The 72089-nt window shown below is 37.4% G+C and overlaps 1 protein-coding gene and 1 non-coding gene across 2 annotated transcripts; both read right to left on the bottom strand.

Annotated features, from left to right (window-relative positions):
• Positions 1-21534: 21534 nt before the first annotated feature.
• On the bottom strand, positions 21535-21606 carry Trnaa-cgc (transfer RNA alanine (anticodon CGC)). Its single transcript has one exon. It is a non-coding gene; the product is annotated as a tRNA-Ala (tRNA).
• Positions 21607-52055: 30449 nt separating this feature from the next.
• Positions 52056-58219, bottom strand: Tomm7 (translocase of outer mitochondrial membrane 7). The gene is made up of 3 exons (XM_005319096.5): positions 58042-58219; positions 56066-56114; positions 52056-52285 (listed from the first exon to the last, which is right to left on the bottom strand). The coding sequence occupies exons 1-3, from the start codon at positions 58142-58144 to the stop codon at positions 52270-52272; spliced, it is 168 nt and encodes a 55-aa protein (XP_005319153.1). The 5' UTR covers positions 58145-58219; the 3' UTR covers positions 52056-52269.
• Positions 58220-72089: the final 13870 nt, after the last annotated feature.

The following is a 72089-nucleotide window of genomic DNA, read 5'->3' as shown; positions in this document are numbered from 1 at the left end:
TGGATGCAAGAGTTTTTACATCTCTATGCAATGCAACAAATCAGAAATAGAACCAAGTTGCACCTTTATATGGAAAATGCCACATTATGGTTATGTGCTAGATTTCCTTCCCTTCTTTCCCAGCCAGAATTTCCTAAAGTGGGTTCTGAGGAATGGTGACCAGGAACATGCTTCTTTACAAATTCCCAGGTGATTCTGATGGTTCAAAATGTAGAGAACAAGAGAGTACTCCAAGACCTGACATCAAGCTCAATTAAAGGAGATCAATAGCTGTTTCTGGAAATGCCTCCTTCAAACTCTCCCTCCCTCTAACTCCCCATGGCTTCTTTTTCTTCTCAAGTCTGCATTGGTGATTCCTCTCTGGGACCAAAGCAAACTGGTTAAATTCCAGCTAACTTTTAAGTTTTCCTTGAAGATTACTGCTCTAGGGAAGGGTAGAAGAGCTCTAGATAAAGATGTGGAGTAATGATATTTTACTCCACTGCCTTCCCTGAAAACAGTAAGGGATACAAATTTAAGGAGAAGAAAAAAAAAAAAACATTGTTAGTGAAACAAGTAAACAATCTCAGTTCCAGTATACAAGCACACTACTGGAAATATGGGGAGTCTGGACAGAGATATGAGAGGAATGGAGTGCATGCAGAATATCAGAATATCAGCATCTAAAAAGTCTGGGAGCAGAAAAGGCCCAGGAAAGAGGTATATGGTATGTTCAGACATAACACATTTCTTCAATGATAGTGAATCCATACATAACAAGCAATCAGATGATACCAGAATAATGCAGAGATATCAAAGATTTACATACACCCTTTCTAAAATGTGCCATTTTGAAGCTACCAAGGGCAAGATTTCACACAATTAAACAGAAAGCCTTAATATATGAAATTCTGGGAAATTTTTTTAAATGCTGAAAATCTGTTACAAGTATCAGCTGGTTAATCCTTCAAGAATCTCCACATTTTCTACTACATAATCCATTTCAGGAAACCAAGAATCTAGATGAAGAAATTACAAAGGCATTTCCCCCATGTTAAATAAAAAAAAAAAATGACTGGAAACCCTTGGGTCAGAGCATATTTTTCAAATGCAGTGATATTAATCTCTGTTAGAAGCAAATGCTCTCAAGGATCTATAGCTCTATTTATAGCTCCAAAGGAGCTATTGAGTAATGCTGAATACAAACACATGTGGAATTTAGCTGCACCACTTGGGGTTTGATAGTTTTTAATATATTTTACTTTTTCAGTGGTTTAGATTCATAGCAAAATTGAGAAGGTACAGCTACATCCCATATGTCTCCTGCCTCCCACACATGCACAACCTCTTTATTATTAATATCCCACAACAGAGTTGTACATTTGTTATAATCAATGAACCTACATTGATACATCACCCAAAGTCCATAGTTTATATTAGGGTTCGAGGTTTTATGCCAAGGCCAATGTCTCGGCTTGGCACCAGAATCACGAGGCACTCACAGCTTTGTAGGTTCAAACAGCAATTCTTTATTCCCGCTCTCACACCACCTCCACACAGGTCCAGGGGCAATGGCGTTCTGCTGTCTCCCGCACCAACCACCTACTCCACGAGGCTATATCCAAATCCCATTTTAATCTCACGAGAACTCAACGGGAACAAGCGGCAGGAACACCCTAATCCTAGCAATAATCTTCAACCGCCAACTTCCCTAAAACCCATTATCTTAAACTGGCAACGCCTTAAACTCAAGGAGCCGGTTACTTCCTCAAACCTGATCAGCTCTAAACCCGGATCTGCCTTGGTCCTTGAGCAAGGTCACCTCATTAAAGCATGCATGCAATGTCCCATCAAATGTCCTCTAAGCAGCATGGGGTACGCTTGGCAAGGAAATTTCGATGCGTCATTCCTACTTGGTAATGGCCCTCAGCATCTCCCCCCTTCTGATTAATTAAACAACAAGCAATGTGGCTTAGGACCGTGCCTGGTAGGTTGTCCAATTCAACATATGGTTCTTACCCGTCATCGGATGAACTGACCTCTAGGCGTCAGTCCCCTGTCTTAGGTTGAATCCACTGCAATCAGATCAACCCGTCGCTGACTACCGGTCCAGCATTCAGCCATGCTTGTGGATAGGCCTAAGCACCAGTGGGGGGGTGAGGTTCTTGCCTCACCTCTGTTGGCCCCCAAATTTAACCTTGGTGCCAGTGGGGGGGTGAGGTTCTTGCCTCACCTCTGTTGGCCCCCAAATTTTAGACCATCACTAGTAGAAGGGAGGAAGATACAGAAATGCCACGACACCAAGCCAATTGACGGCTCCTTTGGAAAAATTGCATCACTGGTGACACCATCAGCAAAGATGTCAGCATTACCACAATTAACATGGGGTGCGCTGGCAAGGAAATTGCATCACTGGTGACACCATCAGCAAAAATATGCCAGCAGTACCACAATTCGCTGCACCAGACGATAGTTCACAATGCATGCAACTGATATATAGTCCAGGCAAGTTCTGCAGGCAGTTCAAATCGGAGGAGTCTATCAATATGTCCATTTCCTCCCAAAGTAAATCAAGTCCTTGATTGAGCATTACTTGTTGAGTTATATTCATTGATGCATCAGTTTATACAGTTTACTGTGGTAGTTATCATAGAAGCTGTAGTTTGGTTTTCTTAGTCTTCACCGGCACTGGGATGGAGATGGGAATTCTGGTAATGATGTTAAAGAGACATTATCCTGAACAGAATTATTAAATATAATGAAAAGGAAAAGTGAAAGTAAACAAACAGATCTGTTAATCACCTTTAAAAACAATAGTAAGCAAACAGATCTATTAACCACCCTTGAAAACAATCATTAACAGCTGTTTACCTAATTAGATTAAACCACTTAAATCACGTGAATAAAAAAAAAAAAGAAAAGAAAATTCGGATCCATTTTTTCATGAGCGCTCCTCATATGGACATACACACATACTGACATGCAACACAAAACAGTGCAGACATAACATACAACACATAAGACAATAATAACGGCCTTGTAGCTTTACCTAGGTAAAATCTCCATTGCAATGTTTAAAAACTCCACAGTCAAAAAATTAAAAACAGTCAAAAAACAAAACTGATCAGAAAAACATTAACCTAGGTTTGTATGAGCTCAAAAATAAAATAGAACTTTATGATGTGGGAAAAATGCAATAATAAAATAGATATTGAAAAAAGCACCGTGGTAAATCACTGTCGCAGATGTAAGAATAGCCAAGCTGGAGCTCTGGATATCAGCTGTTATGGATTTCAGTCAAATCATCTTCTTTTTCTGTAGAAATTGTTTTGGTTAACCTCTCTGGAATCCAAATCGGCTGCTGTTCTCCCTGTGGGAACACACAAACGGAACCCCGACTCCAGACAATAACTGGGTCGGGACCTTTCCATTGTCCTGTTAGAATATCTTTCCAAAGTACCTTAGGCTTATGTACATTTTTCGGATACATATGTCTTTCTGCAGCACTAAGTCCTGATGAATCCAAATTTAGAAAGTTTAGAGTAAAAAGGGTTATTTTAAGTTTATCTTTGGGGGATATATACCCCTTTCCAATTCCCTCTTTTTGCTTTAATAGGTACGTTTTAATAGTTTGATGAGCTCTTTCAACTATGCCTTGTCCCTGTGGATTGTATGGGATTCCTGTTATATGAGTAATACCAAATGATGAGCAAAATTGTTTAAAAGATTTAGACGTATAACCAGGACCGTTATCAGTTTTTAACTGTTTAGGAACACCCACAGTGGCAAAATTTTGTAAGCAATGAGCTATAATATCTTTAGTTTTTTCTCCGGCATGAAGGGAGCCCATCAAAAATCCGGAAGAAGTATCAACTGTAACATGTAAATATTTTAATTTTCCAAATTCTGGCAAGTGTGTGACATCCATCTGCCAAATATGGTTAGGTATCAATCCTCTAGGATTGACTCCAAGATTAACTTGTGGTAAAAAGGTCACACAATTTTGACATTGTTTTATTATATGCCTGGCTTGTTCCTTAGTTATTTTAAAACGCTTTTGTAAAGTATTAGCATTAACATGAAACCTTTTATGAAAATTTGTAGCTTCTTCTACAGTAGAAAAAATATGTATATCATGTGTAGTTTTATCTGCTAAATCATTGCCCAAACTAAGGGCTCCAGGCAATCCTGTATGTGCCCTGATATGTCCTATGAAGAATGGATCTTTTCTATCCCAGATTAGACTTTGTATAGTGGAAAACAAAGAGAAAACAGTAGAGGAAGGGGAAATCCTACCAGCATCTTCAAGGGATGTTATAGCATTAACTACATACTGGCTATCAGAGAATAAATTAAATACAGAATCTTTGAACATCACAAAAGCTTGTAGAACTGCATTAAGCTCTACCTTTTGAGCTGACTGTTTGGGAACTAAAAATGTAAAAGTTTGATCAGGGGTAACTACTGCAGCTGTACCATTATTAGACCCATCAGTGAATATATTTGGAGCATTCATGATAGGTGTTTTTCTTGTCATTTTAGGAAAAACTACAGGATGCTTAGACCAAAAAGACAACAAAGGATTAGATGGTAAATGATTATCAAATGAAACATTCGATTTACACATGATTATTGCCCAAGTATTTAATTCATTAGCTAACTCATCAATTTGCTCCATAGTATATGGAGTAATAATTTTATTGGGAGAAATTCCAAACACTGTCTTTGCTGCTCTTATACCTTTGAGTATTAATTGTCCTACAGCCTCAGGATACCTAGTAAGAATAGTGTTAGGAGAATAAGATAAATGTATCCACAATAATGGACCTTCCTGCCAAAATACTCCTGTAGGAATATTTCTTGTTGGTAGTACAATAAATAATAAAGGCAAACTTATATCAATTCTATCTAAATGCATATTTTCCATATATGTCTCAATAATTTTTAATGCCTTTCTAGCTTTAGGAGTTAACATTCGGGGTGAATTTGGATCTGATGGACCTTTTAGAATATCAAATAAAGGTCCCAACTCTCCTGTTGGTATGCCTAGATAAGGCCTTATCCAATTTATATCTCCCAACAACTTTTGAAAGTCATTAAGTGATTTGAGTTGATCTACTCGTATTTGAATTTTAGGTGGACGGACCATGGTTGAGGATAATAGAACTCCTAAATAATTAATTGGAAAATTTAATTGTACTTTGTCTATTCCTATCTCTAGATTATAATTTTTTAACAAGTTTGTAAGTGTGGCATAACATTCCAGCAATGTGTTTTTATCTTTATGTGCCAATAATACATCATCCATATAGTGAAATATTTTTAGTTCAGGATTTTGATTTCTAAGTGGCTGGATTGCTTTATTAACATATATTTGACACATAGTTGGACTGTTAGCCATTCCTTGAGGGAGTACTTTCCATTCATATCTCTCATCAGGACCTTCATGATTTAATGCAGGGATAGTAAATGCAAAACGTGGACTATCCTCGGAATGAATTGGAATCGAAAAAAAGCAATCTTTAATGTCTATAGCTAAAACATGCCACGTTTTTGGTAAAGCAGATAATTGAGGAATCCCTGATTGAGCAGGTCCCATAATGACCATTTCATTATTAATTGCTCTTAAATCTTGTAATAATCTCCATTTACCCGATTTCTTTTTGATAACAAAAATGGGAGTATTATGAGGAGATACGGAAGGTTGTAAATGTCCTTCCGCTAATTGTTGTTTGACCAGATCATGGGCTACTTGTATCTTTTCTTTAGTCAGGGGCCACTGAGGAACCCACACTGGTCTTTCTGATTTCCAAGTAATTTTGATTGTCTCAGTGGCCCTTTCTGAAAATCCAACCCATGTCTGTCTGTTCCTTGATCTATTTGAATTGGCGCTGCTATACCTTGTTCTTGTTTTCCTAATCTTTTTTCTTTCCTGATACCTTGTCTAGCCCTAGTAGTGGGCACATTAGGATTGATGTTATTTGTTAACATCAAACCTAGTTGATCTAGGACATCTCGTCCCCATAAATTAATAGGAAGGTGATCCAAAACATATGGCTGTATAGTTCCTTCACATCCTTCAGGATCCTTCCAATCTAATACCATAGCACTTCTATGGGGATTAGTCGCCACTCCTAGGCCTCGAAGCGTTTGAGTGGCTTGTTGTAATGGCCAATGTTTTGGCCATTCTTGAAGAGATATGATGCTAAGGTCAGCACCTGTGTCCAGCAGTCCATTAAAGTCACGACCCTGAATATTTAGTTTTAACATTGGGCGAGAATCTAAATTTAAAGACAACATAGCCCAATCTACACCTGTGGAGCCTAATCCCTTGGAACCTCTTTCTACATTAAGACTAGAGAACTTATTATGTAGGCTGGGTAGTATTAACAACTGTGCTATTCTATCTCCAGGTGAAATTACTGATATACCTCCTGGAGAACTAGCTATAATTTTTATTTCACCTACATAATCGGGATCAATTACCCCAGGACTTATCATAAGTCCTTTTAATGTAGATGAACTACGTCCCAACAATAAGCCTACTGTTCCTTGGGGAAGAGGTCCTTTTACTCCTGTGGGAATGATTTGAACTCCCATCTCTGGAGTTAATACTGCTCTGGCAGAGGCGCAGATGTCCAACCCTGCGCTCCCTCGGGTTTGTCTGATGAGGGATTTAATGGACAATGTGTCCTGGGCACCACCCTGATGGGGTTTCTGGGTTCCTCCACTGCCCCGTATATTTGTGGTTGTGGGCCCCGGAGCATTGGGCCCCCCGGTCCGTTTTTTGGCAATGAAGCCTGGTGCCTTTCTCCACGATATCGTGGGTAAATACCTGATCCTTGTCCGTTTTTTGATAAGGGAGTACCTTCTATGGTGGTTTGAGAACGGCATTCATTAGCCCAATGTCTCCCTCTACGGCATCGTGGGCAAATACCCGGTATTCTATTCCTTTGATTTCTAGTTTTGTTAAACCCTCCTCTTATGGGGCAACTCCTTTTAAAATGTCCTGTTTGTTCACAATTATAGCATGTTTCTAGCCTGGCATCTAAAGCCTGTTGTACTGCAGCTGCCAAGACTTGCCCTTGTTCATTAACATCTCTACATAATTTAATATATGTGTTTAAATCTTCATGTCTCCATGGTCTAATAACCTCTCTGCAGCAACGATTTGCTTGGTCATAAGCCAGTTGTTTTATTAATGGCATTGCTTGTTCTGTGTCACCAAAAATTTTGGCAGCCGTTTGAATAAGCCTATCTACAAAGTCAGCGTAAGGTTCATTAGGTCTCTGTATTACCTTAGATAGCTGACCTTGTAAATCTCCATGTCCTTGTAAAGTCTTCCATGCCCTAACTGCGTCTGCAGCAATCTGTACATATACAGCAGGATCATATTCCATTTGTTGCCGCTGACCCTCATAAGGTCCCCTTCCTAATAACATTTCAAGATTTCTTTGAGGGTAACCGGCTGCTGCATTTCGCCTAGCTGTCTCCATGCAAAATTCCTCATTGGCAACCTTCCATAACAAATATTGTCCTCCATTTAGCACAGATTTACACATGCTAGCCCAATCTGCTGGCGTCATGTCCAAGTTAGTAATGGACTCCACCATGCTTACCGTGAAGGGGGCTTGAGGACCATAGGTTGTTACAGCCTCCTTTAACTGCTTCACTGTGTTAAATTCTAAAATACGGTGAATTCGCCGCCCTCCTGCCTGTTCAAATACAGGGCATGCTAATCTTTGAGGTCCTGTCTCAGGATCCCATCTATCAACTACGGGGTTTGAGGGCCACTCAGCTGTCTCCATCGGTGGGGCTGTTGGTTGAATTACACCCTCTGGTAAAACGGAGTTAGTGACAGCCTCTTGTTGTGGCCTTTTTTCTAATAACCCCTTTTCCTTTAAATTTTCTCCCTTTCTCTGACTAGCTCGAGAGACCTTCTCTTTTGCTTGACCTAAAATGTCTTCCTCCATGGTCTGAATCTCTAACAATTTACTTAACACTTTTTCGGCTTCTTTTTTAATAATTTCTAATCTTCTATAAAGATAACGCAACCCAATAAGATAACACAAAACAAAACCACAACTGAATGAAACAAAAACTGAATAAAAATTCACTGTATCAATTTTCTCTTTCTCGGGGCTAACAAACTTCAAACCTTGAGCCAACCATTTTTCCCAGTTTGCCTGAGAAATTTCTAGGGATAGGCAGCTTGAAACAAAAACGAAATAAATCAAAACAAGAACACATTGTTTTTTGAAATGGTCACCCATTCTCTCGCCTTCCCTCAGGGGGGAGCGATTTTACTCACCTCCAAATTTCAGACGTTCCGCGTACGGGCCACCAAAATGCCAAGGCCAATGTCTCGGCTTGGCACCAGAATCACGAGGCACTCACAGCTTTGTAGGTTCAAACAGCAATTCTTTATTCCCGCTCTCACACCACCTCCACACAGGTCCAGGGGCAATGGCGTTCTGCTGTCTCCCGCACCAACCACCTACTCCACGAGGCTATATCCAAATCCCATTTTAATCTCACGAGAACTCAACGGGAACAAGCGGCAGGAACACCCTAATCCTAGCAATAATCTTCAACCGCCAACTTCCCTAAAACCCATTATCTTAAACTGGCAACGCCTTAAACTCAAGGAGCCGGTTACTTCCTCAAACCTGATCAGCTCTAAACCCGGATCTGCCTTGGTCCTTGAGCAAGGTCACCTCATTAAAGCATGCATGCAATGTCCCATCAAATGTCCTCTAAGCAGCATGGGGTACGCTTGGCAAGGAAATTTCGATGCGTCATTCCTACTTGGTAATGGCCCTCAGCAGTTTTATACATTCTATGAGTTTGGCAAATGTATAATGGCATATATTCAACCTTATAGTAATACAGAGTGTTTTCACTGCCCTAGAAATCCTTCATGGGCTCTGTGTTCATCCTCCTTCTACTTTTTTTTTTTTTTAAAGAGAGAGTGAGAGAGGAGAGAGAGAGAGAGAGAATTTTTTGTAATATTTATTATTTTGGGGGGGCTGGGAATGTGGCTCAAGAGGTAGCATGCTCGCCTGGCATGCGTGCGGCCCGGGTTGGATCCTCAGCACCACATACCAACAAAGATGTTGTGTCCGCAGCGAACTGAAAAATAAACATATATATATATATATATATATATATATATATATATATATATATGTGTGTGTGTGTGTGTGTGTGTGTGTGTATATATTTTTTTAGTTCTCGGCAGACACAACATCTTTGTTGGTATGTGGTGCTGAGGCTCGAACCCGGGCCACACGCATGCCAGACGAGCGCGCCACCGCCTGAGCCACATTCCTAGCCCCCTCCTTCAACTCTTACCAACCAATGACTGGTATTTTCATTTTTGCCTTTCCAAAATGTAGTCGAGTTGGAACCATGTAATACTATATGTAGACTTTTCAGATTTGGCTTCCTTTATACTATGCATTGAAGTTTCTTCCATGTCTTTTAATGGATTGATAGCTTTTTTTTTTTTAAGTGCTGACACTAAAACTGGACCACAGTTTATTTATCCATTCACCTACTGGAGGACATCTTAGTTGCTTCCAAGTTTTGACAGTTATGAATAAAGCTGATACAAAAATTTATGTGCAGGTGCTTATGTGGAAATCAATTTACAAGGCCTTTGGGTAAACACCAAAGAGACAATAGCTGGAAGTAGTTGTAAATGCCATTTCATATTCCCACCAACGATGAATTAAACTTCTCATTGCTCCACATCTTTGACAGTGTATAGTGTTCTAGATTTGGACCATTCTAATGGGTATGTAGTGGTATCTCGTTATTGTTTTAATTTTCATTTCCCTGGTGACATTTGATGTGGAACAACTTTTCATATGTGTTGAGAGCCACAGCAGCCGAAGGGGCCCCAGCAAACATCCAGCTGCCAGCTGATGATTGGCTCACAGCGGCCCAGCAACATCTAGCTGATTGGCTCCTCTGCGGTGATGCTCATTGGGCTGTTTCCCTGCCCTTTCAGACCACAGAGCTGCTCATTGGGGGACTTTTTTGGCTCCGCCCACGTGACCCAGCCAATCGGCCTCAAGAGCAGGAGGATTGTGGGGAGTGGGAGAGGCTTGTGTTTTTGTGAGAGAAGCTTGTGGGAAGCCGGTGGTGGCATTTGGGCTCTGAGGGTTTTTCCTGAGGAGCTTTTTGCTTGGCGTGTGTGGTTCTAAAAATAAAGTTCGTTTCTTTTGACTCCTGAATTGTGCCCAGCCAGACTGGGGCACATATGATTGTTTGCCATCTTCTTAAGTAAGGTGTTTGCTAAGGTCTTTGACTCATTATTTTTATTTGTGTTGCTTTCTTTTTTTTTCTTTTTTTTTTATTGTTGGTTGTTCAAAACATTACATAGTTCTTGATATATCATATTTCACACTTTGATTCAAGTGGGTTATGAACTCCCATTTTTACCTCGTATACAGATTGCAGAATCACATCAGTTACATTTCCATTGATTTACATATTGACATACTAGTGTCTGTTGTATTCTGCTGCCTTTCCTATCTTCTACTATCCCCCCTTGCCTCCCCTCCCCTCCCCTCTTCTGTCTCTACCCCCTCTACTGTAATTCATTTCTCCCCCTTGTATTATTTTTCCCTTTCCCCTCACTTCCTCTTGTATGTAATTTTGTATAACAATGAGGGTCTCCTTCCATTTCCATGCAATTTCCCTTTTCTCTCCCTTTCCCTCCCACCTCTCATCCCTGTTTAATGTTTTTTTTTTAAAGACAGAGGAGAGAGAGAGAGAGAGAGAGAGAGAGAGAGAGAGAGAGAGAGAGAGAGAATTTTTAATATTTATCTTTTAGTTATCGGTGGACACAACATCTTTGTTGGTATGTGGTGTTGAGGATCGAACCCAGGTCACACGCATGCCAGGCGAGCGCGCTACCGCTTGAGCCACATCCCCAGCCTGTTTAATGTTGATCTTCTTCTCATGCTCTTCATCCCTACTCTGTTCTTAGTTACTCTCCTTATATCAAAGAAGACATTTGGCATTTGTTTTTTAGGGATTGGCTAGCTTTACTTAGCATAATCTGCTCTAATGCCATCCATTTCCCTCCAAATTCTATGATTTTATCATTTTTTAATGCAGAGTAATACTTCATTGTGTATAAATGTCACTTTTTTTATCCATTCGTCTATTGAAGGGCATCTTCTAGGTTGGTTCCACAGTCTTGCTATTGTGAATTGTGCTGCTATGAACATCGATGTAGCAGTGTCCCTGTAGCATGCTCTTTTTAGGTCTTTAGGGAATAGACTGAGAAGGGGAATAGCTGGGTCAAATGGTGGTTCCATTCCCAGCTTTCCCAGGAATCTCCATACTGCTTTCCAAATTGGCCACACCAATTTTCAGTCCCACCAACAATGAACAAGTGTACCCTTTTCCCCACATCCTCACCAGCACTTGTTGTTGTTTGACTTCATAATGGCTGCCAATCTTACTGGAGTGAGATGGTATCTTGGAGTGGTTTTGATTTGCATTTCTCTGACTGCTAGAGATGGTGAGCATTTTTTCATGTACTTGTTGATTGATTATATGTCCTCCTCTGAGAAGTGTCTGTTCAGGTGCTTGGCCCATTTGTTGATTGGGTTATTTGTTATCTTATTGTCTAATTTTTTGAGTTCTTTGTATACTCAGGATATTAGGGCTCTATCTGAAGTGTGAGAAGTAAAGATTTGTTCCCAGGATGTAGGCTCCCTATTTACCTCTCTTATTGTTTCTTTTGCTGAGAAAAAACTTTTTAGTTTGAGTAAGTCCCATTTGTTGATTCTAGTTATTAACTCTTGTGCTATGGGTGTGCTATTGAGGAATTTGGAGCCCAACCCCACATATGTAGGTCATAGCCAACTTTTTCTTCTATCAGATGCCATGTCTCTGATTTGATATCAAGCTCCTTGATCCATTTTGAGTTAACTTTTGTGCATGGCAAGAGAAAGGGATTCAGTTTCATTTTGTTGCATGTGGATTTCCAGTTTTCCCAGCACCATTTGTTGAAGATGCTATCCTTCCTCCATTGCATGCTTTTAGCCCCTTTATCAAATATAAGATAGTTGTAGTTTTTGGATTGGTTTCTGTGTCCTCTATTCTGTACCATTGGTCCACCCACCTGTTTTGGTACCAGTACCATGCTGTTTTTGTTACTATTGCTCTGTAGTACAGTTTGAAGTCTGGTATCGCTATATCACCTGATTCACACTTCCTGCTTAGCATTGTTTTTGCTATTCTGGGTCTTTTATTTTTCCATATGAATTTCATGATTGCTTTCTCTATTTCTACAAGAAATGCTGTTGGGATTTTGATTGGCATTGCATTAAACCTACAGAAAACTTTTGGTAATATCGCCATTTTGATGATGTTAGTTCTGCCTATCCATGAACAGGGTATATTTCTCCATCTTCTAAGATCTTCTTCTATTTCTCTTTTTAGGGTTCTGTAGTTTTCATTGTATAAGTCTTTCACCTCTTTTGTTAGGTTGATTCTCAAGTATTTTATTTTTTTTGAGGATATTGTGCATGAAGTGGTTGTCCTCATTTCCATTTCAGAGGATTTGTTGCTGATATATACAGGAATGTTGTGTTGCTTTCTTATTGTTGAGTTTTAATAGTTCTTAATGGAGTTTAAATAACTATCCTTTCATCAGATTATCTTTTGTGAATATTTTCCTTCAGCCTTTGTCTTGACATTGCCTTTCATGGAGCAGAAATTTTATTTTTTTCAACATCTAATATAATACATTTCAATCAAAACATCTGGCAATATTATTCACACACAGTATAAGATGTATCAGCTAAAGAGACATATTTCTTTATGTTATTAACTTAATGTTTTTGCATTACTGGAGAGTGAATCCAGGGGGGGCTCTGCTACTGAGCTACATTACCAGTCCTTTTTATTTTCTTTCTTTTTTTTTTTTTTAGAGAGAAAGAGAGAGAGAGAAAATTTTTTTAATATTTATTTTTTAGTTTTCAGCAGACAAAAAACATCTTTGTTTGTATTTGGTGCTGAGGATCGAACCCGGGCTGCATGCATGTCAGGCGAGCGCGCTACCACTTGAGCCACTATCCCCAGCCCCCTTTTTATTTTCTTAAGAAATTTTTAATTAAATGGGTCCATCTTATTAATTCTTCCTTTCATTGATTATACCTTTGCTGTTGTATATGAGTTGTCACCAAGCCTGAGGTCACCTAGAGTTTCTCCTAAGCTATCTTCCACAAGTATTATAGGTTTGCATTTCATATTTAATTCTGTGATCCATTTTGAGACCTTTATGACTGCTTTTTTGTGAAGGCTGTAGGATTTGTGTCTAGATTTTCTCTCTCTTTTTCTTTTATGTGAATATCTAATCAGCTATTTAATTCTGTTTGTTATTTTGTATTTCTGATATCACTTGCAGACTATCTTTTCTTCATTGCATTGCCTTTGTTCCCTTGCCAAAGATCAGGTGACTGTATTTATGTGGCTCTACTTCTGGTCTCTCTATTCTATCCCATTGATTTATTTGTCTTGCCAACAACATACTGTCTTGATTATTTTATCTTTTTTTTAATATTTTTTGTAGTTAGAATGACTTTATTATATTTGTTTATTTTTATATGGTGCTGAGGATCGAACCCAGTGCCTCATGCATGCTAGGCAAGTGCTCTACCACTGAGCTACAGCCCTTGAGCTGTAGCTCTCTAGCTGAGCTACAGTTAGTCTTCTAACTGTTCCTATGAATATCATGTTGGCGGTTCTGGATCTTTTTCTCTCCATAGAAGCCTTAAGTATTATTTTGTCAATAGTCATAAAAATTACCCTGTTAAATTTTAATGAGGTTACTTAGGATCTATAGATCAAGTTGGGAAAAACTAATAACTTGACATTGTTGAGTCTTCCTATCCATGAACATGGAATATCTCTCCATTTATTTAGTTCTTCTTTGATGCTTTCATTAGAGTTTTGTGATTTTGCTTATATATATACTTTTTTTTCTTTAGGTTTATACCTGTTTTTTATTTTCCTGGGTATTAATTTAATTTTTTTATTGGTTGTTCAAAACATTACATAGCTCTTGACATATCATATTTCATACATTTGATTCAAATGGGTATGAACTCTCATTTTTACCCCATATACAGACTGCAGAATCACATCGGTTACACATCCACGTTTTTACATATTGCCATACTAGTGACCGTTGTATTCTGCTATCTTTCCTATCCTCTACTATCCCCCCTCCCCTCCCATCTTCTCTCTCAAACCCATCTACTGTAATTCATTTCTCTCCCTTGATTTTTTTCCCTTTCCCCTCACTTCCTCTTATATGTAATTTTGTATAACAATGAGGGTCTCCTTCCATTTCCATGCAATTTCCCTTCTCTCTCTCTTTCCCTCCCACCTCTCGTCCCTGTTTAATGTTACTCTTTTTCTCATGCTCTTCCTCCCTGCTCTGTTTTTAGTTGCTCTCCTTATATCAAAAAAGACATTTGGCGGGCTGGGGATGTGGCTCAAGCGGTAGTGCGCTCGCCTGGCATGCGTGCGGTCGGGTTCGATCCTCAGCACCACATACCAACAAAGATGTTGTGTTCGCCGAGAACTAAAAAAAATAAACATTAAAAGACATTTGGCATTTGTTTTTTAGGGATTGGCTAGCTTCACTTAGCATAATCTGCTCTAATGCCATCCATTTCCCTCCAAATTCCATGATTTTTTTAGTGCTGAGTAATACTCCATTGTGTGTAAATGCCACATTTTTAAATCCATTCATCTATTGAAGGGCATCTAAGTAGGTTCCACAGTCTAGCTATTGTGAATTGTGCTGCTATGAACATCGATGTGGCAGTATCCCTATAGTACACTCTTTTAAGGTCTTCAGGGAATAGTCTGAGAAGGGCAATAACTGGGTCAAATGGTGGTTCCATTCCCAGCTTTCCCAGGAATCTCCATATTGCTTTCCAAATTGGCCACACCAACTTGCAGTCCCACCAGCAATGTACAAGTGTACCCTTTTCCCCACATCCTCACCAGCACTTGTTGTTGTTTGACTTCATAATGGCTGTCAGTCTTACTGGAGTGAGATGGTATCTTAGGGTGGTTTTGATTTGCATTTCTCTGACTGCTAGAGATGGTGAGCATTTTTTCATGTACTTGTTGATTGATTGTATGTCCTCCTCTGAGAAGTGTCTGTTCAGGTGCTTGGCCCATTTGTTGATTGGGTTATTTGTTTTCTGGTATTAATTTAATTGATATTGCATTTTTATTTTTAAATTTCACTGCTTCACTATTGGTAAGCACTACTGTTTTTTATTAGAATTAGTATTAGCTTTGTGATATACTGATTAAATATTATACACAGTTTTGAATAGTCTTCTCCTAATCCTATTTTCCCCATAACACCTATATTTTTAGCATGATTTTGTAGAACATAGGATTTTCCAGTAATGTATAAAGTGTTTTAGCAGAATTGCCTTTAGGCATATAGAGAAATATAGTTCAACTCCAATGAATGTCCATAAGGATAGTCACTTATGGAGAAGCCATGCACATATTCTCCTATTGTCCACCCTTTCCATTTTAGCCAAGGAAACTGGTGGTGAAGAGGTTGCCAAATAAGGGAGACAGAATGAATGCCATCTGAGAAGCTGAATTCTACCTCCTTTTGCCTTACCCCTGGAACTCAAGTTCCAGAATTCTGGGAGTCAGGCAAGATATTGGAAGAATCTTCTCAAGGGAATTTGACAAAAGAGAAAAGATGTAATATATATATATATATATATATCAGGGGTCCCCAACAATCTATGCATTATTTCATGAAGTTCAAGAACAATAAACCCTTAATACAAATACTCAGAGATTCTAATCAGCTTTTTAATTCTTTTTGTTATTGATTCCTTTTAGTTATATATAATATTAGGATACATTTTTACTTAATCACAAAAGCATGGAATACAATTTGCTCTGAATCAATCCCTGGCACTTTCCGCTTCCCCCACTTCCCTCTCCTTGCTCCTCTACCTCTACTCTACTGGATCTTTCTGAAATTTACTTATACTTTTTAAAAAATTAATGTCTTGTGGATATACATGATGTTGGAACTCACTGTGCTATATTCATGTAAATACATACTACATTTCAGTCATATTCATTCCACTGTTCTTCCCTTTTTCTGTTCTTCCTTCTTCCCCATCAAACTCCTTTGTCTACTCTACTGATCTTTCCTCTATTTTGATGAAATTCCCTTTCCCCTTTTTTCTTTTCTCTTTCTCTACCTCTGCCGCAATTTTGGGTTAGCTTCCACATATCAGAGAAAACATTGGACCTTTGACTTTTGGGGACTGGCCTGTTTCATGTAGCATAATATTCTCCATTTCCATCCATTTTCTGGCAAATGCCATAATTTCATTCTTCTTTATGGCTGAGTAGTACTCCATTGTGCATATATTCATTTTCTTCATCCATTCATCTGCTGGAGGCACCTAAGTTGTTTCTATAGCTTAACTATTGTGAATTGTGTGGCTATAAACACTGATGTGGGTGCATCATTATAGTATGTTAATTTTAAATCTTTTGGATATATACCAAGGAGTGGGGTAGCTGGGTCATATGGTGATGCCATTCCAAGTTTTCTAAGGAATCTCCATACTGCTTTATAGGGTGGATGCACCAATTTACAGTCTGACCAAGAATGTATGATGAGTGTACCTTCCCCCCACATCCTTGCCAACATTCATAATTTGTATTTTTTATAATTGCCATTCTAACTGGCATGAGATAAAATCTTAATGTAGTTTTGATTTTCAATTCCCTAATTGCTAGAGATGTTGAATATTTTTTATATATTTGTCCACCATTTGTATTTCTTTTTTTGAGAAGTTTCTGTTTAGTTCTTTTGACCATATGGCAGTTCTACTTTTAGGTTTTCTTCTGAGCTAGGAAGGGTCTTTTTTTCCCCACAATTTTTATTGGTGCATTATAGTTGTACATATTGATGAGATTTATTGTTACATATTTGAATGTGCACAGAATATAACAATATAATTTGGTCAATATCACTCTCCAGCACCACCACCCCACCCTCCCACCCCCATTGTGTATATGTACCACATTAAGGGTCTTGAAGAGATGTATGTATCATATTCATATCAATATTATTTACAAAGCTAAAACATGGAAGCAACCAAAGTGTCCATATATGGATGAATGAATAAGAAAACTGAGAAATATACATATAGTGGGCTATATTATTCAACCTAAAAAGAGAAGAAAATTCTGCTATATGGTATATGTGGCTGAATCCTGAGGACATAACATTAAGTGAAATTAGTCACAAATAGAGGAAAAATTTTTCTGATTCCACTTATATGGGGTGCCTGGAATAGTCAAAATTATAGACAGAAAGTAGGGTGGTAGTTGCCAGGAATGGGAAGTTGTTATGGAATGGATACAGAGTTTTAGTTTTACAATGTGAAAAGAATTATGGAGATGGATGATGGTGATAGTTGCATATTATAAATATAACTAATACTACTGAACTGTGTCCTTAAAAATGGTTAAGATGGTAAATTTTATTTAATATGTATTTTATGATAAATTTTTAAATGGGAGAAAAATAAGATGCAATAGAGTAAAACTTTCAACATGCTGCTCAATTCAGCCAGACAAATAATCAAGTATGAAGATAAAACGAAGACAAAACAAAGATATTTTTAGACATTCAGGAACTAAAAAAAATTTACATCCCCTGCACTCTTTTGGAAGTGATACTGAATATTGAGTTTCACCAAAACTAGAGAGTAAACCAAGAAAAAGATAGTCACTGAGTAAAGGAAAAAGGAAAGAACTCAAAGTAATCTGAAGTGGAATGATGAAGGGTCTTGGCTTGATAACTGCACCAGTTTTAACAGACCACAGTGCAGATTAAATCAGGGTGACCAAAAAAACAGCACAGTAAGGGCTGGGTGTCCCAGACACTTGCTGTTTGCACTGTCCTTTTAAGAGAGGGGAAAATGCCTAGGTGAACCCTGTTTTTTTTTTTTTTTTTTTTTTTTTTAAGAGAGAGGGAGAGAGAGAGGAGAGAGAGAATTTCAATATTTATTTTTCAGTTATTGGCGGACACAACATCTTTGTTTGTATGTGGTGCTGAGGATCGAACCCGGGTCACACGCACACCAGGCGAGCGCGCTACCGCTTGAGCCACATCCCCAGCCCCAAACCCTGTTTATATTACCATCTATATTCAGTCTATCTTGACCATGGGCTAATTAATTAAGATACTACTTTCCTCCCCCACGCTCTACAACCTGGATCAATTGGAGATATGTGGAATGTTTGCTTTTGCCCTTTATTTTTAAAATTTTTAACATACATTGAAACCATGCAAGCTTGTTGAGATTCAGCTTCAGTAGTTCTGGACTGGGACTTAGAAATTTCCAACATGATGATGATATTGGCTAAGGAACTACCCTTTGAAAAACCACTTCTTTTTACCTAGAATGCCTGGGGTTGGTCATAGTGAGAAGGGAACCAAAAATGGTCTCATGTTCTTCACACATGCTCCGTCTGGACATTCCTGGCCTACATTCCTGACTTTCCAGATGTTTTCACTTTCCCAATTCTCATTCTAACATTTGCCCACAGACTTCTCCAGAAGGGACCCCACAAACTATGTCTAAAAGTCTCTGCTCAGCTTATATTCTCATAGGAGTCTACTAACAAAAGCAAAGTCACTCTTTCCTTATTCAACTAGGTCTGTACTTCCTACAGCTATGTATTGCTTAACAATGGGGCTAAGTTCTGAGATATGCATCATTAAGCAATACTGGGAGAACATCATAGACTGTACTTACACAAACCTAGATGATATCATCAACTTCACTTTTAGGGTATATTATAATCTCATGGGATGATCATCATATGTTCAGTCCATCATTAACCAAAAAGGTGTCATACAGTGGGTGATTATACTCACATTTTTTCATACACTTGGACATATATACATAGGTGATTTTAGAACTTGTTTCAAGTGAGGAAGTTGTGAATACATAAGTCAGCAAATGACTACCATGAGGGGAAGAATGGCATGATCAAGGCAGGGAACACAGAAGATTTTTAATATACTCAAATGTTCTGTTTATTAACTTGGGTGGTATCCATATGGATGTTCATTTTATTATTAGTCTTCAAAAACTAATAAGACACATGTCTTTTATACTCTTCTATATGAATTATACAGTTCATAATTTTTATTTTAATTTTAAAAATTTATTTATTCTAATTTGTTCTATATAATAGCAAAATGCTTTTCAATTCATATTTCACATGTAGAGCACAATTTTTCATGACTCTGGTTGTACACAAAGTAGAGTCACACCATTTGTGTTTTCCTACATATACTTGAGGTAATAATGTCCATCTCATTCCACCATCTTTCCTATCTCCCTGCGCCCTCTCTTCCTCTCTCTTCCCTTTGCCCTATCTAAAGGTCTTCCATTCCTCCCATGCTCCAATACTCCTATCCCCATTATGGATCAGCATCCTCATATCAGAAAAACGTTTGGCATTTGGTTTCTTGGGATTGGCTAACTTCACTTAGTATTATCTTCCCCAGCTCCATCCATTTACCTGCAAATGCCATGATTTTATTCTTTTTTAATGCTGAGTAATATTCCACTGTGTATATATAACATGGTTTCTTTATACATTCATCAACTGAAGGGCATCTATGTTGGTTCCACTTAATTTAGCTACTGTGAATTGTGTTGCTATAAACATGATATGGCTGCATTACTATACTATGCTATTTTTAAGTCCTTTGGGAGTGAGATAACTGGGTCAAATGGTGGTTCCATTCCAAGTTTTCCAAGGAATATCCATACTGCTTTCCAGATTGGTTGCACCAATTTGCAGTCCACCAGCAATGTATGAGTGTGCCTTTTCCCCCACATTCTTGCCAAGATTTATTGTTGTTTGTATTCTTAATAGCTACCATTCTGACTGGAGTGAGATGAAATCTTAAGAGTAATTTTGATTTGCATTTCTCTAATTGCTAGAGATGTTGAACATTTTTTCTATATAGTTGTTGATTGATTGTATATTATCTTTTGAGAAGTGTCTGTTCAGCCCATTTTTTGGTTGGGTTAATTTGGGAGTTTTTTTGTTTGGTTTTTATTTTATTATTATTATTTTTTTGGTGTTAAGATTTTTGAGTTCTTTATATATACTAGAGATTAGTGCTCTATCTGATGTGCATGTGGTAAAAATTTGCTCCCATTCTGTAGGTTCTCTATTCACCTCACTGATTGTTTCTTTTGCAGAGAAAAAACTTTTTAGTTTGAATTCATCCCATTTATTGATTCTTGATTTTATTTCTTGCACTATAGAAGTCTTATTAAGTCTTATTAATAAGAAGTCATTAAGAAAGTAGGGGCCTAATCTGACATGATGAAGATTTGGGCCAAACTTTTCTTTTATTAGGTGCAGTGTCTCTGATTTAACTCCTAGGTCCTTGATCCACTTTGAGTTTTGTGCATGGTGAGAGATAGGGGCTTCATTTCATTTTGTTGCATATGGATTTCCAGTTTTCCCAGCACCATTTGTGAAGAGGCTATACTTTCTCCAATATAGTTTTTGGTGACTTTGTCTAATATGAGATAACTATTTATGTGGGTTTGTCTCAGTGTTCTCTATTCTGTACCATTGGTATACAAGTCTACTTTGGTACCAATACCATGTTGTTTTTGTTACTATTGCTGTGTAGTATAATTTAAGAGCTGGTATAGTGATGCCACCTGCTTCACTCTTCTTGCTAAGGATGGCTTTAGCTATTCTGGGTCTCTTATTTTTCCAGGTGAATTTCATAACTGCTTTTTCTATTTCTATGAGGAATGTCATTGGGATTTTGATTGGAATTGCATTAAATCTGTATAGTGCTTTTGGTAGTATGGTCATTTTGACAATATGAATTCTGCCTATCCAAGAACAAGGGAGATCTTTTCATCATCTAAGGTCTTCTTTAATTTCTTTCTTTAGTGTTCTGTAATTTTCATTTTAGAGATCTTTTACCTCTTTCATTGATTCCCAAGTATTTTGTTTTTATTAAAGCTATTATAAATGGAGTAGCTTTTCTAGTTTCTCTTTGAGAGGATTTGTCACTGAGGTACAGAATACCTTTGATTTATGAGTGTTGATTTTATATCCTGCTACTTTTGCCAAATTCATTTATTAGTTCTAAAAGTTTTCTGGTGAGATTTTTTTGGATTTTCTAGGTATAGAATCATATTGTAGGCAAATAGTGATAATTTGAGCTCTTTTCCTACCTGTACCCCTTTAATTTCTTTCATCTAATTGCTCTGGCAAGAGTTTCAAGAACTATGTTAAATAGAAGTAGTGAAAGATGGCATCCCTGTCTTGTTCCAATTTTTAGAAGGAATGCTTTTAATTTTTTTCCATTTAGAATGATGTTGGCCTGGGGCTTAGCATAGATAGTTTTACAATGTTGAGATATGTTCCTGTTATCTCTAGTTTTTCGTTTGTTTGTTTTGTTGATGCTGGGGATTGAACTCAGGGCCTCGTGCATGCGAGGCAAGCACTCTACCAACTAAGCTATATCCCCATGTTATCCCTAGTTTTTCTAGTGTTCTGAACATGAAGAGGTGCTATATTTGGTCAAATGCTTTTTCTGCATCTATTGAGATGATCATATGAGTCTTATCTTTAAGTCTATTGATGTGATGAATTACATTTATTGATTTTCGTATATTGAACCAATCTTGCATCCCTGGGATGAATCCCACTTGACTATGGTGAACTATTTTTGATATGTTTTTGTATTCAATTTGCCAGAATTTTATTGAGAATTTTTGCATCTATGTTCATTAGAGATATTTGTCTGAAGTTTTCGTTCTTTGATGTGTCTTTGCCTGGTTTTGGAATCAGGGTGATGTTGGCCTCATAATATGAGTTTGGAAGTACTCCCTCTTTCTATTTTATGAAATAATTTGTAGTTCTTTATAGCTCTTGTAGAATTTAGCTGTGTATCCATCTGGTCCTGGGCTTTTCTTTGTTGGTAGGCTTCTGATGGCGTCTTCTATTTCATTGCTTAAAACTGATCAGTTTAACTTGTATCATCACGATTCAGTCTGGGCAAATCATATGACTCTAGAAATTTGTTGATGCCTTTGATATTTTCTATTTTATTGGAGTAAAACTTTTCAAAATAATTTCTAATTATCTTCTGAATTCCTGTAGTGTCCATCATGATATTTCCTTTTTCATCATGGATGTTAGTAATTTGAGTTTTCTCTCTCTCCTTCTCTTTGTTAGCATGGCTAAAGGTTTATCAATTTTATTTATTTTTTTTCAAAGAACCAACTCTTTGTTTTGACAATTTTCCAATTATTTCTTTTATTTCAATTTCATTGATTTCAGCTCTGATTTTAATTATTTCCTATCTTCTACTGCTTTTTATGTTGTTTTGTTCTTCTTTTTCTAGAGCTTTGAGATGTAATGTTAGGTCATTTATTTGTTGACTTTTCCTTCTTTTAAAGAATGAACTCCAGGGGCTGGGTATGTGGCTCAAGCGGTAGCGCCCTCACCTGGCATGCGTGCAGTCCGGGTTCGATCCTCAGCACCACATACCAACAAAGATGTTGTGTCCGCCGAGAACTAAAAAACAAATAAATATTAAAAATTCTCTCTCTCTCTCTCTCACTCTCTCTTTAAAAAAAAAATTAAAAAAAAATAATGAACTCCATACAATGAACTTTCCCTCTTAGTACTGCCTTCATAGTATCCCAGAGATTTTGATGTTGTTTCAGTGTTCTCATTTACCTGTAATTATTTTTTAATCTCTTCTTTGATGTCTTTTGCAATCCATTGTTCATTCAATAGCATATTATTTAGTCTCCAGGTGTTGGAGAAGTTTCTATTTTTTATTTTATCATTGATTTCTAATTTTATTTCATTATGATCTGATAGAATGCAGGGTAGTATCTCTATTTTTTTTTTTTTTTTGTATTTGCTAAGAGTTGCTTTGTAGCATAATATATGAACTATTTTAGAGAAGGATCCATGTGCTGCTGAGAAAAAAGTGCATTCATTTGTTGATGGGTGAAATATTCTGTATAGGGGCTGGGGATGTGGCTCAAGCGGTAGCCGGCTCGTCTGGCATGTGTGCGGCCCGGGTTCGATCCTCAGCACCACATACAAACAAAGATGTTGTGTCTGCCGAAAACTAAAAAATAAATATTAAAATTAAAAAAAAAAGAGAAATATTCTGTATATGTCTGTTAAGTCTAAGTTATTTATTGTATTACTGAGTTCTATAGTTTCTTTGTTTGGCTTTTGTTTAAAGAGCCAGAACTACAGAGCATCATTGGCAAAATATTTCCTTAGGAAGAAGGAAAAACAACAATCAAAATCAGCAAAGGGAGGTATTAAACTAAAGGAAATGCCAATCAAAGGAGAAACCAAGTCAAATTAAATACCAAAAAATAAACAAATATGATCAGAAATACAAATCATGTCTCAATAATAATTCTGAATGTCAATGACCTAAACTCACCAATCAAAAGACATGGACTAGCAGATTGGATTTTTAAAAAGACCCAAAAATATGCTGCCTTCAAGAAAGAGACTCATCTCATAGGAAAAGACATCCACAGACTGAAGGTGAAAGGTTGGGGAAAAACTTACCACTCACTTGGACCATGGAAACAAGCAGGGGTTTTAATCCTCATATCAAATAGACTTTAAGCCACAGTTAATCAAAAGGGATAAGGAAGGACATTTCATACTGCTTAAGGGAAGCATACATCAACAAGATATAACAATTATAAATATATATACTCCAAACAAACTTTTCTCAAGTTCAAGAGTCAAACAGACTACAACACAATAATGACTTTAACACAGTTTGTAATTTTTAAAGAGGAAATAATACCTTCCAGGCAAATTTCCTTAGTTATATAATGAAGATATTCCCCGAGACCCAATGAACCACCCAATCCAACTTGTTTGTCTTTATCAATTTTATCTTTATTATTATTTTGTTTTCATTATAATGTTGAAGAGGATTAAAAATATTCAATACTTTTCATAAATAGCTTGTTAAATAATTACTCTTCAGATGTTAAACTGCATTGATATATTCGTATCTAAATGTTAAGTAGCAATTTGATAGGTGACAGAATAATCCTCAGTGATTCAACATTTGAGCTGTTAAGATGACCTGATCTAAGAAAAACTCCCTGCAATCCCCAAAATCTCCAGTTTACTTGACCAAGGATTAAGGAATTAGTGGAGATTAGATCTCCCATTCCTCCTTTATTCCTCCTCTCTGCCCTCCTTGTTCACATATCTTTCCCTATAAAATTTGAGTGTACTTTAAATGTAGATCAGTTTGTGTCTCAGAAGTAGAGTGCTCGCCTAGCATGTGTGAGGCACTGGGTTTGATCCTATCACCACATAAAAATAAAATAAAGTTAAAAAAAAGATTACTGTTCAAACTGATTTCTGACTATAACACTATACTGTACTTTTAAACATTATAATGTACTACTTTCGTGTGTGTGTGTGTGTGTGTGTGTGTGTGTGTGTGTGTGTATTTAAAAAGTATACGATGTTAACCCTACAGGAGCAAGAGGCCACACTGAATGTCTTATCTATACTATATAGGATTGTGTAAGTACATTCTATGATGCTTGCACAAATGTTTACTGATGCCGTTCTCAGAATGTATCCCTGTCATTAAATGATGCATGACTACTGAGTCTTTATTTCTCTGTATATGTAAATTATGAATTTTTTAAATAAAATCACATGAAAAACTATAGCATTTTTATTTCTGATATGATTTTATGAGTTGAAAGCTGGGCCTCCTTCTGAAACAAACAGTATATTAGGTCTTAGTAACTAGCCAGTTCACTAAACTTCCAGATGTAGTCAGTGGCACAACCGGAAATTTGCCTGTAGAAGGTAGTTTACAATGACCTTACAACTAGCTTATGCAAGTCAGTCCTGCTGAGCTGACTGCACAAAACACAGAAGTGGAAAAAAATGGTAGAAGCCTCTCTCTCTCTCTCTCTCTCTCTATCTATCTATCTATCTATCTATCTATATATATATATATATATATATACTTTCATCTTTTGTAAAAGAACATAGGCATTACTAACTTTTTCTGAATTATTACATTATATTTTTAAAAAATAAGAATGAAGTTTTAACTTAAAGGTCAATAGACAGGGTTTTTGTTTTGTTTTGTTTTGTTTTTTTAGGGGGTCAGTCATCTCAGGGCCTTTTGCATACTAAGCATTGCTCTACTGCTGAACTATACCTTTAGCCTCTGGAATGGTTTGAACTGTTTTAATTAGCTTTTGCATCACTGTGACCAAAATACTTAACAAAAAAACTTAGAAGTGGAAAAAAAATTATTTTGGCTCATGGAATCAGAGGTCTCAGTCCATAGATAACTAATTCCATTGCTCTGGGCCCAAGGCGAGGCAGAACATTATGGAGGAAAAACATGGAAGAGGAAGTTGTTTCCCTCATAGCAGCAAGGAAGCAGAGAGAGAAGGGAAAGGGAAGGGGAAGAGGTCACAAAGAAGATACACACTTCCAGAGCATCCCCCCTCAGAGAACAATCTCCTCCAGCCACACTTAACCTGCCTACATTTACCAGATTAGATTATAATCCTAATAATTCAATCATTTCACCTCTGAATGTGCTTGCACTAACAGGAGATCTTGGAGAATGTCTCATATGCAAACCATAACATAAATACATAAAGCAGTAACATATTTGTTTATTATCATTATCAACTATTACATAATAGTTGTTATACATAATTATACTGCCATACTTTTATACAACTGGATGTGCAAGATTTGTTTATACCAGTATCACCACAAACATGTAAGTAATATTGTTGTGCTACAATGTAATGGCTAAGATGTCACTACATGACAGGAATTTTTCAGTTTCATTATAATTTTAGGGAACCACCATTATACATGCAGTCCATCACTGACTGAAATGTTACTATATATCCTTCCAAAGTGACACCACCTCATCAAGGACACTTGCTCTATGATGCTCCATGTCACCTAGGGTCTGGAAGTCTTGGGTCATTCCTATTGCTCCATCTCAGAACTGGAGTACAAATCAGCAAGAGTGGGCTCAGTCAGTACCATTTATGATCCCAAGTTATATAATGTCTGTCTCAGAAACTTACATAGAAATTAAAAACACCTGAGTGAAAACAAGTGTGTACAATAGCTTCAGGTTCACCCCTGTTTAGATCCAAGAATGTTAGTTCTGGGTATCTCTACCCCAGTACCTAAATCTAGCCAACAAATCTGTCTTCTCTGCCCATTTATACCTCAGATCAAAGTAATGTTCTGCATATATCTTTCTAGACAACTAGCAAACAGGTGTTCTCTAAGTATACTTATTTTAGTTTGGTTTCACAAATATTTAACCTTTTATACTTTAAAATACATTTAGAAGCTACTTAAAGATATAATAATATACATAAAAACCTATGAGATGCAGTCAAAGTCAATCCTACATTCATTTAATAAAAACATAGTGAGAGCCTACTATGTGCCAGATATTATTGTAGATATTAAGGATAAAACAGTGAACAAATCCATAAAAATCCCTAAGTTCATTGTGTTGAACTTTAAGGAAAGAGATAAGAAAACAGTATAGAGTTTTAGAAACTACTAAATGACATAGAAGAAAATAAAGCAGGGAAGAGAGAGTGGAAGGAGGGGTTGAATTGTAAGTATAGTGACCAAGGAAGGGATCACCAACCATGTGACTTGAAGGAGAAGCAATCAGATACCCAAGGTGGGCATTCCAGCTGGGCTGGAGCAGAAGATGAGAGAAGAAGTGAGGTAGGTATTGGAAGAAAGATAGAAGAACATGATTACCACATATGATTATAAATGTTCTTTACTGTATAAAGGTGCAATGCCAAGCGGGTAAGTAGGGTTAAACCCCATGTCATGTTTGCTTACCAAGCCATACTTCCTGATGCAAGGTTGCATCTTTCTGAGAAAGAGGAACCTTTTTCTAATTCACAAGAAGATATGCATGGCTAAGGCTGGCCTTTGGAGAAAGCAGATCAAAGAACATGAAAATTTTTAAATAAAAGAAAGACCTCTGACATGTTTTAAGAGGATTATTTTAGCTTCTATGGTAAGAATAAATTGTCAGGGTATATAAGGGTGGCAAGAGTGGAAACAGAAAGACCAGGGTGGAGGTTATTTGAATAAACTTAAAGTGAAAGATCATGATGACTTGGATCACAGTTGTAGCAGTGGAGAAGGTGAGAAGTGGCTGGATACTTGATACATTTTTAAAGGACAGCCATCAGTATTTGTTGCCAAACTGGTATAAACAGAGAAGTCAAGGATGACACCACAGTTTTGGGCATGAGTAACTAGAAGAATGAGTTGCCATTGAATGAAGGATGAAGAGATGCTTCAGAAAAACAACTTTCAAAGAAATATCAAAGGGTCAATTTTGAACTGGACAAATTTGAAATGCCCAATAGATAGCTATGTGATAACACTGAAGAGATAACTTATATGTAAGATTATAGTTCAGTGTAAAAGAGCAGATTGCAGAAATAAATGTGAGAGCATGGTAAGGCTCATAAATGAGACTGGGAGAGGTCACCAACAGAGACAGAAAGGCAAAAGGGACCAAACATGGTTCTGGGACTTTCCAACACTAAGAGATAAAGGAGAAAAGAAGAAATCATCTAGAAAACTGAGATAGAGCAATCAGTATGACAGGCTGAAAACAGTGTTGCATGGAAACCCAGAGAAGAAAACATTTTCAGAAGGAATGTGATAAACTCCTTCAAGTGCTGCAAAAATGACCACTGCATTTAAGAATGAGGATGTTTGGGTGCATTCTCAGAGAAATATTCATGACCTTAAAGCCTTTATTTTAAAGAAAGATTGAAATCAAACATCCAACTAGAGAAGTTTAAAAATAAGGATTTTCCCCAAAACCATAAATTAACAAATCAGAAAGAAAAGGACCCTTCAATCCAAGAATTGATAATTGCAAGAGTGGGTAATATAATAGTACTGACAAACTAGTAAATGAACCCTTGATAAGAATGAACAAGAATGAGAAAACATACAATTAGTATTAAGAAAGTGGATGTCACAAGTTTCAAAAACTAGAAAAAAAATCACTTACAACTTTAGGCTATTAAAATTTTTATTGATAAAATAGATTCTTTTTTATGGAATTACACATTACCAAAATTAACACATGAAAAAAGGAGAAAAATAATAACTCAACACACATTAAATAATTTTAAAAGACAAATAAAGAAATATCTGTAAAAATGCTAAGCCTAAAATGGTCTTAAAACAAATTTTTTAAAATTAAAACTGAAAGAATGAATAGTTCCTAAGTTACTTGTTACAAAAAAAAGGGGGAGGAATGGAAGCTAGAATAATCTTGATAACAAAGCTCGACAAAAATAGCATAAAAGAAACTGTAGACACTTCTCAGAAGATGATATACAATCAACTAACAAATATATAGAAAAAATGTTCAACATCTCTAGCAATTAGAGAAATGCAAATCAAAATTATTCTTAAGATTTCATCTGACTCCAATCAGAATGGCAGCTATTATGAATACAAACAACAAGAAGTGTTGGTGAGGATGTAGGGGAAAAGGCACTCATACATTGCTGGTGGGACTGCAAATTGGTGCAACCAATCTGGAAAGCAGTATGGATATTCCTTGGAAAACTTGAAATGGAATCACCATTTGACCCAGCTATCCCACTACTTGATCTATACCCAAAGGAGTTAAAAACAGCATACTACAGGGACACAACCATATCAATGTTTATAGCAGCACAATTCACAATAGCTAAACTGTGGAACTAACCCTACCTATATGCCCTTCAGTTGATGAATGAATAAAGAAAATATGGTGTGTGTGTGTATATATATATATATATACACATACATATATGGGATACTATTGAGCATTAAAAGAGATTAAAATCATGGCATTTGCAGGTAAATGGATGGAGTTAGAGAAGATAATGCTAAGTGAAGTTAGCCAATCCCAAAAAACCAAATGCCAAATGTTTTCTCTGATATAAGGATGCTCATTCATAATGGGATTGGGTAGGGAGCGTGGGAGGATTAGATGAACTCTAGATAGAGCAAAGGGGAGGGAGGGGAAGAGATGGGGTATGGAGATAGGAAAGATAGCAGAATGAGATGGACATCATTACCCTAGGTACATGTATAAAGACACAAATGGTGTGACTCTACTTTGTGTACAACCAGAGGTATTAAAAATTGTGCTCTATATGTGTAATATGAATTATAATGCATTCTGCTGTCATATATAACAAATTATAATAAAAAACTGTATTATTACTTAAGAATAAAGATTAAATCTTAGCAAAATTAATTTAACAGATTATAAAAATAATAATATATTATAAATAAGTAGGACTTATGCCAAAACTGTAAGGGGAATAAAATATTAAGAAATCTATTAATAAAACTCCTTGGCATTAAAGAAATATCATATAATTATCTTAGTGGATTGTAAAAAAATGTTTTTGAGAAAGTTCAACATTTATTCCTAGAAAAGAGAAACTATTAAGAAATTATAAATAGAAACAAATTAACAATATTTAACAGCAATGACAAAAATGATATAACTATTTATAATTTTTTTCATACTGCAGATGGAACCCAGGGGTGCTTTAACATTGAGCTACATCTCCAACCTTTTAAAACATTTTTTAAATTTTGAGATCTTACCAAGTTGCCCAAGCTGGCCACAAACTTAGGATCTCCTTGCCTCAGTCTCATTGGAGTTACAGGCATGCCCCACTGCAACTGACATGATAGAACCTTTTAAAAGAGCAATTTGGTAGCTATCAACCTTTAAAACCAGCATATTGTTTGACTGATGAAAGCATTGTCATGATATTATTCTCCAGGAGTGTTTACATACATTTGGAAAGATACGTATCTTTACAAACATATATACACATGCACTCACACACACACACAACTATTCACTGCAACATTCTTTTTTTTATGTGCTATTCACATTTAGTAAATGTCACCATTTTATCACACTGGCTTTAGCTCATGTATAAACTATTTAAGGCAAAAGATATGGTGTAAGGAAAATTTAAAGAATACCAGGGCATTCACCACTCAAACATTCTTTACAATAACAAAAAAATCTACTAATTAGCAGAATGACGAAATAAATTGCAATACAGATACTCAGTGAAATCCTATGCCTCTATTAAATAATGGATAGCTCTACATAGTTTCCTCTCAGTCAGATGTCCAAAACAAAAGTAGAAAAGGCAAATTGCAGAATAGTATACACTGTGTGAGGCTATTTTATTTGAAATGCATGTTTCTCTATGTATAGGAAAAAGAGTATAAATGGCTATACATCAAGTCATCTCCATGGTTACTTCTGAGGAATGGGGTGGGAGACATATTCTATTTAATAATGAATATTTATTGAAAGATTACCTTGGGCTATGCAATAGTTGATAATTCTAAGTTATCTACAATTTTTAATGTATTACTTTAAGGCTGGAGAAAAGTATTTTATTTTACTTAATTTCTAAAAAGTAATGGACATACATGTATAAAATTCAAAAGGCCAGACTGTGAAGAGTCTCCCTCACTTCAGTACCCAAGTCAAACATTCATGCTACCCAGATGTATCTATTGTTACTGGCTTCTTACACAGCCTCCTGGAACCATTTCTCACATTCAGGAGCATGTATGAATAGACAAGAGCAGTCCCCTTGTTTAGAACAGATCTGTTTTCTACATTGCAGTCTGTGAGGAATAGAAAGTGCTTGCTAAGGCACTGGAACAAGAAGTACTCTGCTTCAGTAGAATCATTCATAGAACATACCTTTTTATTGGTTCATTAATTTGTCTCATGAGGCCACACATCATTATCATTATGAATTCATCCATAAACATGTTCCTTCCGTAGACCTGCCCTTTAACCCCAGAGATACTTTTGTCCAAATTCCTGCTGGAGTGTGGTGGAAAGTTTCCCAGCAGAAAGATAGGGGAGGGAATCCATCTTTTTATGAAGTTCTCACCCATTCCTCCAGTGCCAACTCATACGGAGATCCAGAGACATCTTGGTGCTGCCAGGTACTGCCTACGTACCCCAGGGTTCTTATCAACTCTCCCACTCCTAGCTGAGAGTCCCACTCTCTTGAGTCACTCATTAAGTTACTACTCATCTACCTTCCTTCCGGCTTCAAAAATATCCCCGCTCTCCCTACTCTTATGGTCTATGGCTATTTTTAAATCCCTTTATTTTAGATTTGGTGAAGTGCTAGGAAGAAGAAAAATTAGGTGTGTTAAAGCTGCCATCTTAATCCCAAAATTCCCATTTATTTTTTAAAATAAAATAAAGCTATTTTTAAATAGTTCAGTAAGCACGGGTTTAGCTCAGTGGTGTAGTACTTGCCTAATATGAGCACCACTGCACCCACAAAAATTAACAAATAAAATAAACAGTTCAACAGTTTGATATAAAGACTATAACATAAGGGGGGAACTCTGTTCAAAAATGAGCAAAGAACTAGAATAAACATTTCTCCAAAAAGAAAATACAAATAGCCAATAAGTACAAGAAAATATGCACAATATTACTAGCTGTTTTAGTCAATTTTTTTTCTGTGATCAAAAGACCTGACAAGAACAATCAGAGGAAGAAAAGTTTATTTGGGGGCTCACAGTTTCAGAGTTCTCAGTCCAAAAACAGCTGGCTCCATTCCTCAGGACTTGAGGCTGAACATCATGGTGGTGGAAGAGTGTGGCAGAGAGAAGGGGTTCAAAAAAAATCACACCAGAAAACAGACACTCTACTAGCCAGATGCAAATATATCCCAAAAAGGCACACCACCAATGCCCACCTCCTCCAGCCATACCCTATCTGCCTTCAGTTACCACTCAGTTATTCCCCATGAGGGGATTAATTCACTGTTTGGGTTAAGTATCTCATAACCCAATCATTTCACTAATAAACCTTCTTTCATTGTCTTATACATGAGTTTTGGGGAGACATCTCACATAATCAAAACTACAAAGAGATACTACTTCACACCCAATAGGATGTCAACTAAAGAAAGAGATGGATGGAAGGAAGGAAGGAAGGAAGGAAGGAAGGAAGGAAGGAAGGGAGGGAGGGAGGGAAGGAGGGAGGGAAGGAGGGAGGGAAAGGAAAGGAAGGAGGGAGGGAGGGAAAAGGGAAGAAGGGAGGGAATAGCAGGAAGAAACAAAGGAATGAAAAGGAAGCAAATGAACAAGCAAAAAAAGCAAAAGTGTTGGTGAGGATGTGAAGAAATTGAAACCCTTGTGTATTACTAGTGGGGGTGTATAAAGATGTAGCCATCATGGAAAAATCTGCCAGTTCCTCAGAAAGCTAATTCTAGAGTTGCCATGTGATCCAACAGTTCCACTCTTACGTACATGCCCAAAAGCATTGAAAGCAGAGACTAAAATAGACACTTGTATACCAACTTTCATAGCAGCATTATTCACAAGAGCCAAAATGTGGAAACAATCTAAATATCCACTAATAGATGAATGGATAAACAATGTGATATATATATCACATTGTTTATATATATATATATATATATATATATATATATATATATATATATATATATTTCTTTTTCAATGTAATATTATTCAGCTTTAAAAGTAATGAAGTTCTTTGGTGTTTTGTTTTTCTCTGGTGCCAGCGATTGAGCCCAGGGCCTCACATACGCATGGCCTGTGTTCTATCACTGAGCTATATCCCCAGCAATAATGAAGTTCTGATGCATGTTACAACATGAATGAACTTTAAAACATGAATATTGTATAATTTCACTTAAATGAGATACCTAGAATAGGTAAATTCATAAAGAAAGAAAATAGAGTAGAGGTTACCCAAGACTGGGGTGAGAAGAGAATGGAGAACTAGTATTTAATGGGTACAAGTTTTTATTAAGGATGTGGAAAAGTTCTGGAAAATTGATAGTAGTAATGATTGCACAACATTGTAAATGGACTTAAAGATACTGCATTGTGCACTTTATTGAAATTGTTGAAATTGTCAATTCTGTTACATATATTTTATCACAAAAAAACCACAAATTTTAATAGGATACATACCTCCAAATACCTAAGAGATTATCATGAGAGTGTACTGTTAGCTAATACATTTCCTGGTGACATTAGGGTTAAGTATAAAACCTTTAATTTTACCCTGTTGAAAAAACTTTCTCAAATTTATAACCTCACTTTCATGCTAATAACCCTAGATGGCTACACATTAAATATCCCATACAAGCCAACAGAGAAAGACTAGCTAACAGCTCAATCTATCTAAACCTGGGTTCCAGAAATTTAATTTGTTCTCAACTTTTTAAAACCAAAAATTTTAATGAATAACTGGATTTCCAACTTTTCCTAAAAAATCAGAGAATTTATTGGCTCAGTGCTCATAGTCCTGTGTGAGTACAAAGAACTGAAGTTCTAAGAACCAGCAGCTGTCCATTATAAACATCATGAATTGGGGCAGTTTACCACAATCTTACCCAATATGTATCCTTGGTACATTACCTGCTTGGGACAGTTTACCACAATCTTACCCAATATGTATCCTTGGTACATTACCTGCTTGGCCCTTCTAATTTTCAATGCTTTTATGAAAGAGAGTTAAAATTCAGTTAATCTAGAAAGCAATGCTTACATGGAGTGACCCTAGGATACCTGGGTTTTAATGTTTTGTTGTTGTCGTCATTGTTGTCATTATTGTAGTTGTTATTGTTTGCAGTACTGGGGAACAAACCAGTACTTGCATGTTAGGCAAGCACTTTACCACTGAGCTACATCCTCAACTCTCTCCTCTTTTATTTAATGTTAAGACAAGGTGGGGCTGGGGATGTGGCTCAAGTGGTAGCACGCTCGCCTGGCATGCGTGCGGCCCGGGTTTGATCCTCAGCACCACATACAAAGATGTTGTGACCGCCGATAACTAAAAAATAAATATTAAAAAAAAAAAAAAAGACAAGGTGCCGCAAAGTTGATGAGGCTGGCCTCAAACTTATGATTCTCCTATTTCAACCTCCCAGGTAGCTGGGATTACTAGACTGCACCATTGGACCCAACTGAGATACATATTTTTATCTTCTCATTCTCATTCATACAAATAAAGGAAAGAGAATATATTTAATTTAAGGCACATTGAGAAAGGTTAGTAAGGATTCCATTTTTTATAGTGTAATATTTTCTTAAAGTGGCAGTGTATATATGTCCCTAATTGTATCCTAGGATAACAATAAATTTAGAGAATAAAATTGACACGAGCACTTTTTATATGATCATGAATAAAATCAACTCAAATCTATTCAGCAAATGAGTTGTCAAAAAAAGATTATTCATCCATCCAGAAATGAGTTGTCACAGAAAATAACTTGGAAGAAGTCATAACAAATATATATTATTTAGGTACTTAGGTATTGCTTAGGTATTTAGGATTAGAGATAATACAGCACATTGAACTGGGGATCCAAATATGGGGGGGTTTAAATGTAAACTGCTACTTCTTAGCTATGGGAATTTTGACAGTAGAACGAGACAAATATTATCCATCTTGAGTCACACTGATAGGTACTTAATATGTGATAAAGCTTTGTAAGCTGTAATCCAATATTCAAATCGTAGATATTACATCTCTCCAGTGTTTTGTGTATTTATAGTTTCCATTGGCTCAATGCTATTCAAAGTGTGGTCTGTAAACTGATGATGGTGTATGAATTCTTTACAGGTCCACAATAAGCTAAATACCAAAGCTGATTAAGTAAACCTTTTGAAAGAGGAATTTGATATTGCATGTGATCAATGGCTCCTTTCACTGAGCCAGGTATAGAATAGGTCAGTTTCAGGAACTCATGAGTTATACATAGCACGAGCTACAGACAGCTCATGAATAGTAGAACCATTTATTTTAAGATTAATTTTTCAATTAAAACCCAAAGTATATAAAAGCCTGAAAAATGTAACCATCATTAATAGCTTATTTTTTACAAATGATTTAAATGTTAGTCAAGCCTTTTTTAAAAATCTGATAGCTAAATTAAGATTCACATTTTTGCCCCAAAAGAAATTTTTTTTAATATGGAAATGGTGGTTGACCAAATAATGATAATGGAAGTTATTTTAGAAAACAAATATTAAAAGAGTTTGTACCTGCTTTGCTTAGAATATGACCCTTTGTAGATTGGTTTGGTTAAGTTTGGTAGCTAAGTGATGGTCAAGTGCTAAATACCACATTGCGTTACTTGGAGAAACTAAGAAAGCAATAAAGCCATATGAACTCATAACTTAGACAGTATTCGCAATAAAAAAAAAAATAAATTCAGCCAAGCACAGTGTTGCATGCCTGTAATCACAGCAACTCAGGAAGCAGAAGCAGGAGGATTGCAAGTTATAAGCCAGCATCATCAAAATAGCACGACTCTGTCCCCAAATAAAAAATAAAAAGGGCTGAGGAATGTAGCTCAGTAGTAAAATGCCCTTAAGTTCAATACCCAGTACTAAAAGTGAATAAATAAATAGTATATATATATATATATATATATAGACACACACACATACACACACCTTTGAAAGGAAAAATAGTGAATGAAAAAGCCAGCACAAAGAAATGTTTCAAATACTTCATACACAAAGAGTGCTTTGCCAGAGTCTTACAGAATAGCATCTCAGGTTGCTGAAACTAAGAAACCATATACAACTGACATTATTCAAGGATATTAGTGAAGGATTGAATCAAAGATTGAAATTGTTTGATGAATGTGCAGCAAAAAAAATAAATAAATAAAAGGTAGCTCAGGCACAACTCCCCAGTGTATTATAGATTGATGTGTTCAGAAATTGGCTAATGAGATAAAAGAAAAAATTATTTATTTCAGTATTGGAAATTGAACCCAGCTGTGCTCTACCAATAAACTGCATCCCAAGCCCTCTGTATTTTATTTCATTTTATATTGAGACAGAGTCTTGATAAGTTACCTGGTCTGACTTTGAGCTTTGGGTTTCTCCTGCCTCGGCCTCCTGAGAAGCTGGGATTATAAGCATGAGCCCTGTGCTTGACAAGCAAAAAGATTTTCATTGCAACTTGATGTAGTTTATAAGTAAAGTCTATTAATGTGTACAAATTTTGACCATGATGTGAGGGGAAATTTTTTTTTCCAGTTTCATCACTAGCAAACAATATAAATATCTCTGAACTGAATAAAATAATGAAAGATTAAATTGTGCACAAGAGTGATTGCGAGTCTAGTTTCAGGGAGCAGAGTATTCTGATGGTATAGCTGCAATAACAAGAAGGTACTTGGGTGACACTCAGATTAAGGAGCTTGTACAGGACAATGTGCTGTTTCTCCATCAACAAATAATGTCAGCAAAACTATAAAATGTGCTTAATGAACCTGTAAAAGTTTTGAACCATATGAAGTCTAACATTAAATTTGATATTAATATATGATACTATGAAAATTTAAAATTATGTTTAACATTATGTTTAAATTTGCTACAGGCAAATTCACTAGCAACAGCATGGAATGGCAACTAGAGAAGAAAGGGGAAAACTGCAAAAGGTAGAGAATAGCTATCTGGGGGTGTCTAATGAGGAGGCAGATGGATTAGCTCTCTCAATAGGTTCTAGAAGTCATTGTACTCACATTTAAAATGCTGAGTAATCAAGAAAAACAAATTATACTGATAACATTGATGAGGAACATTATGATTTGGATCTTAATGTCCCCCAAAGTTCATGTATTAAAGGCTTGTTCCCCAGCTGATGGTATTGCAGGGAAGTGGTGGAAATGTTAGGAGGTAGGGCCTAGTTGGAGGAACCAGGTCACTAGGGACATGCCCTCTAAGGATATGTTGGGACCTTGGCTCCTTTCTCTTTCAACCCTTCCTGGCTGCCATGAAGTAAGAAGCTTTCCTCTGCCATTCACTTAGGCAATGATGGACAACCTCATTGTAGTCCCCAAAATTATGGGACCACCAGGGGCATATCTCTTAAGCTTGATTTTAATGAAGAAAAAGCTTTTGATACTCTGACTTTTCAAAACTATGGTTTGATAAGCCAATAATGGTAAGTGTTGGCTTATGTGAGTTTCTAAATTTAACATTAGTAACCAAAAGTGCTCAATGCTTTTACTATTTGGAGATGAATTCTTGGCACTATATCCTCCTAAACACTGTAGAACTCATATGTTGAAACAGTTGCTTTATTTCCACTAAATACTTGGACCTACCCACTGGGTCATTAGAGAAGCTCAAGCCTATAGCCACCTGAATCCCAGCTGAGGAGAAGGAACAGGGACAAAATTATTTCTCCTTAGCTTATAGTAAATCAAGAGAAGAATGCATTTGTGCTGGACCAAGAAAAGAGAAGAAAGCAGATTTTCATGGAAAATAAGCCCAGGTGGCCACCAACTATCTTGGACTTCTCTGCATCTGATGACCATCTTCTGAGTAATCAGGATATTTAGCAATGCACATTTGAGGGGGTGTAAAGTATGGCCCTTTATCCTCAAATACTTCCTCTGTGAGATAATGTGGCACTGTTATGCACATGTATCTGCTCCCTCTATTACGGCACTGGCCAAAAAGCTATATTCCTTTGACAGTGGAAGAACTTTAAATTCCAAAATCCACTGCTTCTGCCCCATCATCAAAATATATATGTGTCATCTGCCAATGCTTCACTAAACAGTTAATTCTTTAGTGATACTGGCTGAGGGTCACCTAGAGGAAGAACACTTTGGGAAGCTGGATTCAGGAAGCACCATGGAGGGGAATCTTCAAAAGAGAGAAGCAAAACACCTACACTAAGTTCTGCCAAGCCCTGGTCTCCCTGGTACCCTCCTACCCTCACCTCAGGCACCTACTGCTCCCGACTTGGGCAGCATCAGTCTGACTTCACAAGGACATGACACTTCTCCTCCATTCCTCCTATCTACTTTCCTACACATTCAATACCAGGCCCAGTTCAAATCTCAGACTTCCCAATCCCTATCTCAGGGCCCACCTCCAGCCACACTCTGAGTTTCATACGTCTTTGCATCTTTATGCAGTTAGTCTTAGCTTTCAGTACAACTGTATCCCTGCTACACCTGTCCCAGTGTCATCTCTGCGGGCTAAGCCTCTCTCCCAGCTCCCAAGACATGTAATGCCAATTCCTTAGTCATCAGGCTCATCACTACCCTCCAAGACCCCCGTGACTTCACCAACCTGCCTCTTGCCTCTTCAGTGCCTCTCCTTTGTTCACCTCCACCATTTGCTATCCACCCTTTGCCTCCTGGGGACTCAGTTTTACCACATGTACCATACCAGTTTATATTATCTCCCATTTTTTAAATTTTTATTTATTTATGGCTGCCTTTGTTCCAGAAAAGACTGCAGAGTATTGATCTAATTATGTTTTCTCAGATGGGATTCTTAATCCATGAAACTTCTCTATCTGCCCAATGAAACACAATGTGATTCTAAGATGTTTCTCTGTGACTTCCATTTCCTACCCCATCTAAGACAGGGCAACAGTAGTGACAGATGCCACTCTCTTACCAAAAGGAAAACAAAGGCAACACACAGGTCTTGAACTACAAGTCAGAGGGCAAGTAACATACCAAGACAGCAGGAACTCAGACCTTCTCACCAGACACATGAAATTCTCCCACTCCCCCTACTGGACACCAAAGTCACATTCAGACTCTTGCAAAGTCCATAGGCCTGGTTGAACTGACCCCAATGTGTGCCTCAAAAGACATAGCCCATAATACTGAAGAGAAGCCATACTTGCTAACCAAATTTCAGTATCTTCAATACAATAATATAGAAAGGGAAAGACCCTAGCAGAAAATTTAATGAGCCATTCATCAGAGGGGTATCTGAGCCTCTATTCTGTCACTTTCTAGTTACTTAATATTAGGAAAGTTATTCTGAGTGTCACTGGGTGTTATGGTTTGGATATTGTTTGTCCCCCAAAGGCTCTGGTGTTGGGAGATTGGTCGCTGGTATGGTGATAGGAGAGGTAGTGGGACCTTTAAGAGGTAGGACCTAGTGGGAGGTTCCTTATCATTGGGCGCTCTATGCTTCGAAGGGATTAAGGTATTTCTCATGGGACCCTGTTTAGTTCTTGTAAGATGGTTGTTTTTAAAGCCTGAGCCTGGCCCCACCCAGTCTCTTTGGCTTCCAGTTTTGCCACATGATCTTTCCTAACACATGCACTCACCAAAATGTAAAGCAGCAAAGAGGACTCTCAACAGAACTGAACAGATGCCAGCAGCATGCCCTTAAACCTCCAAAACTGTGAGCTAAATAAACCTCTTTATAAAATTAGCCTGTATCAGGTATTTTGTTATAGTAATACAAAATGGAGTAACATGCTAGATCTGTTTCCCTAACTATAAAATGCAGATGATAATCCCCACCCCATTTTTTTTAATCTATTCATCCCCTGAAGGACATCTAAGTTGGCTCCACAGTTTAGCTATTGTGAATTGTGCTGCTATAAACATTGATGTGGCTGTGTCCCTGTAGCATGCTGTTTTTAGGTCCTTTGGGTATAGTCCGAGAAGAGGAATAGCTGAGTCAAATGGTGGTTCCATTCCCAGCTTTATAAGGAATCTCCATACATGAAGATGTGAATTTGGTGTCAACATACCTTGTATACAAACCGAGATATGATAAATTGTGGTATAAAGGTGTATTAAGGGGCTGGGGATGTGGCTCAAGCAGTAGCGCGCCTGCCTGGCATGCGTGCGGCCCGGGTTTGATCCTCAGCACCACAAACAAACAAAGATGTTGTGTCTGCTGAAAACTGAAAAATAAATATTAAAAATATTCTCTCTCTCTCTCTAAAAAAAATGTTTAAAGGTGTATTAATAATTGTAATGCAAAAAAAAAATAAGAGAGCTCATGTATAATGGCATAATTTGGTGTGAACATACTTTATATATAGTTATGAAAAATTGTGCTGTGAATGGATAATTATGATTGTAATGCATTCCACTATTGTCATGTATGTAAGAAATTTTTTAAAAATTAAAAAAATAATTCCCCACCCCATATAGTTGTTGTGAAGATTGTTCAGAGTACTTGCAGTGGTGCCTGACCAGTGGCAGGAATCCAATTATTATTGTCTCTCCTGTCTCCACCAACTGGCACCTAACCTTTTTGGTACTCCAGTGACTTCATCCTACTTGTGAGAATTGGCCAGGTCAAATTAGACAACCAATAAAGCACTTTGTAAACCATAAGTGCTATGTAATTAAATTCATCAATGACAATACCACCTGCCAGGCACCATGAGATGACACATTGGTAAATTTGATCCCTGTGGAGATTTATAGATTTGTAAATGAATATGCATGCATGAGACTAAGAGATATTGATACCACTGGTTACTGGTGATGAGTTCCGCTTCCTCACATGTAGAAATACAACATTAGTGAAGCACGCCAAGGCAAGCATATAAAGCAAGGTTTATTTTAAAAAGGGTAATGTAGATTTCTCCCAGGACAAAGAAGGGGGCCATAACTGGTATCCTAGTATCCCAAGAAGTAAGCATGTTCTGCCTTTTGTATATGCTCTAGGCTTCCTTTATTCTTCTGCTCTCTTCCCCTTATCCCTCTCTTTCCTGCATATGTGACTAGGCCCAGGAGATGGCAGGTGGGATGGCCAAAAAGTGAAAAGCAGATGGGCTGAAGATGCCAAGGTGGAGTGATCTGGGCAAGAAGGGGGCATAATTAACAACTCCCTGTAGGGAGAGACAATTTGTGGGACAGGTTACCTTAGCAACAGGCTGGAGCAGGGGCAGATTATCTTGATAAAGGTAGAGGAAGGGCTCTGGAGGAATTAACATTTCAATTCCTCCATTCTCTAGATCTGATCCTTGCCTATCTGCCTGTCTAATTCTGGCTTCAATGTTACAGAAAAAGAGCAAGGAACATAAAGAAAAGAGAAAATTGATTTGTCTGAGGCAGTCAGTTGTAAAAGAACCACAGATGGCTTCATGATCAAATCCTAGAGACAAGATTTTAGTCAGTAGAAAGAGGAGAGGCATTCCAGACCCAGAAGATCCTCAGAGGATGATTCTGGGGAAACCAAGAACTCCCCTTTCCTGCATGAATGAGGTGTTAAAGGGGAGAATGGAGTTAGAAAGACAAGCTGGGACACTACAGTGATCTGTGAGACTGAATTTTTCAGCCAGACAATGGAGAGCATCTAAGGATTGTGAGCAGCATACCAGACAAAATTTATCAGAGACAGTATGAAGGATGGCCTGAGATGGACAATTAGGGCAAATAAATACAGGAAGGAATTGTGATTGCATGAAGTGATTCAGCAGGCACAGGAAGAAAGAAAGGACTAAAAGGAAGGAATAAAGATAAACATAAGGTATTGCAAACCCAAAAGACAAAGAATAATCACCTATTATCACTCAGTTCTACATGTACCAACGAAAAGCATCAGAAGAATACCATGAGCTCAAATTAATGTAGCTTATTAGTAATCCACAAAAAGACAGAAGTTTTGAGATGAAGTTATACAAAGTGCTTCTTCTGGGGACTTATAGAATTAATAGGGCACAAGTAGGAGGTGTGGTAGAATTACTTAGCATCTGAGTAGGTAAGTTTCAAGGAAGAAAAAAAAACTCTCAGCTGTTTGCATTCAGCCAACATATACTTTAATATCTGCTTTTGACTAAAAGTTTAGTATCTTACAAATCATGTTATGTTAAAAACAGGTATACCTGAGAGCAGCAGCATATCAAGTTCTGCTTATGACTCACAATCATCCTTACATCATTTGCTGGTATTTCCAGGTAGACAGGAAAATAGCCAATGCAAAATAAAACTTCTCACTTTATGTTATTGACTCCACTAACTTGAGAAAACAAAGACACATACAAAATGTGGAATGCTCAATTTATAACAAGGATGAGGCTCTTATTTCTTCACATTACTTAACAAGTTAGCAATAATTAACAGATATTAAATAAGCCATCTCATTTCCTTTCAGTTAAGTTATAGAACACGAGGGTGGTCCTGGGGACCCACAAAGTACTTCCCCATCACATTTCTTTCAACACTTTAAATATTTCACTCCACTCTCTGTGTGTTTATTGAAGTCTACTGTAATTCTGATCCTTCTCTACAGTAAGGTGCTTTTTGTTTCTGGTTTCTCTTTGATTTTCTACAGTTTGAATATATTATGCCTAGGTATAGTTTTTGTTTGTTTGTTTGGGTATTTATCCTATTGAAGTTCTCTGAGTTTTCTGGGTCTGGGGTCTCATGTATTATTATTTTTGAAAAAAAAATCTCAGCCTTTTGTAATTCAAATAATTTTATCTTTAGATACAGAGTAGTCCAGGCCCCAAAGTGGAATAAAATATAAAACAGGTGTTCTTTTAGAATCACATTATTAGTATAAACTAACTGGCATGGCCAGATAGTGAGACGAGGACCATCAGTGAGAAGAGGACCTCACAGAAGTTTCAAGCCCAGGTAAAGAGTTAGGCGGAATGTAAGTTTACTGCCCTCAAAAGGAAGTGTGATGTAGATAAAGAAATTGCCAACTCTGAATAAGGACATCTATTCCTCACTGCCATTTTGTCTAACTAGCTATAAGGTCCTCATGAAATATTTTCCTGCTTGAAGTTGAGAGGTAATACTACAGAGTAAGTCAGAGTGGCAGGTAGGACAGGCTTGATGGACAAGCAATCAGTGCAGTCACAAAGAGCACCGAACTAAAAAAAAAAAAAAAAAAAAAAAAAAACCCTAACTTTGGCCCAGCACTATCCTGTCACTATCTTGAAACTCTTTAACTTTTAAATAAAGGGCCCACATTTTTGTTTTTCAAATCCCACAAATTACACAGCCTGTTTTGATGCCAGAGCTAAATAAAGTTGGCCATGGATTCAAAGCCCTGCCACATCACTTTTTAGTGGTATGACTTAGGGCATATTGTCCAACTTCTTTTAAACCTATTTCCTTCTCTATATACTTACAATTTAAAAAAATGATATGAGAATTGAAGGAACTAATTTATGAAAAATAGCATTGTACTACACACAAAGTCATAAATGGTAACTATTATTTGTTATCAACAATGATAAAATGAGGGTGTGTTAGTTATCTAATGCCATGTAACAAATTATCACAAAACTCCATGGCTTAAAACAACACTTATTTTCTCACAGTTCCTCTGGTTCAGTCTCTTGCCAGACTGCAATCAAAGCTCAAATGAGGAAGAATCTAATTTCTAGCCCCTTCAGGTGACTATTGGCAGAATTCAGTTCTTAGTGGAATGTTAAACTGAGGACCTCAGTTTCATGCTGGCTTTTGGCTGAAGAGCATTCTCTTCTTGCCTTGTGGGCCTCTCTCTAGAGCAATTCACAACATTGCAGTCTGTTTGTCTCAGAATGAAAGAGAGCCAGAGAGAGGAATATTGAGCAAAACAGAAGTCACAGTCTTTTGTATGCTGAGACCAAAAGAAGTCTATCACAATTTTTACCATATTTGATTTATTATAAGTAATCTATTAGGTCTATCACACATTCAAGAGGGCATTACAAAAGGACATTATTATTAGGGTGACTAAATTTAGTCACCCTAAAATTCATGTTGAAGTCCTAGTCCCAAAACCTTAGAATGTAATTGTATTTGGAGATAAACTCTTTAAAGAGGTAATAAGGTTAAACAAGGTCATATGGGTAGGTCTTTCTCGAATATGAGTAGTGTCCTCATAAGAAGAGAAAGAAGTACTAGGGATGCATGTGCACAGAGTAAAAATCATGTGAGGACGCAGTGAGAAGACAGTTATCTACAAGCCTAGGAGAGAAGCCTCAGAAGGAATCAAATCTGTCAATTCTTTTGATCTTGGACTTCTAGTCACCACAACTATGAGAAAATACATTGACGTGGTTTAAGACAGCTGGTCTGTTACATTTTGTTATGGTGGCCCTAGCAAACTAATACAGGAACAAATCAATGGAAGACAGAGATCAATGGAAACCATCTCAGAAGCTGCCACAGGATTGGACTAGTTTATTGTCAGGACCTACCAATAATCTCCTAAGAGGTTCTTCTGCTTTTGCAAAAAGGGACACATTTGGCACTCTCTAATATGCCATAGTAGCCTGAAGACCATTAAACTATCTTAAATGAACCTATATTGAGGAAATTGGAAGCTCAGTGATTTCACAGTCACCTACAGAGATGTCAGTTGGTGGAATAAATAAACTTAAGATTCTAACTTATATAGTCTTAGAGCAGAGCACTGAAAAGATGTTTGGATTCACCAGCATGTGTCCTACTTTTTTGTATTTCAAAACATTATATTACTTAAGATTAGATCTATTTTATTTGCCATCATATTTAGATCTATGCATACCCTAGGCATTCTCTGATCTAATCAGACAGCGAAAGTGTAACATACTTTCTTCCCCCTAAACTTTAAAAAAGAAAACTAAAAAAGGATTGTCGTATGCTGAGTTTCCTACAGCTACAGCATTTCAGAGAAGAGTCCTGCTCTTTAAAAATAAGAAATTAAGCTAATTTTTCTATGGAGATCTTTTCATTGTAAAATAACTTGTGGGAGTTCTCTTTGAAGCATTTGGAAATTTTAATAATCTAGCTACCCACCCATATCAACACTGTTATTAGAGACCCTTTTTACTTAAAAGGAAGTAAAACATGAAAAAAATCTGAAGAAAAATAGGATTAAGCCAAGCATATATGCCAACTCATCTCTTACTGACAACCATGTTAATTTAAAAAATGAAGTTGTCTTGAATTTCCAGTTCCAGCCATGATGACACAGTAGTGGCATTAGACAGCAATCAAAACAGTTAGGATCATTGAATAGAGTACAGTGACCCACACCTGTAAGCCCAGCAACTCATGAGACTGAGACAGGAGGATTTCAAGTTCAAAGCCAGTCTAAGTAGCTTAGCAACATCCTGCCTCAAAATAAAATTTTAAAAGGACTAGGGATGTAGCTCATTGGTAAAATATCGATAGGTTAGATTTCCAGTACTACAAAACCAAAAAGCTAGGCTCCTTGAAAGAAAAGAAGCAAATGAAGTGAGCTTCATTTTAACCCAGCTTGAGAAGTTGAATCTGAATAAAAAGTTGCATTCTCATTGGGCAGATGAAATAGGCTGAAACTTGAGACTACCACCATGGCTTTGTCCCTTATGTCTACTGCTGAAAAGGAGTTAAATGCACAAAGAACTCAAAAATGAACACCTGCCATTTTACTTCTCAGGTCCTTAATATTAGGCTTTACAACACTGTATAGGATGAGACACCCCACAGTCTAGAGAGCTGAACAGAAATTTCAGAGACTTCACAGTTTGAGTAAAAGGCTATTAGTAAACTCCCAGACTTTCAGGTAAGTTACTCACACACACACACACACACACACACACACACATGGGGAGGGGGGGAGTATGATGCCCTAGGAATATAAATTTACTCTCTAGGAGAAAGGACTACTTCCTAATAGTAAAATCAAGACTAAAATAAATCCACCATAAAAAAGCCTAAATCCAATTTTCACCAGAATCATGGTGAGCTGCCAGTAATTTAACTGCTAGTTAATTTAACTATTTGGTGAAAGATAACATAAGCCAGAGTTTCTATAAAGTATTATCCCTAATATTTATGAAAAATTACTATGAGAGAACTTGGTTAATATGACCTATTTCCAGGTGAAAGAAGCAGATAACCCAAATGTTGAAGTGAGCAGAAGACAACAAAATAACCAGAATCAATGTTTTTTTTTTAAAAAAAAAGAGGTAAAAATTTTAAAAAATAATGAGGTTGAGGAAATGAAGTAGAATAATAGAGAATTAGAATCTTTCTCTTAAAGAATCAAATAAACATCCAATAATTGTAAAATACATATTAGAAAGTAATAACTTATCAGATGGGCTCATAGTACAAAAGAAAACATAATTAATGGATTTGAAAACAGGTCAATGGAATATAACAAAACTGAAGCACACAGAGAAAAAAAAAGTCATCTTAAATCCATTATTAGGGAGGTACTCCCTATTTATCTTTTTTCTTTCTTCCAAGCAAATTATTTTTCTAACTAGAAAAAAAAAAACAAACAATGTAGAATTGGGATTCAAAACATTTACCTGAGTAAATTCTGTACAATATTTAAAGATTAACCTTGGGTACAATTATTAAACAAAAAGAATTTCTAGACAATTCTAACTCACCTTTTCCAAGCCTTCATTCTCTCCTCATTCAGTCCAGAAGTCAAACCACTGGGATTCCATCTTAGTTATCTTTGTCTAACTACAGCTTCCCATATGTACTTCTCACCTCTTGAGTAGTGCCTGCTTCTTGCATATAACCCTCACTTTTTAAAATGTACCAGATGGGCATAGTTGCACACACCTGAAATCCCAGCAGCTTTGGAGATCAAGGCAGGAGGATTCCAAGTTCGAGGCCAGCCTCAGTAACTAAGTGAGACCTGCCTCAAAAAAAAAAAAAAAAAAAAAAAGACTGGGGATGTACTTCAGAGGTAAGGTGCCTGTGGGGTTAATCACCAGTATGAAAATAAATAAATAAATAAATAAAAATCCAATGATGAATCTTCATAAAAATTCTTCTTAAACCCTAGTTCTTAACTATTAGTAGAGTGCAAGATTTTAGGAGGTTAAGAAAACAGTTGCTGAGAAAGTAGGGAGCAGAGTATAAATTTCACAAACCTCACAAAAATGGGGTTTTGATAGAAAACACTCTATGCCATGTCTTTTTGCCCCACCAAATACTGGCCCCAACGTGTCAGGTACTATTTTAGATGTTAGGAATATAGTAATGAACAAAGTAACTAGGTTTTGCCCCTATGGTGAGAAAGATAGGTAAATAGAAAGTTTGGGGGAGGGAATAGTTATAGTGAGGAAGAAGGAATGGGTGTCAGAGTCCTGTAATTCAGGGCTGGGGATGTGGCTCAAGCGGTAGTGCGCTCGCCTGGCATGCGTATGGCCGGGGTTCGATCCTCAGCACAGCATACAAAGATGTTGTGTCCACTGAAAACTAAAAAATAAATATTAAAAAAAAATTCTCTCTCTTAAAAAAAAAAAGAATCCTATAATTCATGCACTCCTTTGCTTCACTTTAAAAATATAGCAGCAAACACAGTACTGAATTTAGGGAGCTCACAAACTAGAAGCACTCACACACACAATCATACAAATATATATACACAAAAATAAGTTATGGTATAAAGTTTCTTATTTCACATAAGGATCAGGGAAGTCCTAACAAGATGACATTTGTACAGATTAGAAAAAGTAAGTCAAGCATATAGGTATTCAGGGGAAAAGAATTCTAGAATAGTGCAGACTCCAAGGTGAGAACACACCTGGCCACTTTATGGGACAGAAAGAGACAAAAACAGCAAGAGTTGTGGACAACAAAGAGACACAGGCATATAAGGCCTCATAACATAGGGTCACTTAGGTCATGGAAAGTGAGGTTCACATTGGATGTTATGGGGAAGCAAGAGGGTACTGCAAGTTTAGGCAGCAATTCTTAAACAAGAGTTCTATCAGAAACACCTGGATTTGGTTTAAGGTATGGATTGATCATACAAAAACCTGTAGTTTTTTAAAAACTAAAAATTGGAAACCTATGCATGTCTACATCATACCCCCATTCATATCTGTACCATGAACTACTACTCAGCAAAAACAAAGGAATTAACTTTTTGAAATTTGTTTTAGTTATACTTGACAATAGAATGCATCCACTTTGATATATCATACATAGATACGATATAATTTCTCATTTTTCTGAGTGTACATGTTGCAGAATCATATTGGTCATGTAGTCTCTCCTCCCTCCCCTCCCATCATCTTGCTCTACCTAATCTAAGGTTACACTATTCTTCCCTAGTGCCCCCCACCTCATTATGAACTAGCATCCACATATTGGAGAAAACATTTGGTCTTTGGTTGTGTAGAATTGGCTTGATATTCTCCAACTCCAACCATCAGTGGCAAATGCCATAATTTCACTCTTATTTAAAGCTGAGTAATATTCCATTGAGTATATATACCACATTTTCTTTATCCATTCACATATTGAGGGATACCTAGGCTGGTTCCATAGTCTAGCTAGTGTGATGAATAGGTAGACTTAATAGTCAAAATGGCCATACTACCAAAAGCATTATACAGATTTAATGCAATTTCTATTAAAATCCCAATGACACTCTTAGTAGTAATAGAAAAATCAATTATGAAATTTATTTGGAAAAATAAGAGACCCAGAATAGCTAAAGCAATCCTTTGCAAGAAAAGTGAAGCAGAGATACCACAATACCAGACCTGAAACTATACTACTACAGAGCTATAGTAACAAAAATGGCATGGTATTGACACTAAAATAGACTTGTAGACCTATGATACAGAATAGAGGACAGAGACAAACCCACATAAATACAGTTATCTCATACTAGACAAGGGTGCCAAAAACATTCACTGGAGAAAAGATAGCATATTAACAAACGGTGCTAGCAAAACTGGAAGTCCATATGTAACAAAATGAAATCAAACCTCTATCTCTCACCCTGCACAAAAATCAACTCAAAGTGGATGAAAGACTTAGGCACTAGAACAGATACCCTGCACCTAATAGAAGAAAAACTAGACCCAAATCTGCACCACATTGGCCTAGGATCTAACTTCCTTAACAAGACTCCTACTAAAGCCAAGAAGTAAAACAAGAATCAATAAATGGGATGGATTCAAACTAAAGAGCTTCTTCTCAGCAAAGGAAACAATAACATGAGAAGAGAGCCTACAGATTGGGAAAAATCTTTACCACATGCACCTCCAATAAAGCATTAATCTCTAGGACATATAAAGAACTCAAAAAACTTAACACCAAAACAATAAATAACCCAATCAACAAATGGGTTAAGGAACTGATCAAACACTTCACAGAAGAAATACAATTGATCAGCAAATATATAAAAAAGTAATCAACATCTCTAGCAATTATAGAAATTCAAATTAAATCTACTCTTAAGATTTCATCTCACTCATGTCAGAATGGCAATCATCAAGAATACAGGCAACAATAAATGTTGGCGAAAATGTGGGGAAAAAGGTATACTCATACACTGCTGGTGGGACTGCAAATTGGTGCAACCACTATATAAAGCAATATGGAGATTCCTCAGAAAACTGGGAATGGAAGCACCATTTGACCCAGTTATCCCACTCCTTGGTTTATGCCCAAAGGACTTAAAATCAGCAGACTGTAGTGACACAGCCATATCAATGTTTATGCATTTGATGCATACAACCAAGAGGAATGTAGAGAACTAGGCTAAGTGGAAAAGGACAATGCCAAAAAGTTACTTAGCAATTCCACTGATATAACTTTTCTCGAAATAACAAAAAAGACAACAAATTACTGGTTGCCTGACTAGGGAGAGAAGTCAGGTAGACCAGTGGGCTATAAAAGGACACAAAACTCTGAGATAACATTTTCTGGGTACAGTATTCTGTCTTGAATGTATCAGTGTCAATAACCTGGTATTGTACTATAGTTTTGCAAGACGTAACTATTGTAGCAAACTGGGTAGAGGGTACAGAGATCTTTCCGTATCATTTCTTATAGTACAATTTTCTCAAAATAAAGTTTAATTTAAAATAATAGCTGAAAAGTGAAAACATGCTTCATCCAAGGCCTCACCACCTATTTCTGATTCACATCTGGGATGGGACCTAAATATACTCATTTCTTATGTATATCTGGTTAATACTAGTTTTAGAGCTATAAAAACTACTGGTTTACATAGTAATGCTTTGGGGGCAACAATTACTGCTTTTGTTTTAGTAGAAGCCTAAATATCATGTGACTTCTTCACCAAGGGTTCTATGAACTACATAGCCTTGCCAGGACTTATAATCAAGTCCTTTCAGCTTGGTGGTTTTCCCTGAGCAAATCAAGGTTGAGAATAATCTTAAGGACTTTCTAGCTCCTAGCACAAAACACAGACCATAAATATTTGTCATTCTGGATTGCATTGCCCTAAAATCTAAAATACAATAAAATACAGGAGCTTAGCTTCAAACATTTAACACTTTGATATATTTACACCAATTAGAGTGTGTGCTATCTCAGCTCATATCCTATGCCTTTTTAACAAGGCTTAAACTTTGTTCCTTAGCTTCCTCACCTGGGATATTCAGAATTCCTTACTTAAAAGCAAATATTCTGTAGACAGCTACAAGGTAACTTCCAAAACACTACAAAACCAGTTAAATTTTATCCACATTACTGTTTTATCAAAATGGACACTCACCACAGCTTTGCTTTAATTTCTAAAAACCCTGGATAACAAAGAAAAGAAAAAAAAACACCAAAATACTAAGCAAACAAGAATTCACTTAACATGCTTAACAGAAAGGGATGGGTGGGGACACAAACTTAGGCAATTCTATGGGACTTAACAACTTGTGCTCAGTTTTTAGCAAAACCATACGTGCCTAGACTCATAGATGGTGAAGCAATTACATGAAGTGCTTACCATAAATGGTTTCCTGCAGTTCTCAAGAATTCCATTTAAAACAAAACCCCCTTATGCAATAAGCCTGCAGTCTTCTCAGTCTCCATGGCAAAGTAAGAAAACTTGAGGAAATAGGATTAAAGAGCACAGGCATTTACATTAGAATTAAGGGAAAAAAAATTTTTTGATAATGACAGATCCAGACACCTGAAAGAGATTATATTCACAAATGATCATTCTATACTTAAAACCCTGGATATTTAAAACATTCCAACCCTGGGCCCCTCCCAAACTATCATATCTTGTTTCAGGTTCTACTTTTCTTAATTAATTCTCTCTCAAACTAAGTAAATAGCTATTTTGTTAGAACAGAAAAAACTAAACAATAGTGTTACAATACAGGTAAGGATCCCAACAAACCAGCATCTAGAACTGAAAACTAGTTCCCATTAACTGCCCTTTCTTCTACCAGAAGAGGAAGTGTCACCATCCTGTGTAATCCCCAAGACTTCTTCACTGGATACTCTAGTTTGCTACCACCCTGCTGAGGGCCATTACCAAGTAGGAATGACGCTTCAAAATTTCCTTGCCAAGCGTACCCCATGCTGCTTAGAGGACATTCGATGGGACATTGCATGCATGCTTTAATAAGGTGACCTTGCTCAAGGACCAAGGTGGATCCGGGTTTAGAGCTGATCAGGTTTGAGGAAGTAACCGGCTCCTTGAGTTTAAGGCGTTGCCAGTTTAAGATAATGGGTTTTAGGGAAGTTGGAGGTTGAAGATTATTGCTGGGATTAGGGTGTTCCTGCTGCTTGTTCCCGTTGAGTTCTCGTGAGATTAAAATGGGATTTGGAGATAGCCTCGTGGAGTAGGTGAATTGTGCGGGCAGACGGCAGAACTGCCCTGGACCTGTGTGGAGGCGGTGTGAGAGCGGGAATAAAGAATTGCTGTTTGAACCTACGAAGCTGTGTGGTGGCTCGTGATTCTGGTGCCAAGCCGAGACCTTGGCACCACCCCAGAAGAAAATCTTTGACTCATTAAATAAATAACAATTCCCCAATGCCATTCCTATCCCTAGCAACAGAGATGCCAAAACCCCTATTGCCTGTAGTCAGAACTTCATTTCAATGTAATAGAATAGCCCAGTTTGTCATACACTGAAACTTGTCTCCATTCTTCTTCTCTGAGAACATCCCTGAGGGACTTAGGAAAGGAAAGGAAAATCAGAAACCATTTGTTAAGTGGTGGCCCAGGAATTGGGATTTTTGTTTTTTAAGGTGGCATCTCAGCAAATACAAGATTCTGTTTTGAAAAAGTAACAAAGGCTTAGTTTTTAGCTGATAGTCCTAGTGTGCTCTATTAAAAAAAGACACAATATAGAACATTGTTGAAAATATTTATTTTTATATAGTCCATCATAAATAAGTCAGGAGAGGTTCCACTCTGCCACAGATGTATCTGAGAAGTAAGAACCCTGTGCCATCCAATTGGTGACTGTCTGAACGATGTCGCATTGCTTATCCCAGCCAGAGCATACACCTTCCAAGTTGTTCCTGTTGGATGACTGCTTCCAAATCCAGATGACAAAACAGTTCATCCCCAAAGAAGGCTAAAATATTTGTGAAGAGGAGAAATAAATTAAATCCCTAAACAAAAACTTTCTATACACAGCTTAAGAACTAGATTTTGTAAATTTCTATGTTTGCTTATCTATCAAATTCAGAGTTAAGACAAGAATCAACCTCATGAAGCAAAATAATAAAAAACTAGACACACAGAACCATAAACACAATTTGTTACATTTGAGTGTGGTTACTTATTATAAACAAAAAGGATATGTAAGTTAATATGTAAACTCAATCAAAAGATAAATGATTAATGATTTGCATTAACTAGAAAAATTAATGAACCCAAATAATAAAAGTATCATTATTAGATGCAATATCAATGATACTGAAATAACATTTTTACTGAATGCTTTCTGTAAGTCCCATTTACCATCCTTATTTTAAAGATGTGGAAACTGAGGCTTTAAGATGGTTACATATCATAAGTAGAAGAATAAGATGTGACCTAGGTGCTCTTAACCACATCCTTAGCAATTTGCCTCCATTTCCCCTTCAACTTATTCTGACCCCAAACATTGCAGCCAGTAAGCAGCCCAAACTCCCAATTTGCTAACTTGAAGCAACAGAATCAATAAAGGAGAAATGAAGTATTTCAAGTCTAAATCCTACAGTCCTGCTGATTGGAAGTGTAATTTCTGAGGACTGCAGATATAGCTCAGTAGAAGAGTGCTTGCCAGTATAAGGGTTTGATCCTGGTATTATAAAAATAGAATGCAGTTTTTATTTTAAAAAATTTCTCTATGCCTAGAAAACCCCAACTTGCATCTATTTTTATTTAACCCCAAGTATTTTTGCTTATAGTTAAGACATGAAAATAAACTCTTCATCTATTTAGGTCTGTTCCTCAATGTAATAAGCACACAAAATAAAAGAGAAAATCTTCCTTGGCCTTACACAGATAATGAAAATAATTATTCTGTTAGTCAATTTATTTGCCTTAGTAATATTTTACTAAGATATTACCCCTTTATTCATTAAAATACTGCATTTTGAATAACTGTTCCTATCAAATAGCAGTTGCTGACCACATACAATGTACCAATCTGGGTGAAAATGGAGGACACTAAGATGAATGTGGTTCTAAATCTCAAAAACCCAACAACTTGGCAAAGGAAACAAATCAGTAAATCATTAATTATAATATTTACATAAATATTATACAAATAATAAATTTATGTGTAAAACATTAGACTTTATATTAATTTTATATTAATAAAACCAAAGCATACACAATTCTGTTCCTTCAGGGTACAAAGTAGGCAACCCAGGAAGACTTCTTTAGTAGTCTCCCCAGAACAGCCAGTACAATATATGAAATTCCATTAACTGGACATCTTTTTGCAGGTAGTCAATTTTTTTCCTAAAACATAAGTACACCTGGAAAGGAAACCAGAATATATGACAGAAAAGACTGAGAAAGCACAAGAAATGAAAGGAGCATTAAGAAAACAATAAAGTGAAAAAATGAAAAATTAGGTAGAGGTTGCTTCATCTAGTCTGCAACTTTGAAGATCAAAACTGGCTGGGATAACTGAAGCCAAAATAGTATACATTCCAGCCTCACTTCTGAATCCTATATCACCTAAGGTAGAAGGGTCATTTAATTAATTCAATACTTGTTGAGCAAAACATGTAATGAAAATAAACAACAGACATAGTAAAAGGTAGAGAATGCCATTCACTAAGAATACTCTGGGAACACAGAAATCTGATCAATTTCAGACAGGAGGAAAGTTTTGGCAGAGGCAACATTTGAGATTGGGCTATTCTAGAAGCAGGTTTCCATCAGGTTGAAACTTAGGGGAAAAAGTATTCCAGACTGAGGGACCACAAGCAAATAGACAATGTCATGAAAATATTAATTAATTTATTTATTTATAATTTATTTATTCCAAGATTAGCATGCAATATCATATGGCTAGAGCATTGTTATCATAGAAGGAGGGAAGGATAAAGAAAATATCACCAAAAAGATTAAAAAATTACTATTAATAGTTTATTGATCACATTATTTGACAAGTATTGCTAACACAGTTAACACTTTACAGACAGTATTCTTATTCAATCCTCATGGCAACCTTGTGAAATAGGTATTACTATGCCCAACTTAGGAAAGAGGAGCTGAGAAAGGTTAGTGGCCTTGGGGAAAGGTATTTGATAATAATTTCCAGTATTTAGAAAATATTCACATAGTAATTCCATCTATGATCATGTGCCCTAAGGTAGTTTCCCTAGGAAATAATTGGTCTATGGTCACTCAGTTAGTTAAGAGCAGATACATGATCTCAATGGCCATTTACAGAAAAGGAAATTAATAGTTCTTTGAACAAGGGCTAAGAAAAAAGGAACTTAGTGGGGCTCTGAAAGCAGTTTTAAGCAGACATGTCACAAAGGGTTAAAGGGAGAAAGGTAGGTGAAGAAAAGAGCAACAAGTGAAGACCATTTGTTGAAGAAGGTTATCAGGGAAAACAATAACCACAAAAGTGGACAAGTTGAGGAAGACAGCATATGGTGGTACTTTTTTGAAAAGAAAAAGTACCTCTGAGATAGCAGTAAAGCAGAGGAGGTGGACAAAATTCCTATCAGATGACTCTATGCTGAGTACCAGGTAAGATTACCTGTTGGAGTCCAAAAGCCTTTGGAGATAGATGTTCCACCACCTACTGACTGTGTGACCTGTTCTCTACGACTATAATGACAACTACAGATAATGTTTTTATAAAGTACTTAAAACAATAGCTGACACAGTGTAGGTGACCATGATTAATATTAGTTTAGAATAAACATCCCTTATTCAAAAATCTGATCTCCAAAAACACTCTGTTTCCAAATATTTTTTAAAAAATACTCAATCTGTATTATTATTTTCTGTCACTCGGGAAAGTGACTTAGAGGACAATTTGGAATAATCCAAGGATCTCAAATAACCAATGAAGTGTATTTTGGCAAACTACAAGAGATGTCTGTGAAACAATCTCAAACTGAAATCCCATAGCACCAGTATGCAGTAGTCTGGTCATTACAGTGCCAGGAATATCAGACTTACCTGTTTGCTACATGTAAAGTAGCTGCAGTTTGAATTTTGAATGCCCTCCAAAAGTTTATGTATTAAAGGCCTGGATGCATATATATAATATGCATGTGTGTGAGTGTTTCCTCAAGTGTTTATCCAACATTAGCAAGACTGTTTCTGAGAAAGGAATACACAGTGCATTTTTAGCACCATAAATGCTCATATATTGGACTTACTGAATGCATAAGAATGCATCATAAAAAAATAAATCAAAATCTAAGTTATATGCATTAAAAAGGTTAATTATATTGTTATGTATAATACTAAAAAACCTAAGTAATCCTCAAGTGGAAAATACATTGGATATCAATTCTAATTTTAGGTGGAAAAAAGCCCAGAAGCCTATATACCTTTGCTAAAATGATGTAAAAAGTTGTATTCAGGTGAATACAGATAAGATGGGAATACAGAAAATTAAAAATAGTTTCACGATTTAATGTGGTAGAATAATAAACTAGTTCTTTTCCTTTAAAATGTGTTTCACTATATTTATACCAAGTATATAATTATACCAAAAAGATTTTGGAAGGGGACAAAGCAGGGGATCAAACAGTTTACAAACTATTGCAGTTTATAATGCCTGGTGAAAGGTTCATGTCAACACCTACCACTGTTACTCTTGTTTCTCAATGTTTCAATACTAGCATATGAGCATTTGCCCTGTAATGTTTATTTGTAAGAACAGTACCTCAAAACTGTTGGTTCAGGCATTCCAGGATCTGCACCCCTTTTAAATCCTGAAAGGAAGAGGGAGGGTGAAGAAAAAAAAATACTAATTAATACCCCAGCAGACAAAAAAATCTACCTTGAAGGCTTTTTTTTTAAATCTAACCTAGGACAGCTATCTAGATCTATCAACTCTATCTAGATATACTGGGGCTACAGAATAGTTTCCAATCTTCACTAGAATGTGAAATTATGTCCAGGACTAATCAGAAGGAATAACAAGCTACTTAATTCTAGCATATACACAATTAACACAGAAGCTCTTAGCATCCTCTACTTTTCATTATTGGTCATTACCCAGAAATAAGTTACAGCAATTCCCAAATCATACTGGATGACAGACTACAAAGAGCACAAAGACCAAAAAAACCAACAACAGCTAATCTTTTTCAAAAACAAAACTGAGGATATCATTTTTTTATTCCAAACAAACCTCTCTTTTTATAAAGCAAAGTCTAGTGATACAAAAGAGAGGAGGCAGGGTGCAGTGGCACTTCCAATGAAGGATTGCAAATTCAAAGCCAGCCTCAGCAACTTAGCAAGGCCCTGTCTCAAAAACAAAAAAATTTAAAAAAGGTTAAGTATTCTGGATTCAATCCCTGGTTCCCATTCCCTCACCCAAAATTTTGATTTGATGATATATGCTAATTTGCTTAAATAACTGATTAAAATCAGAATATAAAGAACTGGGAGGAGTCTGAAATTTTACGCTATTTTCAGGACAACAAACTAGCCTTCCAGTTCCACAAGAGTTTAAGACACAAGGTTCTGAGTCAGTCACAGACAAGAGTTCATTATTCCCAGTGATAGCTGTAGTCAGAGTTTCATCATATTATCTTCAATAACCCAAGACCTGATGCAAAGCCCCAGGAAGAAGGCCAGTTGATAACTGCACATATAGTGAAGATAAATCCTACATTTAGGAAACCATAAACTGTTGGGCTAAAAGTATGTCTCCCCTTGGCTCTGGAAGGTTGTTCTATAAACACCCCCAAAAGATAACATGGAACCAAGGGTCATCAGAGTCTCCACACACAAGATTACAGAAAGACAAGAGTCCATGTAGAACTGTCTTTCAACTGGTGGCACATTAAAACCTTTTTGTTGCTTAATGTCACTTTCTGACACATCTTACAGCACTATATGCAATCAAGCTAGAAAATGTCTTGAATTACATAAGATTAATCTGTGGATGCAGATTTTAGTGTGAATTAAAGAACCTTGGAATTAGTTTAAACATAATGTTAAATTTTATATATAGTGTAAAAGAAACGATACTAATAAACAAGGAATAAGTTCTAGAAAGATAACTTTAACATAAATCTCAAAAAACCTGAGTTTTAACATTAAATTTAACATTATGTTTAAACATAATGTTAAATTTTATATATAGTGTAAAAGAAACGATACTAATAAACAAGGAATAAGTTCTAGAAAGATAACTTTAACATAAATCTCAAAAAACCTGAGTTAGACGCGAGGATGAAAAAATTAACATGATGGTTGTCTTAGGAAAGGGAATCATTGTGCATAAAGGAAAATAAACTCTAGTATGCTAAAGGAAAATATTATCCATTCTTCTGATGAAAGCCACCTAGACCCACCTGGAGATGAAGAGAAACGCCCTGAAAACCCACTTATGCCAAATAGTTATCACTTTCACAGACATCGGGTCATCATCTAACCCCCACGACAATTCTGAAAAGTAAATCTTGCCTCCGTTTTACAGAATGGGAGGAATTACATCACTTGTTAAACACCACACAACTTGTAAAAGAGGGAATTCGGTTTAAATCGACCCCACTAGACCGGACAGCCTCAGAAGACCTGCACGGCGGGATCACGTTTCCGTCTCCCGCTCGCGAAGGCCAAAAATGGAGTCGCAGACGCCATCAACCCCTTCCCTCAAGTCTCCTCCCAGGCTCTTCTCCCACTGACCCAAGTAAATCACGAGAGGAATAAAGCCCCAGCGGATGGCAAACTGGCCGCCCTTGAAGAGCTGCTGCAGCCTCTGTTTAGCCTCTTTACTCAGCTTCACCATGGCGACGGCCGGGCAACGCAGTGTGGATCCCCACCACAGTGACCGGGACGTAATCCGAAAGGGAGGAGAGGCGCGCATGCGCTCTACACGGGCTTTACGGCAGGAGTCGTGAGCGTGACCAGCAGAGGTCGTAATTCATTGCTTTTAACGGGCCCAGCTCCTCCGGGGCGCTGCTAGTGGAATAATCTTGTGTAGTTGGCTCCGCTCTCTGCTTAGAGATCTCGGCGTTCACGTTACTTATCACAATTTAGTCGTCACCTGGGGTTGTGGTCAGCGATGGGATACTGGGAGGCACAGCTCTCCAGGTTCCTTGAACCTGAAACGACCTGTCTTCCCCCAGTCTTAACTATTTTTAAAGCGCATCTCCAAAGTGGTCCTTTCTTCATATAAAAGCAATATTAAATCTGAAAGAACTGGGTTTTAGTTGCGACTCTGTGAGATTTGTTGTATAATCTTGAATACGTTATCTAACTACTCAGAACATGTTTCTTGAAAGCCGGGAGTTGAACTGGAAGGAAGGGTACTAACTGAGGGATAGTATACATGCTTGCTTTACCGACGGACCCCACTCCCGTCCCCAATCTCGGTGTTCTTTGGACGTGTGTGTGAGAGTGTGTTTGCAGAGGGATTGAAACCAGGGGCACTCTACCACTGAGCTACATCCCCAGTCTTTTTTATTTTTTGAGACAGGATCTTGCTGCATTGCTGAGGCTGGGCTCGAACTAGCAATCCTTCAACCTTAGCTTCCCAAATCGCGCCACCATCCTGACTTAAACGTTTTAAAATGCTTGCCAACGTTTTGAAGTTTGGGAAATTTCACCTGAAATTTTGGACCTTTTCAAAAAAGCTGTCAATAAACATTGAAACAATCGAAGGCAGTTAATAAGAAATTACACTCCTGGGGCTGAGGTTGTGGCTCAGCGGTAGAGCGCTAACCTAGCATGTGCGAGGCATGGGTTCAATCCTCAGCATCACATAAAAATACAAACAAATAAAAATAAAGGTATTGTGTCCAACTACAACTAAAAAATATTTAAAAAGAAAAAGAAAGAAAGAAATTACACTCCTGTTCGCCCTCCTGTTCGCCCATCTTGCCCTCAATGATTTAGAATTGGAGTGGTTCTCGACTCTAGCTGCACATTAGAATTACTCAAAAAGATTTAAAGTCATACTCATGTTGCCAGGGATGCAAGCTATTCCTAGAAATTCCGATTCCTTTGTGGTCGAGCTTGGCCATTGATTTGCCTTTGCAGTTCCCAGGCTGATTCTAATGTGTAGCCAATCTGATCACTGTCATATTTGAGCTTTTGACTCCAGATCTAGGATTTCTTGATTTCTAAGGCTCTAAGAGACAGATATCTAAGGCTTGACCTTGAATATTTTCATGAGTCATTCCCAAGCTATATAGTCACATTTCTGCAAAACTCTTAAATGCCCAATAGCACCTAAAAATTTACCCTTGCATTATAGTTTTGTCTGTGCTTGGCTCATCTTCATAATAACAACCACCTGTGTCTACTACAATTGTCACTACCTTAAGTGCTTTAAATACAATCGTTCATTTTAGTGTGTGGAAGAATTTGCAAATTGCATTGTTTTTACTAAGCTATATATGTTATAGATCTCCTTTTACAAATAAGGAAAGTGAGATTCTGATATTAAATAATTGATTCAAGATGATATAGTTGTTTGTGCCCTTAATCATATCACCTCCATGCTGTCATCTGATTTCTTCCAGAAGAAACTGTTTCTTTCTAATCTTTTCATGAACTGCCTAATACATAGTAAGAATGCAGTGAATAGTGCTATTCTATCAGTTAGGCTAAACAATATTGAGATCATTTGCCTTCCTGTATGCTAGGCACTAGAGATGTATAATTTTTTTAAAAATGCATGTCTGTATGTGCTGGGAATTGAAAATTGGGGCTTTGCACTAGCTAAGCTTACATTTTACCACTGAGCTATAAACACAGTCCAATATTTTCTTTTTTCTTTTATTTTTTCAGAGACATAGAGGTTTATTTGGGAAAACAGAGGCACATTCAAAGGAAAATGTGGACTATCTCAAGAATGAAAAACTTTAAGGATAAAACAAGGAATATAAATGTAACTGAGAATGTGGGCATTGCCAGAGGGAGAAACAACAAGTCCATGATGTGTGGTATTAATATTTATAGAGAGACAGTTGCTAGGAGCTGTACTAGAGGTGAAGCCAGGGCAGAGTTACACAATTTCACATATTTTCCTGTGCTCCAGCATTGCCCTCATGTTGCTTTTTTCAGGCAAGAGCATGGATCAAGAGCATGGGCCAAGAACTCAAGCCCAAAATTTTCTAAGGAGGCATTACTCTTAAGAATTTCATTGTTGGGCTGGGGTTGTGGCTTAGTGGTAGAGCACTCATTTCACATGAGTGAAGCACTGGGTTCAATCCTCAGCACTACATAAAGATAAATAAAATAAAGGTATTGTATCCATCTACAACTTTTTTTTTAATTTCATTGTTAAGTGAGAAAGAAGTTAACTGAATCCAGTGCAATGTGAATATATTCCTTGTCCTACAATAAAATTATTTATCAAATAAATATGATCAGCAAATAAATGTAAGACACCTAACATTGCCTAGGGAAGTCAAGGAACTTTTGAAGAAGCCAAATGATAAATTGGAGAGAGGGAATAAGTTTGAGCATCATTAAGAAGGTAAAATCAGCTGGGCACAGTGGTGCACCCCTGTACTCCCAGTGGCTCTGGAGGATGGTGAGTTTTCAAACCCAGCGTCAGCAAAAGCAAGGAACAAAGCAACTCAGTGAGACCCTGTCTCTCAATAAAATACAAAATAGGGCTGGGGATGTGGCTCAGTGGTCAAGTGACCCTGAGTCCAATCCCTGGTTCAAAAAAGGGAGGAGGAGGAGGAGGAGGAGGAGGAGGAGGAGGAGGAGGAGGAGGAGGAGGAGGAGGAGGAGGAGGAGGAGAAGGAGGAGGAGGAGGAAGAGGAGAAATCAGCAGGATTTGTGGGTCAAATGAATGTGGAGAGCAAAGCTGAAAGAGATAGTCAAGGATGACTACCTAGTTTTGAGTATGTGCAACTTAACTGATCTAATAGTCTCACTCCTTCATTTCCAAAGTCTAAATTATGTAGCTTTACCTGTTCAATGACTCCTACACATAGGTTCTAAGTGGGAGCAACATTATTTTGGCTGGAGGATATTATGCTCCTTGAAAACATTTCTTGTTAAAGGAAAAAAGTTTTCACTCTTGATATGCCCTCCTGGTTCAGGTTCACATTGCCTAGTCAAAGCAATCAAAAGATAAATGGTCTGCCTGCATGTGGTTTCCACCCCAACTGTCTAACTTACACACTGTGGTCCACACTAATCTCTATCACAATTCTGCTCATGTCACTCTCCTTTCCAAAAACCTCCAATGAGTTGCCAAGGGCTACCACCCTAAATCTCACTTTTCTCTTCTGAAAATAAGTGTAATACCCAAGATATCATTGTAAGAAATAAAAGAAGTTCATATTTATGAAGAGTCATTGCAAACCTTAGAGTGTTAAACAAGTTGTAATATCACAGTCGATGATAAAAGTAGTACTCAGAAAATGTTAAATTACTAGAAACAACAAAGAAAATAAACCAAGTCAGGAAAAGAGAGCTAGGCTCATGAGCTGAATCAGAAAAAGTATCTATGCATTGGTAACCAAGTTTTTATATATTTATTCATTCTGGAAGATTGAGTACTGAGTATGTCATATTTCTGTAATAATCATTTTGGGGCATGATCCCCTCTTAAAGATTTTCCCATCTATTTGGAAACAAAGACAAGTGTTATTAACAAGTTACTTGTCCATGTGACTAAACTGTGGGAAAACAAGAACGTAAACATAAGATTAAGCACAGAGATCCAGTGGGGGACAAAAGGTTTTCATTTGAATCCTGGTTCTCTCATTTAGCTGTCAAGTTATTTAACCTCTGAGTCTCATCTGCAAAGGAGGATAACAACAGTGCCACTTCCCTCACTTAATGTAAATACAAAATTAATCTACCTCAAATACAGTGCCTAGCTAAGTGAAGATTTAATCATATGTAAGCTGTTAGTATTATTGTTTGTTTGCATAGTTTCAGTTTCAAAGATCAATATTTTTTTCAGAAGGTTTTTTCTTTAATTCTAAAACTATCTATGTCAATTGTCTGCACCTAATAGATACACAGCCCTGAAGTAGGTACAGAAAGGAATATGCAATATAGGAACAGTTGAATATAGTCCTCAAGGACTTCGAAATCATGTGGACCTAAGATCAGATTTGCCAAAATTTAAATCCAATGTTGCCATTCACTCAAAATGAGAACCTTGAGGACTAGTTGATAACACATCAGAAGGGCTAATTAACTCACCATGGTTACCAGGAAAATAGGGACTAGTTTCTAAAAGGCTGCCAACTAAATGAGCCAAATGAAAAAAAAAGAAATTTTTATTATGTATCTTGTTTCTCAGAAATTTTATATTTAAAACTACATTAGTTTTCAAACACTATGTTTTATTTCTTGGGTTTTATGTCTTACTTTGTCCTCTTTTTTCCTGCTAGGGTATTTTTGAGCTGCTAAACAATTTCTTATTCCCATGATATAGCTTGGAAGTATTTCTTTTTTTTAGTTCTATATGGACACAATACTTTTATTTATTTTCATGTGGTGCTGAGGATCGAACCCAGTACCTCACACGTGCTAGGTAAGTGCTCTACCACTGAGCTACAACTTCAGCTCCAGAATTTTGAAGCACATCAAGCAAACACATACATGAAATAAAATTTTCACAAAGAAGAGATTAGTTAAAAAAAAAAAATCACAGGAACATCAACCAAGTGTAAGGTTTGGCGGGGAAAAGGGAGTTTCAGGAAATAGTCATGCTCAGACACCACAAGGATCTAGGTCATCTTATTTGTAGATAGAGTACATAGAACACTGGAGAACCTAGGCTAAGAACCTCAAAATGTAGGGCAGACTCTACATTGTTATGAGTTGAAAGAAATCACAGACGGCTGGGGAGTGCAGGGGAAACGTCACAAAAGTAAGCCCAAGTTGACTGTTTTTGTTTTTGTTTTTCCTTCAGAACTGGGGATCAAGGCCAGGGCCTCACCCAGCCTAGGTCAACATTCTACTGCATCCCCTGAGCTGATGCTTCATGGTTGGGGAGCAGAAGAGAAGAAAAAAATGCCAGATGTGTACCGGTATAAGGAAAGAGAATAAAACACTTTAGGGTAGAACAGAATGCTCCAGGCAGGAAATAATGAGACCCCGTTACAAAAACCTGAATGTCAAGGAATTTGGGTTTCAGCCAGTGAATAGCTGCAAAGCTGCTGAATATTTTAGAGGGAAAACATATTACAAAGTAAAATAATTTTTAGGATTTAACTTTTTTCAATTTTTTTTTATTTTGTTGAAATTAAAATCATATAGTCTAAATTGAAAAGGATGTATAGTAGAAGTTCTTCCTCCCACTTGTGTCCCCTGCTGCCTAGTTTTCTCCTGAGAGGCAAACCAATGTCACCAGTTTCTTATTAGATATGCATATGGAAGCAAAGACACATATAAATTCCACTCCCTTCCCCCTGTTTTGTAAATGGTGTACATGCACACTTATTTATCTTGCATTTGTCACTCAAAAATATAATTTAGAAATTCTTTGTCTGAATACATACGAAGAGCCCTATTTACTTTTAAAAATAGATTGGAATAAAAAAAAATACCTAGTTTAAATTCTCTCTGCCTCTTCTGTATCTTGCTGCCCAGTATTCTCTAGAGGCTACCCAACGTGTCTAGTTTCTTATATATACTTCCAAAGGTATGCTAGGCATATGGAAATAAATAAACCCACAGTCCTTCACTTTGAAATAAAATATGGTGCATAGCATACACTCTCTCACCTTTCTTTTTACTTAAAAATATTTTTAGAAATTCATGCAAAGTCAACTTCTGTTTGCATCAATAATATTGCACAATTAATTGTCCATTAATTGTTTTAACAATGTATTATGGTTACATATAATATTGTAACTAAAGAAAACTGAATGAAAAACACACAGAAACTCTATTATTTTGGAATTTCTTATCAGTCTCAAAGTACATGAAAAATAAAAAGTACTATAAATATTTCTTAGTGATTATTCCATATCAGTATACAGTTTTATTTTTTATAGATGCAGCAATACATCTGATAATTAATTTAACCCATCCTCTATGAAAGCAAGCTATTTCAGATTTTCTTAGCACTGGAAACAGTGTTCATCAGTATATGTCTAATCTTGACTCCATGGTTGAGAGTTAAGAATGGCCCCAATTACATAACCACAATAAAGATTCCAAGCCAGGCATGGAGGTACATGCCTGTAATCCCAGTAACTCAGGAGGCTGAGGCAGGAGGATAACAGGTTCCCAGTCTCTGCAATTTAGTAATGCTGTAAACAAATTAGTGAGACCCTGTCTCAAAATTTTTTTAATAAAGTAAAAAGACTGGGGATGTGGTTCAGTGGTAGAACACCCCTGTGTTCAATCCCTGGTACAAGGAAAAAAAAAAAAAAAAGATTTCAACAAGAGAGCAGGGGCCAGAGAATCAGGAGCTCCCAGTTCTCATTCTGGTCCGGCTGCTCACTAGCTGCTCCGCATTGAACACATCACAGCCCTTTAGTCTTGGTTTCCTCTTCTACAACACTGGACCATCTGCTGTGGCTACTACCCAATTATTTTGAGAGTTCAATAAGATGATAATTCTACAAGTTTTATTCAAGTGGCATCCACTGGGCAAATAAAGAGCTTGGCAGGTATGAGTCTCACATACAGCCTGTCTCATAGCCCTCTGTCTAATCAGAAGCAATATAATTTATCTTGTGGCAGTTTCAGTCTCAGGTTTAGGAGTGTCAAAGGGGGCTGCTCCCTGTTTCATATTGTTTTTCATTTCAAATAAATTAAATTTATTTGGGCCCTTCTGCTTTTCTTATTTTTAAATTTTGTCAGTTACTGCCAGAAGGTGTGTCGCATAATAATAAAGCTAAATAAATGTTTGCATTTGATAACCATTCTGCACCACTAAACTGGACAGTTTAATAACCCCATCCAACATAGTGATTCCCTTGTACTAATACAAAGGCAAATCATCCTATTGGACATATTAAAAAGCAATATTAATTAAAAACCAAACATTCCAAAAGGGCTTTATTCAAACCAATAAAAATATTGGTTTCCCCTAGTCTGAATGGCCCCACTGCTTAACAAATGGCAAACCCACACTGGTTCATGTAGACTGTAAAGTGGAAGGCAGGTTTTATTTACTTTTTTCTCCCAAGGAAAATTTCATATTGACCTTCTCTAAGAGCAAGATAACTATGTTACCAACAATTCTCTTTATTTTTTTTCAAGCTAAACACTTTCTCTTTAATATTCTATGGCACAGAACTTGGAAAGACCCAAAGACTTTTTTCTAAAGAACGATGGAGCTCTCCTGTAGAGTTATAAGTAGCTTGGCCAGATTTGACACCCACTCTCCCAGTGATTACACCAACTTGTTATTTCAAATCCTTGTGGTGTGCCACTCCCTGGGGCCACCATTGTTGACAGAGATAGGGTTCTCACAATTTACCTTAAGGAAAATACAGACATCTTGAGCAGGCTGTCAGCTCACCATGAACATCTTCACTGACCTCCTCACCAATAGAGTTGAGCCCCAGGACCTTTGTCCAGTGTGACCCAAGTTGATTGACAAAACATAGATTGCCAGTTCAAACAAAGCCAACCTGAGCTTTTCTCCCAGAATGTGGAATTGGGACAAAGAGACTATATTGTCAAAAATGGGCTCTTGAAAGAAAGAGATATAATGTATAGAAATGAAAGGGAAGGAGCCATCCATCTTCTTCCACCAGGGGGCCCAAGCAACAGAAAGCAGATTGGCTGAAAAATGAAGCATACCCCCCCACCCTCTGCCCAGAAGCACCCAGAAGAAGCCCATCTGTGATGAGGTTACCAAGGTCCAGACCTTACCAAGGTTCATTGTCTCCCCTCCTTTTCTGTAATACCCCATCATCACTGAAAATTCGCCAGTTGGCTGAAGGTAATTTGAGTTGACTTCTTATATCTAATGATTATAGCTAAAAAACAGCCTAACAAGATACTCATTTGCTTCGAAGCAATGTTAATGTTCCGCAATGGAATCATTATCAGTGCTGGCACACACAAGTGCGCACACTCTTAAAACACGCATTCCACAGGCCATGTTAATACAGAGTTAAAGGCTTGTTAACTGATAACAAGGCACAATACTAAATTTCATGAGCACCAGGATTACAACTTTTATAAAAATATGTTAAAACCTTGAAGAGAAAGCACAGGAAGAGATGGAAGTGGAAACGTGAGGTGGTAAATACCTGAACTTGACCGTGGCAATGGGAGTGGTAGTAAAAGTGAGGATATGGGTAATGAATTGAACAGAGCATTGATAGAAAAACAGAGAGTCAAATATGACTGAGATTTTATGTTTGGGTGATTGTGTTGTAATGCTGTTAACACAGAAAAGGAAGGGAAGGAAGGGGAAAAATGAGAAAGCAAAAGGATAAAAATGGAAAGTACTATTCTTGGAGCAAGTGTTCTGCTATTATGGGAGAATTAACACTGTTTTGTTAGACACGGAGTCACCTCTGAAAACAAACCTAGAGATCTTCTGGTTTTCACTCTACAAATGGGAAACATGGAGTTCCCAGAACTGAAATGGGCCCCCACCAAGTCACATAGCTAAGACCTGGCAGATCCAGAACCTTAAAATCAAGTTCAGAGTACTTTATATACATTATATTGGTGTGGAATATAATACAACTATTCATTTTTCCATAAAAAGAAAACAAAAAATATTAAGGTGAAGATATGATTTGAAAAACTTTTCCTATTAACATATTGACAAATTGAGCTCTCATTTCATGGCCAAATTCTTCCCTGAAAACCATTATTATTAACTGATATTCATAATGATTGTTAATATTATACTACTAATAATAATTAAAAGGATTTGATTAGGGAGGTTTACAAGTTGTTCAGGTCAGTGACCAAATAGCATTTTGACATGGTTTCCTTTCTAAGAAGGACAGATCAGGAGCTGGAAATGAGGGCAAGACATACACATGAAAGTTCCTTTCAGCAAGAGACATCAGAGGGTCTTGGAGACAGACCATCCAAGAGCAAACTTTGCCTTTACAGCTCACCAACTGTGTAGTCTTGGATGGCATATAGTAGGTGATCGATAAATGTAAGCCTTTATTATTGGCCAACCAAAATGTGAGACTGCTGGTTTCAGGACAAGGCTTTAGGGGTGGCTTAGGAACATTTGGGACAAGCATAAAGGAGTCTACTTGGATACACTAAACTGTAACAGGCCCTAGAGTGTTGGGTGAGTGAGTAGGCAGATCAGCTGAAATCTGAGCAACAGCTCACACTGGTTTCCAATAGAGTTTCAGGTTTCCATTTAGGGAGTAGGACTCTAGCCCAGGAAGTCATTGGAAAATACTCAGCTTGAACCTAGAGAAGGACTGACACAGGCTAAAGGTGGTGATCAGTGGGGAGAGAAAGAAAAGGGGTTGCCATGGGAAAAGTAATGCTCAGATGCCACTTAGAACAAAAAGAGCAACCTGGTTGCCTAGCAATAATAAATGGGCTATTTAACTTAGCACCTTAGAGGTGACACTTGTTAAGAATGATGCAAGGTCTCAAATTTTACACGTCTTATAAGTTTACAACTGTTAAAGTAAACTAAAATGGAAATTGACCTGAAGAATCCCTAAGCAGGAAAAAACAAAACAAAACAGGCCTCACAAATAACTTAACCTTGTGTGATTTGCAAATTTGCAAATTAAACTTAATTTGAGCTTATTTCTTATAAATACCGATATTAAAGAAAAACAGAATTTAAATTAAATTATTCAGAAGCAGCCATCACTTATAATCCTGTAACTAGACACTCTGCCGTGGGATAGACCAAATAAGGCAACTGTATGACTTCAACCCATCAAGGGTTTTCCTTGGCTTTTCTTCTCTGTTCCTCCTATGAAAGTTTTCCCCTTGCATTCCCCTGGTGGAGCTTCCAAACCACTTCTGGTTGGGGTGCTACTCAATACATGAATTCCTGTTTGCTCAACCAACTCTTTAAGTTTTTTTAAATAGTGGAACACTTACTCCAAGAATATATTTTCCATTTTTATCCTTTTGTTTTCTCACCTTTCCCCTCCTCCCTTCCTTACCCAGGGCCTTGCAGAAGTTAGGCAAGCTACATCTCCAGTCGTTTTAGTTCACCTTTTTTTTTTTTTTTTAAAAAAAACACAAGTTATTCTTTCAAAAAATAAGAGACTCATGGGCCAGAGGCCAAGAGCTTTATTACATCTGGTGAAATACCCAGGACTTTGTGTCGATTTGCCTTGGCTCCCCATGCTCACCCAATTCCATGATGGTGAATCAAGGATGACGGTACATGCAGGGCACAGTGCTAAGAGAGAGGAACCCTGAGATGGGGAAGCCATGGCAGTTACAGTGAGCAGAAGCAAACCTGCTCTTTGGCTCGGAGGAGATATCACTTCCCCTTGTTGTTAGCTATAAACATAATCCCAAATAATGACCTGGCAAAGAACAATCGGGGCCTCCCATTCCTGGAATGCTTGGGAAGAACATGTGGGAATGCTCAGTGCCCAGGGCAAATTGTTTCTCTTAAATCAGGACAGAAAATTTAAGCAGTGTTGATTTTTGAAAAGGCTGGAAAGGAAGGAAACTCCAGAAGCCCAACCGTGAGGAGCTGAAAGGGCAAGTAAGTTAGGGTCTGACTCTGGAGGCAAGAACAGACTGAAGACAAGGATGAGGGGCATGTGCAGGGCAGAAGCCATAAGAAAGGACAAGATCTACAAGAAGTAAGGTAGGTAGTTTCTGGAAGCATTATGTGGTCTGGATCTCATGAAAATCAAAGGGAGATCTGTAGAGGAAAGGACACCAAGAGGTGGGAGGCGGGGAGGGAGATGCGAGGAAGTGATTTATATATGGGACTGCATTTTATTGCTATATTTTGTGAAGGTACAAATATGTAACAACAAATCCCATTGTCATGTACAACTCCAAGGCACCAATAAAAAAGTGGGAAAAAAGAAAAGGACAAGACCTTCAAGGGAGAAAATGCAGAAGAGAAACATGCCAGAGGAAACATATGAAATGTCCAGTCAAGAGGCAGGACAAGAAGACTGAGCCATCAAGGCAAGCAGAAAGCACAGGAAGGGAAGAATCAGGCTATGCAAAATTAGTCACAGCATGCTAAAGCCTCCCTGACCCATCACCAGCCAGGTTAGGTGCCCTCCTCAGCACCCCTGCCTGCTCAGCTCCTATTGGATTATAGTTCCCTCCAGAAAAAAAGTGTGTATGGTGTGTGTGTGTGTGTGTGTGTGTTTAATCTCAACACCCAGAATTTGCATCAGTGCCTCATGGTGGGCCATCATTATATGCACATTGAGTTAGCAAGTAGTTAGTGGAGTAAGGTAGGTAGTTTCTGGAAGCATTATGTGGTCTATGGTACCTGATTCTGCAGGTAAGTCCTTTAAGATGAGGACTGGGAAACAGTCATTGCTTTTGGAAATTGAAAAGTCACAGGTCATAATTCCAGAAGACAATTTTGTGGAACTGAAGGTATACAAACCAGAGCTCCAGGGACTGGGGAAGGAGTGGTGTCAAATAGCCAAAGCAGTAAGCTATGCTTCTTTCTGTCCCCACCTTGCCTTGTATGGGACTGCAGCAAGGCATCTGCTTTGCCTCAAAGAAAAGCAGAATTGCTATAACTGAAATGGAAAAAGTCAATTTCAGCTATTTTTAAAAAATTACAGGTGGTTTTGTGAATTAAAATATCAGGCCTGGGAAGGAGGAGGAGAACAGGGTCCTGAGCTAACACCAAAGCAATTGAGTCTTGGAGAGAAAAGCAGAGGAACAGGTTTGCTAGGCCCCTGACCCCAGGATCGTTGCTATTGGGGAGGGTTAGGGGTGGGGGAAAGGTCAGAGATGGAGGCCAGGAACCCTGATCTGGACATAACAGGGCCTGTTCAGGGGCATTTGACCTAGGGGGGATGGTATCAAGAGATCACCACATTGGTACCTCCCTGGTGACCCCCCCAATGTGACACTCACATTCCTCCTCAGAGTTTGCGTTTATGTTCCCTCTGCCTGGAATGTTCTTCCCATGGCTCATTCCCTCATTTCCTTCAGGTCTCTTCATAAATATCAGAGAGGCATCCCCTGACCATCATGTCTAAACTAAGAGCCCCTTCCCCCATCACTACCGCATTTCCCTGATTCTACTCACCTTCCTACACATACAACAAGGGTCAAGGGACACACTGCCACCAGAGTTCCTGTCTGATTTCCTCTCTCTAACAAAAAAATCAAAAGAGTAAAGAACAAACATACCATGGTCTGCAATACTACTTATGCATCGCTCTCTATTCTAAAAAGTGCCACATACACACTACAGGGAAACATTTCTATGGAAAGTAGAAATTCCCTTTTCAGGGCCTCTAAAGGATGAAAGAAAACTTGAACTTGGAAATATTATTGCAGGCGGTAATTCTGGTTTTGAAAGAGCAGGTTGGGTCCTTTCATCCCTTGGGAAGCAGTGGCCAGGTTTCACTCTGAGGGGTGCTTGGTCCACCCCCACTGAGACTGGGGCAGATTGACAGCAGAGGTTCCCCCATTCAGATTTCGGAAACAAAAATCACCTCTCTAGCAGAGGGCTAAGAAGCCATAGTAGTCAATGTTTTATTAAGTAGTCAACACTCTGTCTTCTTCTAATAGGAATATTATGTAGTAGTAAGCATGCATTCTTCCTCAGAAGAGAAAAATGTTTTTCAAATTTGAGACATTTTTATATACCTTTCTCCTAGAGAGAACTCCTCTCTTACTGTCTTATAAAAAAACAAATTAATTAATAATGTAAAGGTCCATCAGGGGAAGAGGGACTCTCCCCATCTCTGGCCAAAGCCAGAATCAGCAGGGCAGCCTGACTATTGGGAACATGAGGGTGAAAGAGATGCTTTAGTTGCTCCTTTGCTGGGGTGGTGGTGGTGAGGGGGGGACTTGCATGATGCTTCTGCCTTTTCTAGCAGAAGGAAACTCACCTGTGCTCCAAGACTTTGAGTCCTTCTAAACTGTTATATGTGAACCCATCTTAGGTTACCTGGCCACTCACTGACCAGACTCAGGACCTTAACACCCCAAGGGATGGAGCCCTAATTCCTTACTTGGGTGGGACCAGACAGTAGTCATATGCTCTGCTGCTACCTGTGGGGCTCACCTCTTTGTCCCGGGGGCTTATTACAACCCTCTAGATTAAAATTAAATAAACAAGCCATCTGGAGTCCAGTCCTGTGCTGAGGCAGAGAGAGGAAAGTCAGGAGGAGAAAGACTGAAAGGTGCTGGGGTGACCTTGCATGCCTGTTATCCCAGCCACTCACCACGCTGAGGCAGGAGAAGAGCAAATTGAAGGTCAGTCTCAGCAACTTGATGAGACTCTCATTTCAAAATTAAATAAATGAATAAAAAGTAAATAAACTGGGGCTGGGGACATAGTTCAGTAGTAGAGGGCTCCTGGGTTCAATCCCCAGTACTGAAAAACAAAAACCAAAAAGTCAGACTGAAAGGTGAGGGGGAAAAAAATGAATCAAAGCTTCTTATCAAAGAGGGAGGCTCATTTCCATGAGCACTGTCTAGTAGGGTCGCCCAGGATGTATTGGGGGAGATGATTTAGAATGAAAGCCTCCAGGTAGAAGGACAGCAGCTAGGGTGGCAGGGGAGGAGAGCAGGGAGTGCCACCACAGTAGGGAGAGTGGGGAGAGCTAGTTCCATCAGGACAGGTCACCGTTGACTGCAGAGTAAGGCCAGCAACCTGAAGAAGA

This window comes from Ictidomys tridecemlineatus, chromosome 2, assembly GCF_052094955.1.
Source record: "Ictidomys tridecemlineatus isolate mIctTri1 chromosome 2, mIctTri1.hap1, whole genome shotgun sequence".
NCBI lineage: Eukaryota > Metazoa > Chordata > Mammalia > Rodentia > Sciuridae > Ictidomys > Ictidomys tridecemlineatus.
Note: the sequence above shows the minus strand (reverse complement) of the source record. Positions and strands in the feature narration are given on the sequence as shown.

Bases quoted from the DNA above. Each gene is read 5' to 3' on its own strand.
- Tomm7 (XM_005319096.5), bottom strand. From the start codon at position 58,144: ATGGTGAAGCTGAGTAAAGAGGCTAAACAGAGGCTGCAGCAGCTCTTC. The intron at 56,115-58,041 runs GTCAGTGGGAGA...TCTTCCTTTCAG, and splicing joins TCCTCTCGTGATTTACTTGG to GATTTAAAAGGGGTGCAGAT.